The sequence below is a fragment of the Nyctibius grandis genome, chromosome 2 (genome assembly GCF_013368605.1).
Source record: "Nyctibius grandis isolate bNycGra1 chromosome 2, bNycGra1.pri, whole genome shotgun sequence".
Classification (NCBI taxonomy): Eukaryota; Metazoa; Chordata; class Aves; order Nyctibiiformes; family Nyctibiidae; genus Nyctibius; species Nyctibius grandis.
The window spans coordinates 96,424,866-96,494,456 of record NC_090659.1 but is presented as its reverse complement, the minus strand read 5'-3'; the positions used below and the strand labels follow the sequence as shown (position 1 = coordinate 96,494,456).

The 69,591-nt window shown below is 42.8% G+C and overlaps 1 protein-coding gene and 1 pseudogene across 1 annotated transcript; both read left to right on the top strand.

The window, feature by feature from the left end:
* The first annotated feature begins 24,751 nt into the window (after positions 1–24,751).
* On the top strand, positions 24,752–29,720 carry C2H13orf42 (chromosome 2 C13orf42 homolog). Its single transcript, XM_068395316.1, has 3 exons — positions 24,752–25,165; positions 28,515–28,662; positions 29,479–29,720. The coding sequence occupies exons 1-3, from the start codon at positions 24,752–24,754 to the stop codon at positions 29,718–29,720; spliced, it is 804 nt and encodes a 267-aa protein (XP_068251417.1).
* An 8,763-nt stretch (positions 29,721–38,483) lies between these two features.
* LOC137660452 (guanylate cyclase soluble subunit beta-2-like) lies at positions 38,484–58,829 on the top strand (annotated as a pseudogene).
* Positions 58,830–69,591: the final 10,762 nt, after the last annotated feature.

Genomic DNA, 69,591 nt, shown 5'->3' with positions numbered 1-69,591 from the left:
GATATAAATGTGCGCTTCTATTAAAAACTGGCAAGGAATTAAAGCAGAGTCTTGTACAGGAACCATAGAAAGAACATCACTGGGATGTAAAAGGAGGAGAAACACTTTCCACCAACATATGGGTCGGGCAATTCTTTAATGTCCTCTCACAGCAGCCAAATCACTGAAAGAATGTAAACCACCCCAGTTTTCTGGTTGATCCATTTGTACCAGGGTGGCCTTTTCTGAGAGCTTATGGGTCAAATTAAAGGTCTCAACTAAACCTGCAAATTGCATCATCCAATGACCTGCAGAACCAGGGTGTCATGTACTTTTGCAGGCAGCAGAGCTCCTCAGCAGCTAATACTCAGCCAAAGTGAGGCTGCAAATTCTGCCTTCCTTGTCTGTCCCTTACCATGCATGTCCACCTCCTTATCTCCACACTACCTGGAGAATTTGAAGGAGCTGATCTGACTGAATACCAGCCCAGCAAAATAAAGAAGTGGTTTGTCTTCAGGCCAATTAGTTTCCTAGAGAGACTCGCCTTCTGCTTGCACAAATGCCAGCAGCAAGACAACAGAGAGGGACAGAACAGCATGGCTGGCAGTGCATGGACTCTCCAGGGCAGAGGACAGGACCGCAGCAGCCCAGATTCAATTTAAGTTCTCAGACTGCACTGAAAGAGTTGCAGAACTATAACTGGGCTATATAAAAGTATGAAGGGCAGCAACTTGGCCCAAAAATCCATTAGCCAGAAAGGATTATTAGGAAAAAATTTGGATGCTGTTTCTGTGGTCTGCAAGTTTTAACTAAAAATTATATAACTTCTTTTGGCTTGTATAAATCAACTTTAAGAATATAGCTTTGATGTTTAAGCAGCTCAGACATGTAATAGCTGTCTCTGGCATTTTGCAAGAAGTTCATAAAATGGCTTAAGACCGTTAGTATTTGTTGTTGTGCACTCATTCTGTAGCTTGGGAGCCATCTGCTTATCTCCGGAGTTTATTGCCATCCATCTACCTTAGCGTTTTGGATGGCTGCCCATCACTGGAGCGTGTGAATGCCTTCCCTTCGAACAGCAGTGCCTCCTGGAATCCCTGGCTGCTCTGCAATCTTCTTTTATTAGAGACTATAAGAATGGTTGTACTAGGTCATATCCAAGATCCATATCACCCAGTATCTATCTCATTCAGTGGAAAAAAGCAGATCTTTATGAAAAGCGTAAGGGCAGAGCAAACTTCTAATAATACTTCCATGATTTATCTCAAGATGCAACTTTGATATTTAAAAAGACTAGGGATTATAAGAGTGTACAAAGTGGATCAGAGCATAGGTACACTTAGCCCTGTCTGTCTATGGTAACAGTTTGACTATAAGAATATGTGTCTGATTTTGTGAATGCTACACATTCTAGCAGCATTCTAGTAGCATCACATAGCTAGTGATGGGAGAAAAATCTTACCGAAACAGGAAAGCTGTCTTGACAGCAGTTACACTCTAATTTCATTCCCCTTGGAAAGCTGCACTGTGTAGGTGACAGAGCACCTAATGGTTGTTGACCTCAGCTCTGATACGCCTCAGAGTTTTGTGATGTAGCAAAAGCTACTTGGTGAATCTGCCAAGACTGCCACACTAGTGGCTGGCAGTGCTACTGCCTGGAGCTGGCCTCTGGTGGTATGTAGGTATCATCCTGCGCACAGCTGGGTGGTTATATCCTCTCTGACTATGTTGCTTTGATTTGATGGGGGATGGTTTGGTTGCATGCCACGCAAACCCAATATGGAAGAAAAGGATTGTCTGGAAGAATTAAGGTAATAGCATCAATCATCATGGAAGACATGTAACAGACAATCTGGAAGAATTAAGGTAATAGCATCAATCATCATGGAAGACATGTAACAGACAATGTCCAACTATCAAAGTTACTGATTGCATCTCTTCGCTCCAAGCTATCTGATGCACAAACCAAAGCCCAGTTGTTCACAAGTGTGGAGAAACCCAGCTGGATTTAAACATTCTGCCTTTCAGGAAAAAGGTCCTGTTCATGACAACAAGATTGAAATCTATCTTCTCTCCATCATGCTACAGGACTTGGCCTGGACCTGCACAGCCCTCTCTAGTCCCACTGGCCCTCTGTCTTTTTTCTCTTGGGCCACAGCTGGAATAATGGCATCAGTCTGATTTCTCTGTTGTGGCAGAGAGGAGGAGGGTATCTAAACTCTCATTGCCCTCCTCCCCATTAATTTTACTCCTTCCTATAAAATTCCACATGGCCGATCTGCTGGGTGTACAGGGGCTGTGTGACTTGGGGTGGGAGGGTTGCGCTGCAGTGGTAAGCCCCATACCCCAGGAGAATGCAGGAGCAAGCAAGCTGTCTTTAAACTTTAAAAACCCATCAGCTCTCAAAGATGAAAGGAAAAGGCCTAACTGCTATTGTACCCTGTTGTGATTTGACCCGGCAGGCAGCTAAATACCACGCAGCCACTTGCTCACTCTCACCCGTACCCCAGCGAATGGGGGAGAGAATCAGAAAGGTAAAGGTAAAGGGACTCATGGGTTGAGATAAAAATAATTTAATAATTTAAATAAAATCTAATAATAATAATTATAATTATAATTATACAAACAAGTGATGCACAGTGTAACTGCTCACTACCCACTGACCAATGCCCAGCCCATCCCTGGCTAGTGATCTCGGAGGAGAGAAACCCCAAAACCACAATACTGGAAGAGAGAGAGCAAGACTTCCCGACTAACTCTCATCTATATACTGAGCATGATGTTGCATAATATGGAATATCCGTATCATATGGATCCATATCAATGGATCCATATCCAGATCCATTGCTCTGACTATGCTCCCTCCCAGCTTCTTGGGCACCTGCACGCTAGCAAAGCATGGGAAGTTGAGAAGTCCTTGATTTTCTTAACAACAACTAAAACCATCAGTATGTTATCAACATTATTTTCATACCTAAATCCAAAACACAACACTATTCTAGCTACTAAGAAGAAAATTAGCTCTATCCCAGCTGAAACCAGGACATACAGACTGTTAGACCTACTATAACAGATCTCTTGGGAAAACAGTTGCTGCCAGATTATAACAGGCAAAATCTTTTTAGGCTGAACCTAGAAATAAGTATGCAAATAAAAGCATTTATTCTTTTGCAATGCAGATAGGAATTAAATGGAAACATTTCTTTCTAAACTTACTCTTTTTCTCTGTTGATTGCTGGATTTTCCCCTAGCCTTGGGCCCATGCATCTCACTGGCAAATAGATCCTTTCACAGAGCCCAGATGGGCAGCAAAAGGACAACTTGAGGAAAAGGTTTCCAAAAGTTATTCTCAAGGCACCTGACATGTAGCAGCTAAAAGAAAGACAGTAACATGTGCAAGACACTCTTAATCCAAATCCCAGAAATGGAGTTACAGGATAGGCTGCTGCCTCTTGCCTCTTAATTTATAAAGGATCAAGTGGCATTAGAGGCAGTCAGCTATGCATCATAAAGTGCACATCACAGCATGTCAGCGTGTAAAAAAATGCCACTCCACAGAGAACAGAGAATTCACCATCTCTCCCTTAACTAGCTATTCAAAGAAGCTGATCAGCACGTTCTTGTCTGTGAGTGAAGAACGGTGTTTATGCTCAAAGAAATGGTGTGTGACTTTCATGAAATGGTTTAGATATGGATTCTGGGGAAAACAGAAATGCATGAAGCCAATGAAACAGTTACGTTCATTGTCTGAAAATGCACTGTTTGTCTTAACTGTAAGGCAACATTATTCATTATTTTTATCTGTTCAGCAAATGGCACTACTATGTAAAAATGTTAAATTTTATTTTGAATATATACATCCTTTATACCCTTATATGTGTGTGTGCATGTTGGCATTTCTGGGACTATTTACTACGGCCTATTACTGCATAGTATGTTATTGATCTACACAGTATTTTTGGAATATGCTCTATGGTCAGTATTTGCAGGCCTGATCTCATAAATAGCTCTTTTTCAGCTATTTTCCACGATAATGCTATAGCTATAAGAGCCACAAAAACCCTTAAGAAAAACTTAAGAGAAAAATAAAAGGTCTAAAAACTTGTAAAAATTTTATTCCAAGACTGTCAAAGGAAGAAGCGAACTACATGATTTTAAGCACTTGTCTTTTCCTCAAAGAACATGAAGAGAAGTTTCACAAGTTACTTCTGCTTGCCCAGAAGTTGCTCCCGTAATTGTTCTCCAGAAGTTCTGTGCATGGAGTAATGATTCAGATGCCAAGTTTATTCACCTGGGATTTACCAAATAAAATCTCACCCTACATTTAGACAATTGCTTGCAAGCCTATCCATTTAAAGGTAGGTATCAACATCTGTGTTTAGATTCCCACATAAAACTGACAAGATTTTCAGAGCTTACTGTCCATGGGCAATGCAGATGCTCAGCCCTCTTCAAAATCTACATCTTTGTTATTGATCTGAATATGAGCCGTTAATTCAAATGTTGGTTTCAGAGGATAAGGAGGCTCTCAAGCATGTTAAGAAAGGGATGGAGTGATTAATAGGAAAGCAGAGGATCCTCTTATCCCATCCAAGGTGACACCATCCCTTTATTTTCCTCCAATTTTCATATAAATTGCCATCTTCTGCCCTTTCTTTTGGCTCATATCCCTAAGGGGATTACTTTTTTAGAAGTATCTTTTTTTTTTTTTTTTTTTTTAAAATGCCACAGCTTGACCTCCTTTAGCTCATCTTCAGGGTTCCTACCCTATTTATTCATCTTCCTCAAAAATCCACTTTTTTCTGGTGTGCTCAGGAAACCACAGCAAAAATACCTCTTACTATGAGTTCCAGCATCTGCCCATTGTCCTCAGAAAGTCAGCTGAAGTTCGGAGAATATTTAGTATAAGGTGGTGCAGGAGTACAGGAAAATCTGTACTGCTATAAACAAGGGCTATGTCATCTTCTCCTTCCACTCTCACTCTTCAGAATTCTGTGCTGAACATATAAGAGAAACAGGTCTTTGTCCAGAGAACTTAGTAGCGTTAACTTCTAGGTAAAAGAAGACAGATGCGTTAGTCACCAGCCCAGTGTACAAGGATAAAGGAAAAGTCTCCACTTGGGGAAAAGTTTAAAGGAAGTGATTTGTCTGAAAGAAGACTTGAAAGAGAAGAACAAAGATTGTCTACGCATGAAAGCAGGGAGCAAGTTCATTGGGTGAAGACCTGTGTGCAGCTCTATTTTGTGTTCCAGTGACCATACCAAACAGGTAACCAACAGAATGAATTTTGCTTAACATTAGGCACGCTTCTGAGCACTGCTAGGTGAGGAGCTTAGCTGACCTCGTCATCTGCCCTCCTTACTCAAAGGAGAAAGACAGGCACCCTCAGAGTGATTCACATTGTGTAGTGTCTCTATTCATTGCTAGAGAAGAAGCCTACAAGTGGGTGGTAGGGCAACTGTGTCCAGACTTATGATAGTATTCTCTTGTATAGACAGATGCCTCCAAATTCCTCATTCTTGAAGGAGCTTTATAATACTAACCAATAAACTGCAGTTAATGTAACTGCCTATTTCTGCTAGACAAACATTTGTGGGATAAGATCGTTTATCTGGGGTAGAAAAGTTTCTTTTAGTAACTATTATAGTTACTGTGGTTGCTGTATCGTGAGATCACCCACATGAAGAAAATGTTTATTGGATTGTTTGAGTGATTGCTTCCTTTCTTGCATTTTTGGCAAAGCTTTTGGGCACTGGAAGAAGTAAATGGACCAAAAAAGTCTTATTCACCGCCCCACCCACACTGTCAGCCATGATTATATCACCCATGATATAATAACATATGTTTAAACATTCTGTAAGTAAGGAAGAATTTTAATGGGTGATATTAGTGGAATCTTATGGTATAGGTTGTGACTAATTTTGTAATGGCTGTGGAAAGGGTATTAGATGGCTCAGGGAACTGAGTGTGGGCTCTGGATCATTTTACAAGCCAACAAGAAATAGCAGTGGTTTATAGTCCAATAACTATATTGTGATTTATCTGCTGTAGGTTTCTTTTCTAGTGTGAGTGACAGAAGACCACAGCCATATCTAGCCATCTGTTATGGGAGGCAAAAGGCTGGACAGACAGGGAAGCCCATCCTCCCACAGAGCAGGTGTCTGGTTAAAGCTAGGTCTTGCTGGGGCATTGAGAACATATAGGGGTTTGTTGAGGTATACAGCTAGGTGATGTTTACACAGTGCTATGAAGATTTGAAGTGCTGTAGGAGTGTTGCCTTTGTTATTTTGCATGTTAGTAGATCTAAAAGGCTATGAATCCTGCTGCTAATCTGATCTCTTTATTTGCCAAGTGCAAACTCTACTTTCAACAGCATCCTCAGTAGCAGAATATTTATTTAGTCTGTAATAGAGAGACATTGCTATTTGCTTTTCTCACTATTTGTACAGATCTGGTTATAAGAGGAAATCTTCCCATGATATTCATCACATTGGTTTTTTGAGCTAATTTTAGAGCGGCTCCTCACTTACAATTTGGCTTTCTTTTCTTTTTCCATGCAGTTAAGAAATGTACTAGGACCAGCCCTCCCTCCTCTGCATCGCAGGTTAGCAAAAAGCCCTTGCAGAGAAAGGAGCTCCTCTGATTTTGAGTGCCCTGCCTGGGGTACCGGCGATGGGGTGTCACTGTGGCTGTTGCAGTAAGACCCTTGGCCATGGGCTGCCTGTCTGCTGCCCTGCACAGCACTGGGGACCTGGTGCTGGAGGACTGTGGCTGTGCTCCATGAGATCTCCCTTGCTCCCATGTAGTAGATGTTCTTGGAGAATATTTGTGGGCAAGTGGTCAGACTGCTGAAGTTTAGACACCTGGAAACTTATCTCTCTGGACTTCCTTCAAAGCCAGTGAAGAGAAATAGGTCCTCTGAGTCACCTCTGAAGGAATTTGTTCCCTTCCAAGTACTAGGCAGCACAATTTTTCCAAGTAGGCAGTATCTTAAACACCTAATTTCACTGCTTTGAGTTAGTGAAATCAATAGCCCCTGTATGTACTTGCAAGGCAGATTTCGTGCCTTGAACCAGAAAACTCACGTTATTAAGATCTAGATGACAATGACCAAACAAGCAGTTTGTTGGGATGCTGAGCTGTGAGTGTGTGTACTGTTATCGCGTGATCTTTTATTGATCTTCGTGGGTCACCGATCAGTTCTGGCAGGGTGGCCAGGGCAGACAGAAAGCAGCTGCAAGGAAGGCGAGGTGCTACTGGTGTTTATCTGAATTCCATCTTACAATAAAATCTGTAGAAGTTGTATGCCTCAGGACTCCTGAAGGCACTCAAGTTACAGTGAAAGTCTCCAGCATCTCAAGAGCTCTTTTGTGAGAATATCTTTCTTTAATGATGCACTTCTTTTTCCACTGTCTTGAAACTACGTGTGGGCAAGAGAAGAAAGGGACTGCTTGTAAAGCATTAGAAATCCACTCTAGCTTTGTCACTTAGTGGGAGCCTAAGCCTAAGTGCTAAAAAACTACAGAGCACTTCCTTTCCTACTCCACAACTAAATGTCCTTAATGTGACCTCCACTCCTGTGGTGCTGGCAGAGGTCCTCATCTGACCTCCCCCCATCCATCTCTGTGGAGGAGAGTTGTCAGAAGAGATGTCTGTACCTGGGAATGGAGCACAGTACTGAGATTCCGCAGCTTGTGGGGATTCTCCCAAGCCAGGTGGACTTGCCAATTCAAGTCCCAAATCATGCTGACTGAATTCATGTAATGGTGCATCTGAAACAAGGGTTGTGAAACTGGCTGCAGTGCCATGTGAACACAGACTGCTTTTGGACCTGAGTGGTGTCATATCCACATATCTTCCTTCCACCTACACAGCACTTCTGATTCATATTAAGGGGTTCTCTCCAGAGGTCTCTAACTTCTTTAAGGCTCTGACTGAGATTTTATCATGCTTATGCAGCATGGCACATCCCTAACATACTGGATAATCTGTCCCTCAGGGCCAGGGAGAAATCAGAGTCTGACCCTTGCATGGGTGGTCACATGGTCGTCATTCATCTCACTAATGAGAATGTTCCACCTAATCTGCTCTGTGTTTTCTAGTCTCTCCTAGTCACCTCCTTTCCACATGAAACAAGAACAGGATTATTACTGAGAGTATTTTTTTTTCCGAGGAGAAAATAAAAAGCTAGAACCAGTCTATAAATAACTGAAATCTGACTGCCCCCATGAAAGTAGGCTTCATGTCTATATAACCTAGGCTCTTTCTCTGTAACACTTAGTAATGATTTCCATATGATACACAGGCAAGACCACATGACAGAGGGTATTGTTCAAGGTGGAAATTGCCTGTATCTACACCTCTGTAGAAGAGAAACTCCTCCTGTTGTGGGAGGAGTGTGTAGATGTGACATCAAACTTGGCATCTTTGATCTTGATCACAAACTTGAAGAGAGAGTGAGGTAAGCCATTATATAGCCAGAACAATGGCGGGGACAGTGTGCTACTCATTCCAGTATTGACTTTGTTATAGCTAAACTAAAACAGAGCTTGGAAGCAGGCTAATAGGAAATAAGAAAAAAAAACCCACAAAAATGGAGGCAAGGAGCAGGAAAAAAATCGTGAGAAAACTACTATACTTAGGAGGACTGCTGCAAAAAGTTTAATGTTAGGGGCTTTTCCGAGGATGTTCAAGTAATTTGAGATGAGTTCTTACTTGCAGGGAGACCTCATTCTAATCTCTCCTTATGTTCTCATGCTAGTACCTACATAAGGAAAGACTCAGACCTGAGGAGCACAGCAGTCCATGTCTTTTATTAGACCAAGATGTTCAGTTTTTTTTTTTGTGAAAATTCTCTGTCCACACCCAGAAAAACCTACTGAAATTTCTAGGAAGTGGGAGTACTTTGTAGGACAGCTGCCTATAGGTGTGAGAATTCAAGGAGAGCCTGACAGTTTTTATTTCTAGAAAGATCCTTCTAGCCACTGTTGTCATTGCCATTCTCTTCTCTTTGACAGCAAGGGCAAATGTGACCATGGCTCTGACTCCTGGGCACGGAGCAGTCTGCCTGCATCTCCACACTCCAGTGGCTTCATGCCATTACCCTAATTGTATCAGACATTGGAACCAGTGCAGCCTTTGACTTATATCTCTGACTGGTAAAACTACATTAAACTTTGTAAAATTGAGCAATTAAAAAAAAGTTTTCTGTAGACACCTTTGTTAGTAATTAGATTAAAGAACAGATTGTGAATCTACTGAATTTGGTGAATGTCTTGTCAGCAGCTGGCTCATTAATGGAAGAAAAGATTTAAGCAGTTTGGTCCATAAAGTGAATGCTCACATGACTGTGTTATAACTACAAATTAAAATGAAACTCAAATCAAATATTAATTCAAATTTTAGCTATCAGATTGGCATACTCACCTCTTCCCATATACCAGGCTCCACTCTGTGTATGTGCATTTTCCGCTTGCAAAATCCGAGGCATCTGCAAATCACGGAAAACTGAAAATTATTAGTATAACAAAATCTGCTATTTATAGAAGCTTATAACATATTTATTATTTACAGTTTTCCATTCAATAAACACAAGCCCTACCACAGAAGGCAGTGTTGAAATACAGTGACATAGTCCTTCATTCTATGCTGACACCATTATCAATGAGACTTTTGCTTCTTTTCTCCAAATGGCTTTCACATTAAATGACACTTCTTAAAGGGACACTGGCAGCTTGAAATGCATTTGGTTTCAGAAATGAACTCAAAGTATTTTCAGATAGTACAGCCACTCGTAATTTCTGCCAGTTGGTCCTTTTATTGTGGGTTTTTTTTTTTTTGCATGCAACTATAGCTTCTTTCCTTCTTTGTTACTATATAGAAGATGTATACAAGCTGAATATTATTAGTTCAAGCTATCATCCTGTAACAGTGAAGTTGAGGTGAGCTTAGCCAGAAACTCCAGCTGGTGCAGGACCATGCCCTAACCCATATAGCATGCTCTACAATCAATGAAAGGGAATGTGTATACAAAGAAACCTGCCCAAGCCCAAGATTTTCTGTCCCTTTCAATTACGGTAATCTCCACTGTTACTTATGGTAACACCAAACAAACAATTTTCCAGGAAAAGTAATTTTTTTTTACAATGTCTTTTTGAAGTTCAGACATACTACATTTAGACTTTAAGTAGTTTGTTCCACTGAGATAACATATGTATGGTGTGGACTAGCTCATACACATAAGGCATTCTCCTTCTTGTAATGAGCAATAGTACCGCTTGTTGCAACGCAATTGCGTTACAGACATGGTACACCTTACCCTTCCTGCCCCAATCCACAAAAAGGACACCCAAAGGAAACCAAGCAGGACTATGAAACAGATTGACTGAAACAGAAGGGATTAATAACACCTAGAGTAATGACAGTACAATCCTAAACCCAAGCAGAGCCCGTGAGAAAAGAGCTGCCTATGAAGCCCATGAGAGGGTTGGTTTTGCTGTCTGTGTTACACACAAATCATTTGAAAATGGCAATGTGAAATTCCCAGGTATGTTATGATGAAAACAAATCTATAGAAGTTTTTTTCCCTAACCTGTACTGATATGTGTTAGTGTGTACCAAATCCTTGACTACACTGAATGTGTGTAAATCCTTTGAATTAGCTTATCTATACCAGCTCAGGGCCTAGACTGTAAGAGCTGTGCCTATACTGGTAGATGAAACAGGTCTGTGACACCATGGAATTATGACTAGCCTGCGATTGTCCACACTGGCTACATGCTTTTCAGCAGCTTTATCTTGTATCAACTAACGCTCCATCAAACAGCACCCATCACAATTTGGGCAACAGCACAAACTAGAGATCTTTCTGTCTGGCATTAAAGACAAAACCAGATATTCTGGGGAAAAAGAGAATTTATTTAGGTAGAACATAATCCATGCTATGTCTGTTGCCCTCAGAGCCAGAGGTCCAGCCTTTCACTGTCTGATGCACCTGTACAGATGTAGCCTCGCGTACCACTGGTTGACGTGCACACCATCTAATCTAAACGGTTCTGCAGTTCAGTAGCACTACAGACATAACAGTACTGTGTGTGAGAACAATCATAGGGGTAAATAGCAACAAGACATCAGATTTCTGCAATTTTATTCAAAAAATAATTGAAGAGCAAGGAACAAAGAACTTCATCCCTTTGCCCCTGAATCTTTCCATAGGCTTATAGAAGTAAGCACTAAAGACATATGAGTATCAGAAATTCTTTTCAGGAATAGCCTTCTGAGTTTCTAAGCAAATTTTTATAAACTATGTTTCCTGTTTGCTTTGTCTAAATATTGAAATGAATTTTCTGTCTGCTAAAAGAGTAGAGTTCTCAGCATCTGACTTGGCACTCGGGAGCAGAAATATCTCCCATTGATCTCATTGATGTTGGCTAACAGCCAACATGAGTTTTCTTCAAAGGAAAATTCTGAGTTTGTAATCGTGAGTCTTTAGCAGTTCATATCCTATTACTGAGAGCTACTTCCCCAGCCAGAGAATGATCCCGTGAGAGCTGTATATCCTAAACACCTTGAATGCTGAACATAAAAATTCACAGTGAACCGCTCGGAAATAAGATGTAAAAAATATTCATTCATAGGAAATATTTGGTGAGAAATTTCTTATAGTAACAACTGAAAACTCACTTTTCATTCATGTGGTGCTTGCAACCAGAAATGTTGGGGGAAGCTCAGACTATATAGCCACTATTTATGTTACACCCTGGGACTTCAGTACTGTACGGGGGAGCTCAGTGCTGCTGAAAGGAATAGCCTTCAACAGGCTTTGCCACCCCCACTATATACCATCGGTGACTACCCCTCTGTGCTGAGACTGGTGGGAAGCAGTGTCCCTGTTCTCTTCCTTTCGCTTGTCATGGCCAATCCTAGCTCCATATCATTAGTAAAGATTTGCATAGCCCTAGTAATCTCTACAGTTTTATCTGAGAATGACATCACACCTGGGAGGTTTATACCTTCCACGTATGAATCAATGAGCTACAGAAATGCCTGAGCCCAACGAATAGTTACTTAAATTTCTGACTCAGTCTAGCTAAACAGCTCACCAAGGAGCTCGAGTGTGCAATTGGATGGTCATGAATCTAACGGAGTGACTCTGGAGTTCAAGGCTTCCATCTAGTGGTAAAACTTAAAGGTGCAAAAAGAGCAGCTCATGGGAATGAGGATGGCTGAGGTCCTTGAGAGCAACCTCCTTCTTGTTCCAAACTGTAACTGAGGAGAAAAGCAAGAAAATAAAAGGAGGAAAAAAGCCACACAACCCACAACATCTCTGAGGTTTGAGAGGAGCAGTAGTTCAAGCAGGAAGGGAAGACAATTCACTGGGATGGGTGTTGTCTTTATCTTAAAGCCAAGGACATTCTGCAGATGTACTGGCAGTAGTCCAATGTACTGTATGAGCCGTGAGCCCAGCCCACGGCCTCAGGCATTGCAGAAAGCAAAGCCTAGTCTCTGCATGGTAATCTATATTTTCAGATTTCATTTTTCAAAAAAAAATGTGACTGGCACGGAGGGTGAGGAGAAAGACATTTTCCAGGTTGCAATCATCCTGTCAAGAGCTCTTGATTATTCTTTTCTCTTACATGGTTTAGAACTGTAATCTGGTTCATAATCACTTCTTCAAGGATATGCCAAAGAGATAAAACAAATAGAGCCCTTCTTGGAAACTGTAATGACATTATGGTCTCTGCAACAGCAGTGAACTCCGTAAAGAAAAAGTCTGTGACCTTATGGAGGTTGCTTTTGCAAGATTAGCCTACCTCTTTTCCCCCACCCCCACCCCTCCAAAAAAACCCCCACAAAACCCAAACCAAACACCCAACAACCACAGAACAGTTCTTGATATCCACAGGCACAAATCCAGACACACTGTGGAGGAATCTAAGTGCATATTTCGTAAGTACATCAATAGCCATAACCATATTCACTATGTAAAAAATGAAGAACAGTGATGCCTGAGTGATATAAGGTAGTGTTCTGCATACTGTTGAAGTCAGTAAGGTGAACTGAAGCAAATCAAAGTGAAATATCAGCTCAGTTTCTGCTGCCTCATGTTTTCAGACAATTGAATTTCCCTTTATGCAGGAAGAATTATGGATGATAGATTGCAGTTCATTTCCACTGCAGCAAATTCTTCTGGATGTTCCTGTTGCATCTGCTTAGCTCCAGTGGTTGTGTAAAAGATCCTCCACAAAGTTCTTGCTGACTGTGTTTTGACTCGGAAATCAGTGACCTTTGCTTGCTGCCAGCTCTGGCCATGATTTGATCTGCTATTTTGGCCTGGGCACTTTTGTAACTACAACAGTTTCCTGAAGATGCTTTTTCTTAATGGTTTTAGAAAAAAATCACAAGAGGAATGCTGGCTACCTCAATCCTTGCTATTCTCATGGTCCCTTTCAGTTTGTGCTGGTGCCCAGATTACAGGCCTGTAAGACTCAGCTGTTTCAGTTCACCAGAGTCCACGTAAATATTTCCTTCTGTTTCAGTTAACCGAGCTTCACTTCCCTTGTGCCTGACCTGGAGATCTCAGAGAAAAACAGCACCTCCGTATTTTGCCCACCTTTGGCCAAAGGCGCACGTTCTGCCTAATTTCAGGGTGCAGGTGTAAATCTCCATGTTCCTTTGAGCACAGCCTAAGCTGACTTGCAAGCTTTCTGAATTTAATGAGTAGCTTAGCCCAGAAAGTGTCATTTGGCTTTGCAGATTACTGCAAACATCTTGCTAAACTGCAAATTCAGTTGAGCATACATGCCCACCTGTACCTATGTCTCCTTGTTTTTTTTCTGACTTGACTGAAATCTTACCCAGGTACCTTTCCTGAGACTTTCCAGGTTGCTTTAAGAATGTGAGTAGATATAAAGGTTATTTTTGTCTTACTTCCTTTAACATTATTGGTGAGCCATCTCAAAGTTTCTTAAAACTTCTGAACCCACTGCAAGCAGTGTCTGCTCCAGGGACACCTCAAGAGTCCACTTTTGCAAGTTGCCAAACTGCTGCTTCATGCAGCCTTTTGGAACCCAGATATTCCAGCAGCAGCTACACTGTGCCCAACAGGCTGGTGGCAGATCTCTTTACAACTTCTGTGCAGCCACTGCTTTAGAATGATATTTTTTCCCTTGTATTTAGATGACATAGTAGGTCAGCTACTATGGAAGATGATAATTGATTGATAATTCCCGGGAGGATGTAAATGAACTCTCTTTCTCCTGGCAAATAGCCACGGCTCTAAGGAGTGTATGATTTGATTGTTCACAGTGGGTATAGGGGAAACGATTTCTGAAGTTCAGCTTGAAAGTGGTAGGTGAGGCTAGATAACCACTTCTTCCTCTCCTTCCCCCACCTTTTCAATGTGTCTTATGGAATACAGACGGGCAGGATTGTGTTACAAGGGCAGTGGAAGGGTAGGTGGGAAGGGAGTAGAGGCAGAAGATCAAAGTAGCCAGGGAGAAAGAATTCATGTTTACCAGCAACAGTATTTCCTGTTAAAACTGGCAAAAGAGCAAGAACAATGTGAAATTGTTCAGCTCTACAGGCTGGGGGAAGAGTGGTTAGAAAGCGGCCCAGTGGAAAGAGACCTGGGGGTGCTGATCGACAGCCGGCTAAACATGAGCCAGCAGTGTGCCCAGGTGGCCAAGAAGGCCAATGGCATCCTGGCCTCTATTAGGAATAGTGTAGCCAGCCGGTCTAGGGAAGTGATCGTCCCTCTCTACTCGGCACTGGTGAGGCTGCATCTTGAGTACTGTGTTCAGTTCTGGGCCCTGCACTTCAAGAAAGATGTTGAGGTGTTGGAGCGAGTCCAGAGGAGGGCGACCAAGCTGGTGAAGGGTCTGGAGGGTCTGACCTACGAGGAACGGCTGAGGGAGCTGGGGTTGTTTAGCCTGGAGAAGAGGAGGCTCAGAGGTGACCTTATTGCAGTCTACACCTACCTGAAGGGAGGTTGTAGTGAAGTGGGAGTTGGTCTCTTCTCCTGGGCAACTAGCGATAGGACAAGAGGGCACAGCCTCAAGCTTTGCCAGGGGAGGTTCAGGTTGGACATTAGGAAGAATTTCTTTTCAGAAAGGGTTATTAGACATTGGAATGGGCTGCCCAGGGAGGTGGTGGAGTCACCACCTCTGGATGTGTTTAAGAAAAGACGGGACATGGCACTTAGTGCCATGGTCTAGTTGACAGGGTGGTGTAGGGGCAGCGGCTGGACTCGATGATCCCTGAGGTCTCTTCCAACCTGGTTGATTCTGTGTGTGATTCTGTGATTCTGTGAAATCTGAATTGCCCTGCTTCTTCACTGACCACTCAGAGAGAGGCAACAGAAACTGCTCCTGCCAATCCTGGTTAATAATCCCCCCGCATATTTTGGTTGCTCCCCTGCAGAGAGCTACTTGTTATCAGTAAATCTTTTCCATTCCAACAGTGCATGGAGTGATAACAGCAGTTGTTGGAGTAGACAGCTGGTGGTGCGCACTCATAGTAGTGATGGTATTGTAGGACTCCGTCCCTGTAGGGTGCATTGCAGGTGTAGCTGGTGTATGCTGAAAGGGTCCTGATGGGCTCCTTGTATTCCTTAACACGACCAGAGTTGCTCCAATTGGAAACTGCTTTTGCAGGTGCTGAAGGAGACATACTAGGAGATATGTTCAAGAAACGTATAGGAAAGAGTATAATTCCTTTTTATTAATTATGTCGTGGCAGCCGGGGCAGGGGGCAGGACCACTATGTGTTAGGCTGTATACAGACATATTTTTCCCCAGGGACATTGTAATCTGACCAGAAAAATAGTTAATATGCTCAAAAAAAACTATTGGGAAGTGCTCAAGATGTATTTCTTCTCTTTCTTTCCATCCTCCCTAGTGCTCATATGGTATCTCACTTGTATTGAGTCTCTCTTTCTCAGGTGTCCCAGCCAAACTACTCCTTCTTTGCTTGTCCAGTTAAACTAGTCTTTGCCCTGTTTCACTGGGTTAGCAGAGTAGGAAGGACATAGAAATGGACAGTAGGGCTCCAAGGGTGCCTACAAAAACATCTGTAGGTATCGTGACTGGGCCTTGCCTGGAGATGACTGATATGGTCTGGCAACTCTGTGACTTACCAAAAGATCCAGACTGTCCCCTCTCATAAATCCTCTTATGGACTTCCTCTGTGGAAAGGATAAACAGTGTATTAGAATTTAATAGGAATGAGAAACAGATGATCCAGTTAAAGATTAAGACAGACAGGTCACTTAAATATCTGTCTTCTTTAAATTAATTTGCAGAACTGCTGCTTACAAGATCCATTCCTCATTAAGCTACCATGAAAGAATCTTAGCTATTTATCACATTCTCCTGGCAAAGACTTTGTCAATGGGTGATGGATGTGCCAGGCAACAAGCTAGACATCACAATAATTCTTCAGCCATCTTTGGAACAAAAGACTCGAGGCAAGACAATAACTAATTCAACAAAGACTAACAAAGATTTGAAAGGTCCTAACAATGTTTCTACTAAAAGGACATGAATTCTTCCAATGAAACAAGCAAGGCCAACTGGTTGTTCCTTGACCCTGTGTGACAGAAGACAAGACGAAGTTCCCTTGTCAAGCTTGTCACAGAGATGGAGTTTTTAATGACAGCAGGGTTATTGAGGAAACAAAGGGAAAGGGGAGGCTAGATACAGCAGTGGGTAAGTGTGGTAACCTCTCACCCTCTGAAAATGCTGCCAGGCAACAGCTATAGAGATAGCAGGTGTTTCACTAGAGTGCATTTTATTGCTTTGTCATAGGACACACACAAAACTTTTCCTAACAGTGATGCCAGGATAACAAGTTGAAAAAAAAAAATTAACTGATATCTCATTTGTGTAATCATTTCCTAAGCATTTCTCTGTACGTGAATGGCATTTCTTTATCTCCTCATGCCTGATAGGAAAGCAGTCACTGCTTTTGTTTTTTGCAGTCAGTGCTTATGTGTAGTAAGGGGAAAACCGGGGGAGGTGCGCTCGCGGGTGCTGGGGGACGGACCGGAGTAAACTAAACGATCTCAATGTGAGTATGGAAGCTTCTCGTTTATTAACAAAGAAAGCAGTGGTTATATAGACTATGCATATGTTAATCACGCGCCCCGATCGCACTTGTGATTGGTCCATAGGTTTACATATTCAGAGCCGTGACCGCCCGCCCCCCACCCCCGATGCAGCTCTGCTTCCGGCCGAAGCAGGCACCACGGGGTTCTTTGTTTTGCACTGTGCCAGGGGAGTCCAAGGTTGCTAGCTCTGGGCTTAACCCTCGCTCAAAGCCTGGGTTGCTCAGACTGCTCAGTGGCACAAGATCGTGCCCCTTCTCACTTCTACAATTCCCCCTTCTTGTTTGTGAGCAAGCCAGGCCTGATTCACAAGTTTCATTGACGCTTTCTGCAAACAAGAAAATAAACATGGTAACATTAACAAGATAACTGCAATCACAAGAACTCCTGTAAGAACCATTTTTACCAGTTCCATCACCCATCCGATTTCTCGGGGAGGTGTGGTTTTACTGATCGGCTCAGCACCCAAAGTGGTCCCTGGTCGGTGGCCACGCACATATATCCCCGGCCACTAAGGATCACTGGCACCGGTCCTTTCCACTCCCCTGTAGCAGGTTCCCGATAAATCACCTGTAACTGAGGTATAATGGTGTTATTATTAAATTTCAACTGCTGGTAACATGTTAGGTGACGGAATACCTGGTTGCAATGCTCCCATTGCTTGCATTTGCTCATTAATTTTCAGTAAATCATGTAATAATCTCCACTTTCCACTTTTCTTAGGGATGACAAAAATGGGTGTATTCCAAGGACTAACTGAGGGTTTGATATGTCCTGCTTTTAACTGTTCCTCCACCAGTCCCTTAGTAATCTGCAGTCACTCTTTAGTCATAGGCCACCTCAAAGCAGTTGTAACATTAGGTTGGTCAATTTAAATACTGTGGCTCCCTGTTGGATATACACACAATCTTTACACCCAAACATTAATGCATACAAAGCAACAAGGCATTGTTGAACAAATCAGCAACAAGTTAATTACTGCAACTTAGGCCCTGTGACCAATTACACATGATTAAAATTCCTTCCCACATTCACATCCACAGTACTCCTCCACCATTTAACATCTCAACCAAAACCTTACACATGTAAAACATTCACTAACAGGCAAAAAAAAGTACTAAACCTGTATATTTGGTATTGCAAATACACTTATGTAGCGTCTGATTTTAGTCCATACTGTGTAACTGCAGCTTTTGTTTGTTAAAGAATTTTCCAATCACGTGGTTTCCACACCGGGAATCGAACCCGGGGCCGCTGGGGTGAAAACCGGGAAACCTAGCGGCCAGACCGCTTTCGCAACGGCGCTCGGCGATCTTGATTGACAGGGCCAAGGCGGGAAGGGCGGGTACTCCGGCGGCGCGGAGGGGATGAGCCCCCCCGCCTCTCCGGCGGCCAGCCGCGCAGCATCTGGAGGGGCTGACCACCCCTCCCCCTCCTGTTTCCGCTCCCCTTGCCACACAGTCCTAGGAGCGCCACGTGGTTCTTTGTTCGCAACCTCCTCCTCTAAATTCTTGCTGCGCCATTTCTCCCGGGAGTTCGCCGCTTCTACCGCCGTACGGACCTCAGTGATAGATAGTTTTTTTGTTGCTGACATGCCCTTAACTGCCGGTAACCTGAAGAAACGAGCCAGAACCCGAGTTTTTTCCATTTTAGCGGGGGGGGTGGGCTCCGGCGGCGCTGGCCGCATCTCAGCAGCCGCGCGGGCGACCTCTCTTTCTGCCCTCATAGTTTTTAAAGTCTCTATCACGTTTTGCCAGAGTTCACGCACCTCCTTAATTTCTTTTTCCTCGGGGTCCCTCTCAACAGTCTTTTCCCACATAATGTCTCCCACTTCTCTCCATTCCTCCATAGAAAATACAAGCGCTGTGTCTTTAAAATGTCCCCAGCGCTGACCCAACTTTATCAGCTTAATTAGCTGTTTCTCCGCTGTCTCGCTCCCTCTCTTAGAGAAGATATCTGCAAGCAGCGTGGCTGCAGCCTCTATCTCCATGGCTGCCCTTTTTCCAGTGTCTGTTCTGTCCTTAATTGAACCCGAACAGCACCTGAACTCTGGGAGCTGAGTGGCCAACTCTTCCAGTGTCTGCTCTGCCCTTTATTGAACCCAAACAGCACCTCTCCCAGCCGTCTTTTTCCCAACACCTCCTTTTCGCTGCTTACCGCAGTCTCGGAGAGAGCACACCGAAGGGAACCATCCTCTGCTACCAGTTGTAGTAAGGGGAAAACCGGGGGAGGCGCGCTCGCGGGTGCTGGGGGACGGACCGGAGTAAACTAAACGATCTCAATGTGAGTATGGAAGCTTCTCGTTTATTAACAAAGAAAGCAGTGGTTATATAGACTATGCATATGTTAATCACGCGCCCCGATCGCACTTGTGATTGGTCCATAGGTTTACATATTCAGAGCCGTGACCGCCCGCCCCCCACCCCCGATGCAGCTCTGCTTCCGGCCGAAGCAGGCACCACGGGGTTCTTTGTTTTGCACCGTGCCAGGGGAGTCCAAGATCGCTAGCTCTGGGCTTAACCCTCGCTCAAATCCTGGGTTGCTCAGACTGCTCAGTGGCACAAGATCGTGCCCCTTCTCACTTCTACACTTATGCTGCAACAAAACCTATTCAATGAATGCAAATTTTGCATATGGTGAAAATTTATGGAGAATATTCAGGGTCTAAGTCAAAAGGAAGTACTTAGATTCAGATTTATATTAGCTGGAAAGATGATGCTCCAGTTTTACAATAAATTCTATTCATCCTCTAACAGGAGCCTTGATTTTCTGACTCAGCTGGTTTTGCAGTGTTGCCTGGGTGACAGCATGGCTCAAGCATGTACCCTTAAAAAAAGATCACTGTTAAATCTGACATGGGCAACACATCTAGATTCCACTGCATTTACATCAAAATCAGCTCAAACGAAAATCTTTATCTTCATTCTTGGGAAACTGATTTCTCCAGTTTCATGCCTTAGAGAAGCAATCGTAGCTATTTCAAATGCATGCTATCAGAATTGCTCTTCTTTCCCATACTTTGAGAACTTCCCAAAAGAGGAGGAATATCAAGCAGTTGCCGATAGCAGTTCTGGGAAGGCAGAACTGCTCCAGACTTTTACCTTTATGGACTGAAAGAGAAGAAACAACGTTTCCTGAAGATTCTTCTTTGCTTGATAACAAGGTCCATTCTTCTTCCATCTTACCTTTTAGTCATGAAAGGTAGGAGTCCTGTGATATTGCACCTCTAATAGTGGATGTTTCTTGGCACCCACCAAAAGCACTGGCATTCAGCACCTGATCTATGATTTGGGAATGTCCCCACCACCCAATTTTTTCAAGTATGTGTGGTCTTTGAAACAGTGAGTGTCATGACAACCACCATATGCAGGTATCAAACCTTGGGATGTTACTTTTCTTTAGTATTGAGCTGTGGTCTCAGCACTCCTGCATTTGTTGTTTTTCTCTCCAATCTCTAGGAGATTGTGTATTTTTTTTGTGTGTCTTTGCAGAAATTCAAGGGAACATATGAAGTGGTAAATAGTAAGGGACTAGGGAGCAAAGTGTAGATACCTGTTGTGATGAATTATTTGCTCTGTTTTCCTCTGTTTTGGACTATTTCCGTTAGTTGTCTCCAAACAATCTACTCTTTTATGTAGCTATATAGACACAGCAGAATTCAACGGACATTGACAACTGCACTTTAGTTTCTGAATTATCTAAAATAACACAAGACTCAATAACTTTACTATCCACTCACATATTTTATAAGTGTCGATACTTTTTCCTTAAAAGCAAAGAAAGTTTTTTCACTTTAATATTTTAAATACAATTAAATATATTATCCTGAATGAGATACAACAGCCTGATACAACTTTATGACAGAGAAAGAATACCTTGTCATCTACAGTTTGTCAAAGGTTTTGTCCTGTGGCATCAGAGCTTTACTTGGTTTCAAGGATGATTTGACATTCCTTTGTATCAGTCACTTGGATGAAATGTAATTATCAAGTAGATAGGTTTGTAAGCATGATATCGTGCTATTCTGGAGATAACAATGCATTTTGAAAAACAAGTTATTGTGAAAAACTTAAAAAATGTGTGATTTAATTTTGATTGCATTTATCTATAAATTTGATTTTATGGGGTTTTTTTTTAACTCTATAGTTAATTTAGTTAAACAGAACACATACACTGGATTTTCTAACTTGATTTTCCTACCCAGTCATGATGGCTCAGGAATTGCCAGAATGCTAGGGCTAAATAACAAAATCAGTTTGGGGAGCGATTTGGTGGTTGTCTATGAAACTTAAATCACTCTGCTAGATGCAGAGAAGACAGAAACATTGAAAGCAGTAATAGAAAAAAAGTCACTTAAAAAATATTGACTAACTGAAGTCAGATTCAAGTAGCCAAATAAACAAGGTATGAGCATTGCCTTGTCAAAGTTAGTAATCTTAGATGCCATTAAATATTTAGTGTGATCTATTTGATTAGTGTGGTCTATTTGATCTGCTTCTCACAGCTCCTTCTTTGGGAGGTCTTTATTTATGATTTAATAGCTGCCTATGAATTTGGTACTTTGAATTAACAGGCTATATATTCTTCTTCAACCATATTTGCCATTTGATGAGTGTCTTTGTGCAGAAGAAAATCATTCTTGAATAAGACCCTGGTTTTTAATTACCAGCCGTCTTAGATAACGGTAGCATATTCAGTCCCCAGCAGTAACACTGGGGAAGAGACCTGTGATCTGTGGTGGCTGAATTATAATTGCCCTGCTATTTACTTAAATAGGGACACTTACAGCTACTCGGGGACCAGAGTTTGACTATAAATAAATAAAGCACTACTCAGGAAACAAGTTTCGATGAAGATGCCTCATAGGAAAATATCTTAAAAAGACACAGGGCATTTCTCTTCTCACAAAACACACTAGTGACATTTGTGACCTTTAAATATATCCATTATTTTGTCCTTTAACTTTCTAAATCCATGAAGCTATTTAAATTACAGCAGATACTTCGAAGGAAACAAATTAATGTTCATTTTTAAAATAGGAGAGGAAGATTGTGTATTCCCACTGCCTGTAACCAATGCATAAAATAAAATATTCATGTCTGAAATAATTGCAAATGATCCTTTATTACTCCAAATGAAATTCTAGTATATAATGCAGCATTATAATTATAATAATATCTCAGGCATTTATTAATCCTTCCTTATTTTAACACCACCGTGAACAATGAGAACCACACATATGTTGGCACAGAATGAATGTGGCCCAGGAAGCCTTTTTAAAAATTGGGAATGAACATACTTGAAATTGAGAACCCTCTTAAGAGCATGAAACCTTTTTTTAAATTTGTGAGATGTCAGCATATGTTTTAAGTACTTAGTTGAAGCAGCACAGGAAAATCTATGGCCCATATGAAATGTTTTTCAAATCACAGTGTATATCATCAGATTTACTCTTCACAGTAATGTGTGTGTTTTTCTGTGGTTTCATGAACAGAATCTTGGGGATTTTGGGACTTTTTTCCTTTACCCCATAGCTCCTTGTAAGTACAGATAAGCTTAGAAATCAATCTACTATTGAAAGTCAATGTCTGATCCTATAAGCAGTTGCTTAGTGGAGTTTCCATTGGCTTTACTGACTCAAGTCTTTGTCAATAATTCCTTGAGCTCCCACTGATTTTCTTGAATCACAGATTTTGTGACTATGAGATCACTTAGAGTGCCTCTCTGAGGCTCACTGGTATTATATCATGTCTATAACCGAAGACCAGTATCCCGTGTAACAAATCTAAGTAATTTTTAATAAGGTTATTCTGGAACAATGTCATTTTCATAACTAACTTAGTAAACACAGTGTCTAGAACAACTATGACAGGCATTTACCTCACTCATTCAGGACAATCAATTAAACCCCCCTTGTAACATTTTGCTCTGAAATTGAAATAAATCTGTAGATGGAATTATTATCTATGCTAGTATTGACGACCAGAAACTTTTTCCATCACAGACATGTAATTCTGGGGAGAGATCTCATATTTTTTCATAGTTCCATTGGTCTATGTTAGCATAAAGTCAACTTAATCTATTACCTAGCTGTGGGATGGATTAGTACTTTGGAGATAATAAATAATGGAATATCTCTATGTAAGTACTAGATCTCAAGCAGCTGAATGTATTTCAGAGCAATCTCTAGGCTGCTCCCAGCTGCAGTGGGAATTGTGTCTATGCTAGTATTAGAAGGCTGAAAAAATGGCAAAAAATTTAGTTTGCCTCAATTTTTTGCTATAAGAATGTTTCATATTTAGCTATAAGTAAAAGGAACAAAGTGCATGTTTTAAGGTGGTTGAGGTATATGTTTAGTACCAAATAAATCAGAGTTCCTGAGGGAACCTGTCTTTCCTGTTGAGATCCTACAGCGCTTAGGATGCTTAAACCTTCAACTGGCACTTCCAGTGGCATTAGCAGAAATTTGCTCATTAGAGTCTGCAGGTTGATATCCATTGGCTTTCAAAATAATTATTTTCTCAAGCACTCAATGCTTGAGCAGGATGAATTATGAAAACTCTTTTGAACATGGTAAATCCGGACATTCCTGATTGCTTTTAAAAAGTTGTTGATTGTCTTAGTCATAAGAACTGACCAAATTTGCTATCTACTTATCTCTAGAGCATACATCATGTTCTCACACAATCACAAATACTAGCGATTCTCGAATATGCCAATAATAGGCAATGTTCTCAGTAGCTTTCAGCCAAAAACTAGTCATCAAAACCACTGTATTAAATGTTCTTGCCTTAATCTAGGAGAAGAACTAATGTAGAAAGATACAAATTCATTGGTTTCTGTCTGCAATGTTTTGCCAGGTGAGTACTTTGGAAGAGTGTTTTATTTTACAGCATCCCTTACACAGGGCATCTTTGTATTGAGTGTAACAGAGCCTGACATCTGAATCCACGTTGTTCTAGCAGTGCTGTGGTATCAGGTAGCCGCAACCATCTCCTGGTTATCATCGGGTGAAACCCAGAGCGACTTCTTTCAGCAGCTGAACTCCGTCCGACAGAAACTATTCTTCCCCACTCAGACTTTTGTCCCTGTCGAGGCTGATCTCAACAAACTCTTCCCCCCCAAAAAAACCCATCCCGCAGAGGTCCGCCGGTCTTCTGGCCCGCGCCCCCGGGAGGCGGGGGGTGCCCGGTGGAGAGCGGGAGAGGTTCAGCACCACGGTCAGCGCCCGGCGGCAGGAGGCGGTGAGGGGGACGCGGGTGTGACACCGCGGAGTGGCACCGCGGGGACACAGAAACGCGGAGGAAACGTGGAAGAGGGGATTTCTACCTCGGTGTTGATGTTTTTTATGTGGAGCGGCAGTCAAATAAAAGGTCAAAGGATGATATTCGACCTCCTGTACTATACTTTAAGCTGAGGAAAGGATAAAGCTATTTAACTGACACAAATGGAATAGAAAACACACTTCTGTGTTGCGATCACGCTCTTCACAATGTATTAGACTGGATGCAATTTTTGCAGCAATAGGTTTTTTTTTTCTTCTCATTACAGTAAGTGGCAAAATTGTCCGTCTGCTGACGACAAGAGTAACAGCTGCTGATTACCAGATCTAGGGTTAAATTAAGGAGCTGAAAGGGGAAAGTTATAAAGAAAAGGAAGTAACACACTATGTTCAAGAAGATCCACTCTATATTTCACCCCAACTCCCACCGAAGAAATGTGACATATGACATCCCTTACTGTAATGGCACAGGTTCTGCGGTGAGATTGATCCGCAGCACTTCTATGTATGTCTTTGGAGATGAGCAGGAAAAAGTTAGTGAATCACTAAAAAAATGCAAAAGTACAACCAGCATCGATTCTTGCTTCCAGCCAAAAGAGGAAGATAGAGACTGGATGTACTCTAAGACTCAGGACTGCTTGAAGTACTTACAGGATCTGTTAGCCTTGAGGAAAAAATATCTTGACAACATCAACAACTTGAAGTCCATGCATATGGTTGCAGATTCCCCAACACCCACAAAATCATCCAAAACTGGAAAGAAGTCATTTCTTCCACTTCCTTCCAAAGAGTCTTCTAAGGTAATTCATAAGAACTTTTGCCATCTGCTTGATCTTACACCATGAAGCAATTACGTGTATGCCCTATGTTGATTTTCTGTTTTATTGGTCTCAGACAGTTGTCTTTTTACTGTTACATCATTAGCAATGCTGATAAATGCCTTAAGATTCTTTCTGAATAGTGTGAAATTAAGTATGAATGACTGGTCCTGGAAAGAAATGGATACGTCTATGTTTGTGTGAAGGGGGAAAAAACAGGAGAACGAAAGAGGTATGAGAGTATGGGAAGTATCTGAAAACATGTTATGAAAGAGTGAGCTGTTCTTTTGATACTCTGACAGGCTATTTAAGTGCCTCAGAATCCTCCACTATGGTTATTTATAGCTGTTAATGACTGACAAGCACAGTAATCCCTAAGTTTACTGGCAGCCTTTTTATTGGCATAAAATTGCTTACACAAAATAATTGTAAATTCATTGAAACAAAGAGGATTTTTTCTGACTGGTCAGTTAGTTTGTCAGTGCCTCGTCTAACATTGGTGCAAGCTCTACTGATAGGCTGTAGGGCATGAGGACTTCTTAAGGGTTCCTTTCTCTGTTAATAAGTTGGCAGGAAATTTTGAGATGGTATAATTCTTCAGCTTTTACTGTAATGACACCACAAAAATAAAACTGAAATATCATCTTTGGTGCAGACTATTTCTATGTATCCTAGAAAGAAAAGCATTGCAAAGCTTCCTCCTGCCTACAGTTTATAGACTGCATGTCTCTAGACAGTTCAGGCGTTAATGTGACTCTGGACTTCATTCAGTGAGGACAAAGGAAAGAATTGCAGCGGGTGGGGTGATCTGCTAGGTAACATGACCACAAACATGTCTTTGACAGCAGACTCACAGGTTACCCAGTGCCATCTTTAAACTAGATACTAATGGGGATGGTGGGAAGAAGAAATGTATGGCTGACTTACTGATTAGGCCAGGTAGACTTTACCAAAAAGTTATTGGCACATTTAGATGTTCTGTCACAGCAGAATGTCAGAACGGCTGAAGTCGAGCTCTGTTGCAGGCATTGCTTAACCAAAGGACAAGGTTCACATGTGTCCTAACATGTTTAGGGTTAGATACCACATTTTTTAATTATACTTTTTGATCTAATACCCATTCAGTCAGTGGGAATTTTTCATTTGGTTTTATTGGTCTTCATGCCATCTTTTTCATGCTTTGAACAGTGACTCTCAGAAGCCAGGAATAATAGTACGAAACAGTACTCAGCCCAGCAGGCTGGAGAAGATAGATTTTATAAAGACATTACTCTTTAGGGCCAGGGAAACATCCAAAGAGAATGACTGCGATATAGGAGAGTGGTCTGGTGGTGCCAGGAGATGAATCTCAACACTATAGATACAGTCTGTGAACTGACTTTGTGCACTGTCACACAAAGATTGGCTTGAGGCAATGGAGATTTACAGCATGCCAGTTCCTTGATGAGCTGAGCAGTGATGTAGCAGAGCAGTACATGACTAACCACCAGCCAGGTGCGAAAAAATGAGTGCAAAAGGGTACTGAAACCACGGACCAGAAGGCTGGGAGATAGATTTTGCACACTTAGGCTTCATGCAGGTTTGTGAATTTCTAAGATTTGCCACTGAAAATACCACTTAAGAAAAATTCCAAAAGCTTAACTTGCCTTTGACAAACAAGTGAATCTCCCACCGGCTGAGGCTGAGTGCTGTCATCTGACTATGGCCAGCTAGCTCTTACGTATGAACAGCCCTGGTACTGGCTGGCACACTATCTCCATGAGCCATCCCCTTAGGAACAGACAGGAACATCAGCAGGATATGCCACCCATATGAGCCATTCTTGCCGACACAAATGGCAGGGTCACAGCCGCACAGCCTTGGCTTAGGAAAAATTAGGGAAAGGTCAAGAAGACTTCTAGAACAGACAGAATACTCTGCTTCCTGACTACAAATGTTATGGTCACAGATTGTAAGGTTTGTTTTATCAACAGGCTTGAATGGTTTTGTCCCTAACTATCTATTTGTGTTAAATTACCTGTCAGTGGAAATTCACTTCTTTCTCCTACCTGCTGCATGATTAATGGGAAGGTACTTTGTCCAGACAACCCTGTCCTCATGGGAGGTTTAATCCAAAGATCCCTGGGGCCTGGACTACAGGCTGACTGTGGATTCAAAATTTGCTAATTGGGTCTAGAGAGAGAGAAGAATAGAGAGGTGTGTCACATGCTGGAAGTACATAGGCATTTCTTTAAAATGTCTTTTAACCATTAAGGGCTTAGTCATAATAGCAGTCACTATTTTCAGTAGATGTGTGGTAGTAGTTATCTTTTAGCACTTGTGAGGATGTCAATCAACCTGTAATGTCAGGAGGGGAATAATCTAGCTCATCTCTCTGCCTCCACAGAATGGGGAGCAAGCTGGTCCTTCAGAGATGTGATACAGCATGTACCTTTCACTTGCATGTTTGAAACCCAAGGTAGTACTTTTCTGACCTGGTATTGCTGCCTGGCAATACACCTAGCTTGGACTGCTAGGGAAAATATACAGCCCTTCATTAGGTGGAGCCTGGCAGGAAGTATTCATCCGATGTGGACCTACAGATTTTCTAACTGGGGCTTTATGACTGCTTCAGCATTTAGAGATAGGCATTTGCTTTTTTTATCAAGACAGGCTCCTAATTTTAAACCCTGTGGCTTTCCTGTGGCAATTATCACAGTGTTGAATGACTCATATTTTAGTGCATGTAGTCCTTTTCCATTTCAAAAAGACTTCAGCAATTTCAACCTGGATTCATTTAGCCTAACCTAGGCTTTTTAATAAGATGCTTAAATTAGTAACCAAGTTACCCCACAATCCCTCAGCAGCTAAAAGAAAGAGCTGCTCCAGAGGGGAATTCAGCCTGCCTAAGGCCTGACTCATCTTCTGAAGGTACTCGAGCCCTGCATTAGTTACAGAAGGAACCCTGCATGACTACATTTCTAATGTGTGTCTCATTAGGTGCCTGCTGCTAGGTAGAATAAATTCAGCCTCAAAGTCCAGCTGTCACTTAACCACTTGACTAAGTGGCCTGATATGGGAATTCTGAGGGATTTTATAACACCTGGTTAGCAGTGCCCAAGTGGAAGATGTTTGGTGTTGACCATGTAACAAGATGGACATTTGTTAGACTGCTGTCCTGCTTTCTTTGATAACTACAAACTGTGGAGTTATCTGGACCTGTGTCCTTTTCTGGCAGCTTGAAGTATGGAATCAAATACAATTTTTGCATCTTCCTTATACAGTTCACTCATTAAGAAGTCATTGTGCTCAACCCTTAGCTAACTCTTTTTTCCCCCTATATGATCAGCAGACATCCATGGAGAGAAGAGGCCCACAGTCCAGTTCAGATGTAAGAGAAGCAATAGCTTTCTTTGACTCAGTTATTGCAGACCTGGATTCAGAGAGATGGCGAAGAGCTCCTGACGTGGATCTGCCAAATGCGGATGTTGATTTTGATGGTGCAGTATAAACCAGCCGAAACATAATTGCTTTTGGTGTGCAGAGGGTAGAGGGAGGAGTGGCATTGTAAGACCACGTTTACTTATTTAATGGACACAGTTTTCCTCCAAGTTTCCTTCTGAAATCCAGGACCATTACAGGCAGTATGTGAAACTACAGCAGTACATTGCTTGTTCCCTGTTGAAAGGTTGCAACTATTTTATGTGTGGCCATTACATGATCAAATGTAGCATGCGTAGTGCTGGAATAGTGCTTGCCTTCTGCCCAAGGCTGAATTCCATCCTTGCTTCTCTACCCCAAGCTGTCTTTGGAGACGAGCTATAAAAAAATATAATTATTTCTTCATCTGGTTTTCATTTTTCTCATTAAGAAATGGCTGGATGTTTTCTCTCCAACTAGCAAAAAAGAAGTCATTTAGAGATTAAGCTAAATAATGGTGTTTCCATCAGAAAGGATGGCAGTGCCCAACTAAATGAAGATGTGCCCATCTGAGCTCATCATCTATCCTGTATAATCAGTGAAGAGAAGCAGTCATTTCTCTCCTTTGTCTTAGGCTAAGGTGGATATCTGGAATTGGTCAGATTAGCTGTGCCCTAAAAGTGTGTATAAAGGGACTAGCTCTGACATATGTATTTACACTGCAGACACTGAAATACTATGTAAGATGAATCCGATCCCAAGCAATATCCTGTAGTGAAACCAGGTTGTTTCTGAGCATTACCTTCAGGAAGGACCCAGCAGGCACCCTGTTCTCTCACTGTGCATGTGAAAATATCACTGGCAAACTGTTAACACCAGATTATCTTCTCTTTCAGTTGCTACCAGCACAAGCGAACACAGTTTACATTCAAACTGGATCCTTCGTGCTCCCCGGAGATACTCACAAGATACTGCCCAAACAGCAAAAGCTGCAAACCAGTCTCAAAGAAACAGCCAGCGGAGAACCACTGGCTCTAGGAAGAGGTTGGAAAGACATCCCATGTACTTGCCCAAAGCTGTGGAAGGGGCATACAGCACTTTAAAATTTAAGCCCAAAACACATAAGAAAGAAAGCTGAACACAGAATATATGAAATAGGGCATGTAAGACTTGCTTCTTTTTTGTTTTTTTTTTTTTACCTCTGACCCAACTCTTACGCTCTAGAAGTGACATGTGCAGTCACTGAAGGTTCTTTGTGTGGGACATATTTTAAGCCATGGCTATTCCAACATTGGACTTATATGAGGGTTTAACTCATTGAGTTCATTGTGCCTAACAATACTGCTTTGTCATTCATCTTGGAGGGAACTCCAACTTGATAAGGCTTTTTTTCTAGTGCTGTTATTGAAAGCAATGATTCAGAGATTGCATGGTGCAGTAATTTTACTTCTGACTCCAGTACTGCAAAGCAATTCAAGCAATTCAGCTAATACATTGGAGCTCTTTGCACCAGTGTTTCCAACTTCAGAGCACTGAAACAGAATTTTCTCCTTTTTTTTTGCATGTGAAAATTTGTATGTGCCATCATTGACTCTGATCTGAGAGTAAACAGCAGCACTGAGGTACAAGCAGACTGTGGTAGAAGCAGAAGAAGCTGCAGTGAAGGAATCAGCATTAGAAACCTGTGTTTTGAGGAACTGCTCCAGTGTGTTTTGAAAGAACAAGCTATCTTGTACTCTGCTTGCTGTTGGGAATGGTTCTGTTCTTGGGTACAACATCAAGGGATTCACTGAATGCAAAAATGTATGAATATAAGCATATAACTTAAAAATGTATGAAAAAGTATACAACTTTTTTCATATAGTTACACCACCTGTTAGTTTTCATCTATTTCAACACCTGGTTGCCAAATCTAGACATCCCAGTGTACACTAGAAAGGCTTAATGTCTTAGAGAAGAACACTTCGTGAATACATTGGAGCAAAGGTTATTCTCAAGGGCAGAAGACAGTTCACAGAAAATCCACTGCATCAGCATTAGATTATACCCAATATTTGGAATTCTGCTACTTCATCATTAAAGACTTTATATTAGGAAGAATGCAGTCTAGCAGTGTTCCTTTTCAGGCTCTTCCATCTTAGAGGTGATATGCCTTCCAGGTGATACTTGGAATTGTTAAGATCCGTACTCTGCCTATTTTACTGATGTACAGCAATGTAAAAATGCATAGAAAGTGACAAGGAGATAGCACCCTGTGGAGATACTAGCCTATGGCCCTTCAGATAGGGCCATACCATTTATATCACAGGCATCAGTCTGAGCCACATCCCCCAGATCATGCTTTGTCTTAAGAATTTGCTGAGATGTTTGGGATCAAGCCTTTGCTTACTCTGTTTTTTTTCATCTGGTGTTCAATTGGTGGTTCACTATGACAGATGGACCATGACAGCACTGGTATGACCAGGTGGTGATTCACTGGTGTTTTCTTATTTCTATGTTCAGTAGATTTTGTGTCCATGGGCTTGGGTAAATTTCCTAACGCACTGGCCATCAAAATAACCCATCTGATATATCATAACCTTCATAAACCTTGTGCCCACCACACAGCACATTTGGCATGTGGTAATTCTTGCTGATTTATGTTCCTAGTCTTTGGGACTGAGTTATTCACAGCATTTCTGCCATGAGGTGGAAGTACCTCTCTCAGATCTCACTGATCTAGGACACTTTCTGTCATGAGATAGGAAAGTGACAAAAAAAACGCATGTTCCTCCATTCAGAGATGGCATCTCCTGTTTGATTGAAGTATTTTGTTTCTTTTTCTAGTGGTGTTCACGAAGGGGAGGGAGGAACTGTTTTGGTAGCACTTTAATTCTGAAGGTGCATTTGTCTAGTCTGCATCCTCTTGAAAATGACCAGTTTAACCAACATCATTGATATATCTTTGTGAAGAGTTTAAATTAAGATCTAGGTTTTGTTTCCCTGCTGTTGGTGCTTCTCACGATTAGTCTGTATTCTCTGTACAGTGTTGCTGCCTTTGCACCTCCCCAGTCCTGTCCTGACTGCCTTGAACTGAACATCATAACTGTTTTTAAAACTGTTCTACCTTTGACATATGATCATTTTAAGGCCACTCAGCCAGGTGGGACAGCCAGAGCGCAGCATGCTCCAAACACCCCTCGTTCCTGACGTGCCTCAAGGCTGCAGCTCTGTGTATGTGTGAGAGAAGGGGGACAGTGCTCAAAACTGCACGTTGTTGATAACTGTGTCACCCTGAAACCCCCCTCCAAGCAGAATCTCATGATGAAGTTGCCGAGGAACATTTTTACTGAGTGTTTGGTCCCCTTTTTGTTACTAGAACCTGCAACATGGATGGATGCTGACAGAATACCTCATCGTCTTTTTGAGTTACTACAACAGAATTAGGCATGTGCATAATTAAAATACTGATGAAAGAAGAAGAAAAGGATTCCAACAGTGTTCTACCCTGGGCTGTGCTTCATGTTCGTAGTGCCAAGGTTTTACTCACTGGAGCAGCTCATCTTTTTGCTGTTGTTTAAAGATGCACTGTGATTTGCAGAACCAGACTGCTTCAGCTTGTTTGACCTTCCCTGTGACTTCTTGTCTGTCCTTGTAAAACGGAGGTATCTCTGGTTACCTGCTGTGACAGGGGGTAAGGGTCCCCCTGCCGTCCAGCACACAGGCTCCAGTGTGAGATATGTGTTTGCTTTCACCAATAAGAGACAGAGAGGGAAAGAAAAGATTTGTAATTTCAATTTGGATTCTGTGATTTTTTTTCCCCTTTTCTTAAACCTCATTTCAAACCTGTTATCATCTTAGGAAATTTTAATTAGATAAGTAAAATAAAGCAGTTTTTCTCTGAGAACACTTTCTACCTCCTATCCCACAAATGTAGGCATCTTCCTTCTTCTACATATTAGCTCTTGAGAGCTCCTCTGGACACGTCTCAACTCCAACAGACCTATGGAGAGAGGCCCTAGCATCTTAGGGCACTCTCTGGGGAGATGGGAACTGAGGGTTCAAGCCCAGAAGCTGGGTGTTGTGCTACCTGTGCTAGAACAGGGCAGCTGAGCAGAAAGGGAGAAGGAGAGAGGAAAGGGAAGCACTTCCATCCCTCGTGTTAACTGCCTCCTCAGAGAATGGTTTAGTGGGAGTGGCAGCACTCTCTGTATTGCCCCGAGACAGACCTAACACCAACTCACTCTAGGCAGCTTTCCACACAGTTTCCAGGAGCAGCTGGTCGCCCTACCAAGGTGCTCCTTGGCTGCTCTGAATTATTCCCCCAAGGCCTTTGGAGGCAGAGCTCTCTGCACTGACACTAAAGGGACTCTGTGTGCCTTGGGTAGGCCCTCTAAGTGACCTTGCTGAAACATGCAGTTACTTTCAGGCATTGCAACGTTCAAATTAAGCACCTGCTGTAGGTGCTCTGACAATGCAAGTCATACAGAAGAATTATTCATGACCAGCAGAGATCTGTATGACCTAGATCCCTTGCAGAGGTTATTAGAGAGATCTTTCGGTCATGTCCCTGGGCCCTGATAATGAAGTGCATCAACTAGGAGCTCTATCGATCAAGGCCACTGTATGCGAGCATTCCCCACAGCACTGACAGACAAAAGGTCTTTCCCAGAGTGCACTGGATTAATAGGCAGGATCTTTAGGAGATCACCTCTTATTTTGTGGTTTCAAATCCAGCTCAGCTGAAGTATTGGGGTATTTCAAGTTCCTTTAGCTAGTGTCATTGCTGAGCACTAGCTCTGATGGGGCTTGGCTATTAATTTCAGTGCTATCACATCCACAGCTGTCCTTGAGAAAGTAAAGACACTGTGTACAAGAACCCAGTAACTGAAGAGAGATGAAGTCTACTGAACAAATCATGTCCTGGGGGATTCAAAATAATTTTGTCCTTTTGTGTTGAGCAACTTGGTGTAATCATGATGCACGTAAGTGAGCTGAAATTGTAAGCACCTTTGGCAGAAACAGATGAAATATAGGCAGCTAATGGAAAGTTGGCAGCTGGACAAGATATGCGCTCTGGTTTGAATCTTCCAGTGCCATAAAGATACTCTGAAGGCAGAAGGTGTCAGCACCACATTAAGTAATGCAGGAAGACCTCCAAGGTAATGCATAGCAAAGATACATAGTTATCTGCTGCTCTGGATTGAATGGGGTGTATGAAAAATATTACATTAGCACCTAGTAGATGTCTTCAAAATTCTCACAGCTGTAGGGTCAGTTTGCAGTTCTGCTTGGGCAAATTCAGGAGAGCATCTGTTCTATTTTCACAGTGGAGCAGGTCCACAAGGAGATGAAAGCAGCAGGAAGCTGGCCGGTCACAGCAGGCTGTGTTTAGGGGGCTTTTACCACCTTATGGGCCTATAGCTCTGAGTCACACCCATGGTAGAGTGGAATCAAGTTGCATCAAGTTAGTGGAACTCTTTACTTATCTTGAGTTTTTAATGGCTAGAAAACCACATTGTTCAGAAAGAATTTTAGGGCAAATCAGAACATATGAGATTTAGACCGGCCTGAGAAGCAGAGGATAGAGTCTGTTACTTGATTAGCAGTAATTTAGTGCATGATATAAACTTTTCTACTAACAGGCTTGTCTTATTAAAAAATTATCGATGTTTTCAAAGGCAAGACCAGGTATCATCACCTGAATGTCTCAGTGATTATGATACCCTGACCCCTTTCGGAAGATGAGGTGACCTATTAGAGAAAATAGGTCCACCCTTTTATTAAAGTGAGACTGAGAAGGGAGCAAGACCTCACCAAGAAGCCTATGGCCACTGCTGGGGAGGCACTGCAAGTGCCGCCGAAGTGAAATGTGAGATCAGGCACAAAACTTTCCTTAGTAAGTGCTGGGGACTGTCACTTAGAACAACAGCTCTTGAAGATTTCTAGAAAGGCAGCTAAAACTGTCCCTTGGCCACACGGTGGCAGTTCATTCCCAGCTATTCTGCAGCCCTCCTGTTTCTCTGATCAGCAAGAGAATTGGGGATGAAAGGGAAAGGGAAGGTTTTTTTCCTGCTTCATCAACAGACGGTCAGTGTGTGTGTGTGTGTGTGTCTTTTATTCACTTCTCGGCTCTGTAATTCACAAGCATTTGTTTGGCAGTTTCCAATTAACATTAGTTCTTTAAATGAGTTTACTCTGCCAGGGAGATGATTTCCTTAGGAAATAAATAACCATGACATCATAGGAGACGCTGAGACCTCAGTAAATCATGTCTTAGATGCTGACCGCTTGCCTCTGACTGTGTCTGGAAACAAATGGACAAACTAATGTCATTGCCAGAAACAATACGCTCTTAGGCACAGAAAATACGAAGACAGATTAAAAATAATAAGCAGAGGATTTGAAGATTCAGAAGTTCAATCTTGAGATAGGCCTGAGCTAAGAGTTTCTGATCTGTTTCTGAAGTTCCTTCCAAGGCCCAGGAGAATCAATATATGAGGTTTCCAGTTTCTTGGGGCCTGTAATGATGTTATTCCAGAATTTGCTAATCCAAGCAGCTCAGTTAGTCAAAAGATAACCAGCTCCTGCATCAGCTGCTCCTGTGTCTTCCAGGGTTATGCTTATATTTAGTGCATGCATGCTAAACTTCTTGACTTTTTTTGCTTTGTTTTATGCCAAAATACTAATTTACAGGGAAAAAAAGGAATACGACTTCACGTTGGTTCTGACTACACATCAGCAATGGGAGCTTTCATTAATTCAGATGGCTCTATGGTCCCAAAGTGTTCAGATTAATGAGGTTCCTGCATTAATAAAGCCCAGGTATAACATCAGTGCTGGGACTGCTCAAATGCAGGCTCTTAGTCTGGGCTTGCTTGTGGTTTGATGTATAACACTGTGTCCTTGTTGACTGGCAAACAGAGTACCATCGTCTCCAGATACTTGTATGGGGAACAGCAAAGGGAGAAGGGGAGTTGATCAACAATAAAATACTCTGTGCTGTTCCTAAGTTAGAGCTAGCTTTAGTATCACTTAACTGTAGAGAACTGATTCATCACATTCTTCCTCTTCAATAGCTTCAGTTTTCCGTTTCCAATATGCAGAATTAATTTTTGCCCCCCTCACCTCAGTGATATAGGTCTTTGCTGTGCCAGGAAAGTGAGCAGTTCAATGGAAGGATTCCAGTGTGAGCAGAGCTGACCCATGATTACAGCTGAATAAACTGAAGTGAATATACTCGGGGCCAGATTTGCAGTCGCCCTGAGTGGGATTTTCAAAAGGCACATAACTAGCATCAGTGGGAGTTAGGTGACTCTGACAATTGCACTGGTGCCTGACTGCTTTTGGAAAAGATGGTCTGGAGCCAAGCTTGAGCAGACACAGCTCCACTTCTAGGAATTAAATTAGACTCACAAGAAGTCCAGAATTAGCCCAGTCTGTCTGCCTCTAAACCTACTAACTCTAGGCCCTCAAGTGGCATTAATTCTGAAAGAAAGAATTGTCCAACACCTTTGTCAGGTTTCTGCAACCCTTGCCACTGTCTTCCTGCAGAGCTGTTGGCAGTTACTGATGCTCCCATGTAACCTGTGCCTGAAGGATTTGTTGATAATGTTCCTAAAAGTGCAATTACTCAGAAAACAGAATTTCTATGAATGCTGTATGAATATGAGAAATGATGCTGCTCTTACATTCATGCAAGTATGTCCAAAGGCTCTTGCAAAAGTACTCCACTGTCAGGGGATGCTTGCACGTGACAACATGGCATTTTCTACAGTCAAGCTGTTATGGCAACATCCCACTACATTTCCTGTTCCTCAGGAGAAGATTTCAGACTTGTACTATCCTGAAGTGAGATATGAAAGATCAGAGTCTAATCTCCCTCACTATGGTAGATCTGGAGCTTGTCTGTTGACTTTAGGGGACTGAAGGGAAACAGAAGGCAAGAAGAAATGAAATAACCTAGGAGATCTCTCTGGATGAAGAGATTATCACAGAATCACAGAATGTTAGGGATTGAAAGGGACCTCGAAAGATCATCTAGTCCAATCCCCCTGCCGGAGCAGGATTGCCTAAACATATCACACAGGAACGCGTCCAGGCGGGTTTTGAATGTCTCCAGAGAAGGAGACTCCACAACCTCTCTGGGCAGCCTGTTCCAGTGTTCGGTCACCCTCACCATAAAGAAGTTTTTCCTCAAATTTATGTGGAACCTCCTGTGTTCCAGCTTGCACCCATTGCCCCCTTGTCCTGTCAAGGGATGTCACTGAGAAGAGCCTGGCTCCATCCTCATGACACTTGCCCTTTACATATTTATAAACATTAATGAGGTCACCCCTCAGTCTCCTCTTCTCTAAGCTAAAGAGACCCAGCTCCCTCAGCCTCTCCTCATAAGGGAGATGTTCCACTCCCTTAATCATCTTCATGGCTCTGCGCTGGACTCTCTCTAGCAGTTCCCTGTCCTTCTTGAACTGAGGGGCCCAGAACTGGACACAATATTCCAGATGCGTCCTCACCAGGGCAGAGTAGAGGGGGAGGAGAACCTCTCTTGACCTGCTAACCACACCCCTTCTAATACACCCCAGGATGCCATTGGCCTTCTTGGCCACAAGGGCACACTGCTGGCTCATGGTCATCCTGTTGTCCACTAGGACCCCCAGGTCCCTTTCCCATATGCTGCTCTCCAACAGCTCTGTCCCCAACTTGTACTCATGCATGGGGTTGTTCTTGCCCAGATGCAGGACTCTACACTTGCCCTTGTTATATTTCATTAAATTTCTCCCCGTCCAACTCTCCAGCCTGTCCAGGTCTCTCTGAATGACAGCACAGCCTTCTGTGCAAGTATCGCCTTTTTTTAAACACAGTGTTTGATCTTTCTACGTCTCGTATGGTATGATGCCTTGCAGTGACAAAGATTGTAGAATCATAGAATGGTTTCGGTTGGAAGGGACCTTAAAGATCATCTAGTTCCAACTGCCCCAACACCTTCCGCTAGACCAGGTTGCTCAAAGCCCCATCAAACCTGGCCTTGAACACTGCCAGGGAGGGGGCATCCACAGCTTCTCTGGGCAACCTGTGCCAGTGTCTCACCACCCTCACAGGAAAGAATTTCTTCCTAATATCTCATCTAAATCTACCCTCTTTCAGTTTAAAACCATTACCCTCATCCTGTCACTACATTCCCTTGTAAAAAGCCCCTCTCCCGCTTTCCTGTAGGCCCCGTTCAGGTACTGGAAGGCTGCTAGGAGGTCTCCCTGGAGCCTTCTCTTCTCCAGGCTGAACAGCCCCAACTCTCTCAGCCTCTCTTCATAGGAGAGGTGCTCCAGCCAAGATCAGCAGGATTTGCCAGGTGCAGTTGGTCTGCAACTTGTGGAGAGTACCTGGTCACCTGAGAGGCTGGGCATGCAATGGACCACATGTGGCTGCCTAGACATACCCTGAAACTCATACAGATGGATGATGGCTGAGCTGGCTTAACAGCAGAACTCAAAGAAGTGAGAAGCCTACTTCCAGGATCTATGGATTTCAAAACTGAAGCTTCTCTGTTAGAAATAGCACCCTCTCCCCCCTAGCATCCCCCCCCAGGATGCCCCCTCCCTAGCAGTGTTTAAGGCCAGATTGGATGAGGCTTTGAGAAACCTGGTCTAGTGGAAAGGTGTCCCTGCCTGTGGCAGGGGGGTTGGAACTAGATGATCTTTAAGGTTCCTTCCAACTGAAACCATTCTGTGATTCTGTGATTCTATGATCTCCTGAGCCACTTCAGGCTTTCACCTTGAAACACTTAGTTCAGACTCAGCCCAACAAAAATACTTTTCTCTTTGTTTTCTTGAGAGCAGTATGCCCTTCTCTCCTGGAAAAGGATATGTAGAAAGACAAATGCTGGGGTTTATATTTCTCTGTGGATCTCTCAGTCCTGTGTACCATGGCCTCTAGACATTCAAAACTGACGTACTATAAAAAAAGAAAAGAAGAAGAAAAGAAACTCACAGTTGGTGTGCCAGAACAGCAACAAGCAGGAGCAACTTGGTTGCTGCAAAGAGCCAAGAGCACCTGCCTTGCAGAAGCTGCGAGCAGACAGCCAGACCATAGTAAGCTTCTTTCAGTATCACTGTTTAAGATGAAAATATGCGGTGAGAGAACACTTAAAAAAAATTCAACAGCAAGATTTGTAAGTCAGATTTAAATGCCAATTGCTGTATGATTTTCCCAAACAAAACAGTTGCCTTTCACTCAAGTCTGATATGAAATCCATTAATTTCCCCTCTTTATTCTGTCAATAGTTTAACCATATCGGTTCTAAAAGGATTCAAATTACCCAGAGATGATTTTCTTGTAACTGTCTTTAATTACACTCTGGCTTCAAAATTTACTATGTTTTCTTTATGGAAACTTGAATTACTGATGTGAAGAATTTAGGACCGGGGATCGAAATGAGCAGAGCTATTAAAAAAACAAATGTACACAAAAATGAGGGCATTGTTGTTTCCTTAGAGGCTTGCCATTACATTTTAACTAGCATTTCAAGAGCTCTGTTTTTCCCCTTTTATCCCATGATGTATAATATGGTAATGTTTTCCCTCCCTTTAGTATGGATTTATCAATTCCTGTCTGAAATCTCTTATTATAGAGAACTTTGGTAAAGAGATCCAAGAAAAAACTCAAGGAAGTATTTTATCCTCCAGAAGAGAAGTACTGGTCTTGGATGGGGACTTCTGTAATGGGGCCAAAGGGAGTTAAAATCTGATTGTGATGTGGTGAGGAGGATTATCAATAGAACTGGGGCCCCCACAGCTCTGCACTTCACCATTATAATTAGTTCTGGCAGCCTGTGCCAAAATTCAGTGCTGAGTCATATCCCCATAGAAGTTGAGCGGCTTGTGCTCAGTGTAAATCAAAAAAAAACTCAGAAGAGGCAAAGACATCCCACATTGGTGGTGACAGATGCATTTGCCCATGTAATTAATAATGACTTTACCTATTGCCAGGTTCACCTTTACCGTCTGGGATTTCACTTGTTGTGTATCATAAAATAGACTCGTTTGTTTGGACAACCTGCATTAGAAAGTGGCAAATGGCTGACAGAGTCCCACTTGGCTTGGTGGTGACCCACCACCCCTCTCTTGGGTGGAGGAAAGCCTTGAGCTAAGGCCACACTAACTGCAGATGATCCTTTTGAGGGAAGTGGCTGCTGACTGGAAGGGTTTCCTGAGCCAGTGAAGGGGCCTCTTTCTTTGCAAATAACCCTGCACTGTAGCATGGGCTGGGAAAAACTCATTTAGGGAAAACTCATGCAACTTGCCTCTCTGCAGCCCTGTTTCATCGACAGGAAGGATGATTTCGTTAACATACCACAGAAAGTACATTTATAGCTCAAATCACCCTCACAAAATTCACAGCATGTTATTAATAGAGCCCATTACTTTTCAGGCATGCAGAAAAGTTAAATAACAGGCCCATGGCAATGGGCACCCTAGAAATGCCGATACTTATGGAAAAATGAGTCATGAGCTTTCTCACTAGTAATTTTTGAAACAACAGTTTCAGCAGCTGCTAGGTGGTTTGCACAGCACACAGCTCTGTTACTCAGGAAAGAATTTCCATCCCAATCTGCATTGCTTGCCTTAATTATTAATATGAAGACTAAACACAGACAGATGGCAAAATAAACTCTGTTAGGTTGGTGTGAATCTGAAGTTCCTTCCACCAATATAACTGGGAGCAGATATTGAGCCAAAACGTATAGAAAGCTCTTGATGTGAGTCTGAGATGTCACAGTTTGCACAAAAAAGATCCGAGAGTCAAGTTCTTGGCCTCTGGGGCTGATATACCAAACTGGAGTGGATGGTGACATTTGAAGAGATTTTCTGGCTCTCTTCAACATGCGCACACATGCTTAGGTTGGGCCTCACACTCATTTTTGTCTGGATCTGGCAGCTTGCTTTCTATGCTGAACCGATAGTAGTTTTGTCTTTCAAGATGTTTACTTGTGTTGTGCCTGCGAGCACGCCAGAAACACTCAGGCTGTTCTGCCTGTGCTCTGATTTTCTGCTCTCAGCCTCTGAAATGGATTTTGTACACAGTGTGTTTTATTCGTTCTTCTTCCCCCAGGATAACTGTATTTCTCTGGTGGTGCCTTACTGCATTAATGTCACGAGAACAGGAAGAAAAAAACGTAATGATAGACGTAGCCAAAATACAAGAGTATGCAGAGGAAGAAGACTGAGTGATACAAGCATTTTCTTCTAGATATAAAGAAATGCATACATGTGAACTCTTCTTGACAGGGTACATGGGCTCATATTCAACCTGTATAACTCTGGCTGGGATGACTCTTACCAGCCAGAGACTTATGCCTCTAGTATAAGCCATGCCTCGGCTCCCTGTGCAGTCACAGGAGGCTGACAGCTATTCATACAGGCTATTCATCTTGGGGGTAAGATGGGTAGGATGAACCATCTCCTGGAAATGCCTTTCTCTCACAGTCTATAAAAGGACTCTAGGCAGTTAGCTCTGAGTACATGCATGACTTTTAGCAATGCAAAGGTAAGCGAAATGAATTGCAAATCTTTTCTTTGCAACATCTGTGATATCTTAGAGCAATGTGCTGTTCAGCCTGCCTGCTACTCAGAGCTGCTCGAATCCAGTGCTCTTGATCATAAGTGGAAAAGAGTCATATACTTATGCACACTGTGGGTAGCTTGAATATACCTCTGTTCTTTCCTCTGTAGTTTTTATACTGCATTGATGATGCTTACAGGGCCATCAGAAAAGGATTGCAAATTAGATCAATCTCAGTAGCTGCACTGGGAAGACATTTGAATTTACTACTGGCTGCTTTATGCCATTAGTATCTCAGATCTAGAAAGCAATCATGACAGGACCTGTCTCTATCAGGAGTTTCATTAGGCAGATAAGAGTGACATTTAATGTAGGGAAGGCCACTAAGAGATGAGCATTCGATCCTGAGTGTTCCCTGTGTAGAGGGAAATATTTTTATCATAACACAGTGGTATAGGTCAAGGTTTTCCAAAACTTCTAGTGATTTTAGGTATTCAGCTTAAAATACTTGGTGATCAGGTCCTCTGAAGTATTTCAAACTGGGTATCCAAAACCTACTTTTGAGACCTTGGTGTTAACCACTCCTCTAAACTCATGCCATCTTTCTTTCCTTCTCAGCCTTTGTCTGTCCCCGCTGCACCAAAGACTCTTTCTTATGCAGATTTTTGACGCATCTGACACACCAGGACCAGGGTCTTCTCTGGGCCCTCTAGAAGTTGCTCAAGTGCAGAAGTTGCAGGGGGATGCAGGCTACAGGCATGTTCTGAGGAATGATTGTTTGTGGCCTTCTGTCTATGAGCATCTATGGATCTTCCTTATCAACAGGGGAGGAGGAGAGAGCTCTGCACTGAGTTGAAAATGCATAGGATAAACAGACATAAAGAGAGAAGGCTCCCTAAAGAGAGAAGGCTAAAGGACTACATTTTCTTTTCTCACATGGCTTTTTTTTCCACTTGCATTTCTGTTTCAGGAACCATACCTTCTGGTGAAAGCACAGAGGAACCCCTGCCTGCCCCCTGTGTTCCCCTCAGCCCACCACTCCAAAGACCTCTTTATGGGGATTGCTGCTTGGGAACTGCTTTTATAAAAGCAAGAAGTTTAGAGACTGCTGGGCCCTGCTTTCTGGTTCTCCTGTGTTCTGCTCTGTCACTGGCAGGATAATTTTCAGAGGGAACTAGACTGGATGATTTTTCCCTGTATGTTACCTGAAGTCATTATCCTCTGTATTTTTCATAACCCAGGCAGGAATCAGAAACATCTTCATGACCTATGCTGTGTATGATGATGTTGCTGATTTGAAAAGCCTGTGGCACGCTAAGTGAAGACAGTTTACTACTTCTCTATGGCGTAGAGAGCACTGACATCTGTCCCAGTGCCTCCTGGCAGAACTTGCTGTCATGCCAAGATGCCAGATTGTGGCAGATCTGCCTGTAGCCTCTCTCTGAGTGCAAGAAGGAATCATCTCCCATCCCAGGGTAAGCCCCGTGAGAGTTTATCCTGCAGATGACAGGGTCTTTCACCTGGGTTTGTTGAAAGGACATGCAAAGGGAATGTATATATAGTTTACTTCTGCCCACCACCTTTGCATTGGACTATGTCCCAGGCCTTTCCCTCTGATGCCAAAGTGACACTGTCAGATGGGTAGATCTAACCAGTCTTCTTGTAGATAGGCTTCACTGGGCATCAGCATGCCTAGGAAAAACTAAGCAGTGACATGTAGTCCCCATTCAGATCCAGACTGTAGACACTATAGAAGCTTAAGTTCAGGTGTCTGTATGTTGGTGTCCACATATAAGTCAGATGTCTAAGCTCCCATGAAAGACAATTGAGGTCTAGCCAATGGACCAAATAGAGTGTGCAGTTGTTCAGCTGACCAGGTATATATATCTGCCTTCTGGAAATGAATAACTCCACAGGCTCTGTTCACTCATTCTGTTCAGGTGCCTTCAAGCTCATCCTGGAGGCTGACCCTCCAAAGTGATGGGGAAATGGACACCACTGCTCAGGCTAATGGAGAGCATAGCATCTCTGCGTGAAGAGGCAGTGCCTTGTTCTCTGAATTCACACTTGCATAAGATCAACAGCCCTCTCTGTTTCTTCCCGTGGACAACTGAAGCTCATGAGAGACAGGCAGCACTTCTGTGCAGCTTGCCCCAAACTAGCCTTGATTTTCATTAGCAATATCTCAAAATATCAATACAAAACTTCCTAAAGCAGACGAAAGGGGAAGCCTCATTCCCATAGGTTAGGTTATTTTCCTGATCTCTGCTCAAGACATATCTTTTAGGTCAAACAGGTAATATGCTGATTTCACCAGCAGCTGCTTTGTCCAAGGTATTTTTAGTGTCTATACGTCTTTGGAAATGCTACGAAGCTCTGCTCTCCCATGAATGCACCATCTTTTCATGTGGAAAGGAAGACAAATAGAGCAATGCTTCTTCACTGCTATTTTGCCAGGAGGGGCCTTTGTCATGTCATGCCAGGTAAGACATGAGTACTACCTCATGTGTACTGCACCTGGCCAGGCATGCCCTGACAGCCTTGCTTCGAGGAAACCTGTGAATAGAGGACACCTTCTGAGGAAGTGTAGTCACATGCAGGGATCCATAATATGAAATATGTCAGGTTTTCAACTCCAGGCCCCTCCTAATCCTCCCTATTTTTTTCATCTGAAATGGCAGTGTGTTTCTAAGTGCCAGGCTTTGGAGGAAATAGATGGGTAGCAGTTAGATGAGCAGCACAGGTGGCAGATACGACCCATAGGTAGGCTGTTGACACACTTGGGCAGGCTGGGAATAATATTCCCTTTACCAGGGCAATCGAAGCTAGAAGAGGCTGTATGAGCAAAGTCTAAGCTACTTGTGAGCCATACCTGTGTGTGTCTAGAAATGCTCTTGCATCGGATTCAACACATGATTTGCATTATCTGTGCTTAAAAGTGCCTGGATCTGAGATCTTGGTTGATGTTTAAGACCTATCCACTTCTGAAGAGACAGCACTGTTTGTTCATTTGAAGATCAAGATCTAATTTCTTTATGTGTGTATGTATTATTCTGAGCATCGCATTGTTGCGGGCAGTGGGAATCAACAGAAATTAATGGTTGCTACTCTTAGTCCTATGGCTTTAACTTGATCATATGCAAATAGCTGTGGTTATGCAGCTGGTGCCTGTATGCAGTGATACTCTATGAATACCACAGACAGAAAATAATTGAGATAGCATTTAAAGGGTCAGATGAACATCATATTTTTGGGTTTATAATTTTGTGTTGGGTGTGGGAGACACAACTTGCTTTCACAGCTTTTAGTAATATAATTGTAAAATTGCCTGGTGTTTCCATTTCAGAAAGACATCCATTTTCTTGCACTTTCTACCCCCCACCAGCACACGCACACAGAAGCTTCACAGTTTGAAACATTTTTACTCTGGATGAAATTCTGAGACAGATGTTGAATTTGGTTCTTCTGGTGTAAATCTGGAATCATTATGCCTTGACTAAAATTCTTGGAGATTTACAAAGTTGCAGGAATATAAAACATTATTAAATTGGTTATAATTTTTCCTTATATGGCATATTTTATACCCAATAGTCCTGTTGATGAGCTAGGTAACAGCAAAAATGCAGGTTGAGCCAGAGGGAGAAGAGAAAATATGTTTCATCAATAAATATAAAAAAATGGCAGGATTTGATGTAGAATAATTTGCTTAAACCATTAGGGCACAATACAAAGCTGTGACTGTTTTTATCAGGTAACCTAGAGTCTGCTGGCAGAGAGTTCTTCAACAGTGAAGTGAAAATGGAAATTTTAAATCAAGAAGAGGACGAGTGCAAAGGGAGAGAGAAGCGTGTAGTATTCCTTGTGCTGCAGAAGTTTAACAGCCCGGAGAGGAAAACAAGAATGGACACAAATTCAGAAAATGGAGCCTTTCATGAAGATAATGAGGTGCATTCAATGACTTACAGAAATTAGGAAAATTGCTTACAATTTTCTCTGCCAGTTTGGAGGTTTTTTTCATCTACCAGAAATATCTTAGAGATAGATAACACACACTACATCCTTGAAGTTTAGAGAGGGATGGAGATGGATGAGTTGGATTGTCCTTTATCTTGCCTGTCACACAGAGCAATTGTCTGTGAGCTAAACCAAGCCAAGTGGCTGTATTTTATACAGGTATAAATGACTGAAGGGTACTTCTCAAGTGTGATTCAGCTGTCATATTTTAGATGTCTATCTTCAGATGAGATGAATTGCACTGCAGAAGTCTTCTTATTGACTATAAAGGGAGTCTGGGGTGACCAGCTCAGATAATGAGAAAACATAACAAAAATGTGCAAGAGAGTATTTGAGAAAGAGTTTATGAGCATGTAATGAAAGAATGCATCATCACTCTTTCACAGACTGAAGCAAAATGAATATTGCATGCACCACTGCCATCTCATGTTTAGTAAGTGCTTATCTTTCAGCCCTCGTGTTATCTGAGTGTATCATGTTAAAACAGTCTACCAAGATGATTCATGTCATACACAGGAACATGAGCACACTCACATATGTTCTTCTCTATGCTGTTCCCTAGACAGCACAAGATGAACCTTCTCAGGAGAAAAAGAACTGTACAACATTGTCGTGAAATTGAGAAAAGAAATCCTAGTGGGATATCATGCAAAGTGCGTGAAATTAAGGCAAGGTGAGAGAACGTCCTCTTTACCTCCTATACAAGGATCAGAATGAGCTATGGGTCTCAGCGGTACAGACACTTTCCCATGAGGGAGGCAGCCTGCTGAATATAAATATCGTAGGCAGTGAGTCACCAAAGATGATGTCATTGATTTATGCAAGGATTGCAGAGTTTGGATTTGGTGGGAGAGGTTTTCTTGTCTAAATGCAGCCAGACCATGATGTGCAGTGAGTTTATTTGCTTCTGATTGTAGTAGAGCTTTTGCTTAACTTTTATTTGTATGGTGGGGTGTGTTGGGTTAGCTGCTTAAGAAAAATACGTATTCTGGATGCCCTTTTGTTTCTTTCAATTATTTTGTGTACATTTTGTCCTGAAGGGAGGTTGGTTTTTCAGCAGTTATATAATTGCAGTGGTTGCTTATACAGCCAGAGGAGGAGACAAGAATTGTTTTCAGTTAGCTTTCCAGAGAAGTGTCTGAAGTGAAAAAAATGCAACACATCTTTGATAGATGGTGTCAGATGGGACACTGATGTTTGGAAGGATGATGAAGAGGAAGAAACAGTTCATTCTTTACCAGGATGATAACTTAGCAGCAGATATGAACTGCTGATGGCTCTCTACTACCACCACTAGTGTTTATACATATGCACACATATATATACATATATATGTGCACTGGCTAAAGACAGGATCTCAGTTTTAAGGATCAAGGATCTAGAACATGATAGAATTCATATACAATACGTATTCATATACATTCCCACATGTGCTACAGTTCAGTGGGGTTTTTTTGGAACTGTCTTTGGCTTCTTTTTGAACTCATCCACTAGCATTAGCAAATAACTGCACTTTGGTGAGCCACAGAATTTCAATGGGCTGAGGCAGTCAAGTTACTGCCATTTCTACCAAGCTACATGAACTGCAACTATTGCTTTTCTGGGAGAATATTGGTAATGAAGAAAGCATCATCTCACAAATCACTGAGGTAGCCTCCAGCACTATACAAAGAAGTTTTGTATAGCAACAAAAACCATGTTTGCATTATTATGTGCAGGTTCTTTTTCTGGCAGCATTTTCACAGAACTTGTTTTCTGGACTTACTACAGTGTCCATAAAACCATGTTGTGGACAGAAATTTGGCATTGAAGAGCAGTATCAACATGATAACTAAGGTTTTCTGATGTTTTGCTTTTATGTTTACTTTGGGAAATTAAAATTAATTTGGTTATTGCTAATTTGCATGTGAGAGTATGTGGGTTCAGGCAGACAGAATTCATCTTCCTTGTGATGCTTTATGGCTCTCCCTTGGCGCACCAGTATGAACCTGTTGCTTTTACTTTGGTAAGGTTGCACTCACTAAGAATAAGACAATGTATGTGCACATTGTCACAATAACTGAAAAAAATCTCTTTCAGCCCGTTTCATAGAAATATTTCAAACTAGTGCATTAGCTTATGTTTCTTTTCTTACCAGAATAAAATAGCTAGCCACTTTTTCAATTCAATCTTTTGATAAAAGGTGTAACAAAAACATTTCTGCAGGCAAAGTAAAATGAAGGTTCACTGAAATAGTTCAGCTGTCCTTGAAAATCTAAAAACAAAACTATTTTCTATTTTCCCATGAAAATTACCCCATGGAAAAATTTGACAAGTTTCTACAAATCAGTTTTGTCAAGGTATTTTGTTTTATGGAAAACAAAAATAAATTTTTATTAATTGACTGATGCTCTGGGACAAGTTTATTATAGATAAAGAAGGTTTCTGAAGATACAAAGAGCAGAAAGGCATTCAACACTTTCAGCAAGACTTTTTTTTTTTGTTTCAAAACTGCTTATTCCTCTCAAAATCTTCTCCTTGGTCTTAGTGTCTCTATTTTGTCTTGTTATGTTCTTTTACAGAGAACTTGTAACTTATTTTTGATCCTATTTATCCAGAGAAGCTTTGGGCTGAAGACAGAAGATTCTGCTGTGCATTTCCTTCCCACGCTGTGTTTGACAAAGCAGTAAGGCAGTATATTTGGTTTGAACACAGAACTAAACTTTTATTTCAGAGACATAAGTCTATGGGCTGGCTCCTTACCTGGCACAAATTGCTCCAGTCTACTGTGAAGTTGATGCAGATAGATTGATTTTTTTTTTTGCAGATTCTTTCTTCCTTAATATTGGAAATCAAGGAACACCACATTGTTGACTTGATGCTTGAGTTAATATACCTGGGAAATTAAAACTAGCTCAGTCAGCATTCCCAAAATGAGAAATACTTCAGGACTGGGAGGCCGGGGCTTTGTGGTCTTCATCATTAGTGTCTCCCAAGGGAAGGGGCTGACACTGAATCAGAAGTCTGGCATCTGTGGAGCCACAAGTCTGTCAGAAATTGAAGCACAGAAGTTAAGAATTTGGTCAACTGAGGACCCCTCTATAGTCAGTGGGGAGACAGAGATCTCTAGAATACCCTCTTCAGAGGTTCAGAGCACACATCAGGCTCTTAAGAGTGCCTGTCTTTAACCCTTGACTCCAAGGGGAACTTAGAGTGACAGTGTCCTTACATTAAATGCAATGATGTCCCTACATTAAGTGCCTTAATCTGTCATCAACAGTGCTGATATAAACATTGGTCCCCTGAGATCTTTCCTCAAGATAATAGTAGCAGCAGGGCCTTCTCCCAAAGTGGAGACGAGAAACAGGGTTGCACATCATCCAGTGTGGGTTTTTTTTTTTCTTTTCTTTTCCTCTCTCACCATGATATCAGTCTTTCCATGTCTTCCCCATCCACACACATCTGCAGACACACACTGTGGCATTATCTTACATTTCTTTTGAAAGACGGCTTTTTTAATCTTTATTCATAACTTTCCTTCCTTCCTTCAGCTGTGCCTCAAGCAAGCAGATGTGAATATTCAGAAGTTAGTATCAGGAATATGGAGCCCAGGGACCTGTTTAGATAAATATTTTGCCATCATCCATCTACCAGTTACTTTCCCCATTTTCAGCACTAATAAATGCATCATCAACCTTTGTTCTCAAAGCAAAAGGGAGAAAATTCATTTAAATCATGGAGAAACCAGCCCATGCTGAAGCTCAGAGGTATCTTTTTACTTTTCTCTTTGTGGAATGAAAGCAGGGAGGGGAGAAGATATAGAAAGAAAGAAACAAACAAACCCAAAACTAACAAAAAAAAATGAGCAACTTAAGTTTTTGTGAATATATGCTTTATAGAAAAAGAAATGTGATACAGAATACAGCTCCTCTGGAGATATTTTTCTTGTTAGTACCCTCTGTTTCCAAGCACCCAAGATCCTAAACGTCATTTTCTGGTATGATCAGATTCTCTTTGCACTGTCATAGCTGCTTCCAGTGAGAGCTTTAGTGATGACTTCAGTGGGAACAAAGATGGGTTGCCAATTGTCGTGGTTTGGCCTAAAACAGACCTATTTTCCTTTCAGTGATTTTTCCTTTCAGCCAAGTCTCTTCTAAGTAACTGCATTTTTTGAAACTAACTGCATGTTTTGCAGACAGTCTCTGCATCTACAACTGATAACGCTGGAAGTTTGTAGTTATCACTGAGGCACCGGTAGGGGTGTTATGCAGAAAGGCGCTTGCTTGTACTTATTCGTAGAGAAACCAAGGTCACTGCTAAATTCTTCACTAATTACAAGTGAAGATCCATAGAAGGGTTGTACCTCCAGGCAGCAGCAGACAGGACAGGTGACCCAAAATTGACCAACGAAGGTATTCCATCCCATACACGTGATTCTCAGTGTAAAGCGGGGGGATCACGAGGGTCTCACTCTCTTCTGCTATGGCCAGCGTCCGAAGAGGACTCTGCCTATTTTTCTGCTGCCCTCAGTCCCAGTCTGTGTGTTCCTGAATCCAGTTCCCATCTGTCACTGAGTCCAGTCTGGGACTTCCTTGAGCCTGCCCTTCAGTGCCAGTGGTGACCATTATCAGGGAGTGCGATCTTGGGTTTTGTATATATTTTATTATTTCCATCATTATTATTATTATTATTATTATTATTATTATTATTATACTCTTTTTCATTGTTACAGTTTATTAAAACTGTTTTAACTTTCCAATCCTTTTCTCTCTCCCTTTTCTCTTTTCCTTCCCCTTCTGGGGAGCAGGAAGGGGTTAATAGAGAGTGTCTGCTACCAGTTTAATAGCCAGCCCAGCTTTAAACCATGACACATGAACACATTCAAACTAATGAACACATTCAAAAACGTTTTCATGAATGCATCATTACAATGATGTTAGCTCCATCCTTGTTCCTAACAGTTTCTTTTGAAACACCTTGTCCATCTCTCCATGAAGATGACAGTTGTTTGTTAAAATGTCTGGAAAACCTTTGGGTCTGCTCCATGAAAAAAGTCCCGCATTTGCTGTGTCATAGGGCAGGGACTGGAGATGACGGGTTGCAGCAAGGGTGGGATATGTTTCCTAGCAAGCCTTTTGGGTGTACAGAGATCATCCTACATGGTTAGTTATGGTCTTTTCCCATTCCATGGTCAGATGGAAAGCCAAATTCATAGGAGAGAAAAAAAACAAGGAGAAAGCATAGTGTTGCCAATGAATGAGGTATAGCTCTCTCTGTGGGGGAGTGTGATGAGAAGAAGCCTCAGTCTGTGCAGGAGGCTTTACTCAGTTGTTTATACTAGCCTATTATTGCAGTTTTCTTCCCAAGTGTCTCATTATGTTGGGACAAGTACTTCTAGGTGTGTCTAAAAAATATTAAGCATTGTTTTTTTTCTATCACAGACTAATCCATGGGTTGGGAAGGTGTAAAGGAGAAAAACGTGTGCATTGGTAGTATCATTGGCCCATGCTTTTATTCAAAGGGTGGATGATCTGGATGAAGTCCATGCAATGCATGATGTACTTGTGCTCCACCAAGCTCTGCAGCTTGGTGTAACTAGAGGAGCTGAAGATGCAACTCCTTGACATTGCACCTCATGATGTGACAAGGAACCTTATCCTGATGAACCAGTGGCACCTGGCAGAGACAGAGCTTTCAAACCAGCTGGAGAGGAAAAAGGAAGAGCTCAGTACCTTTTCCAAGAATTTGGAGGCAGAATATACAGAGAACTTGCTGTATGCCATGCTGCTGAAACACATCAGCTTAAGGCATCAGCTTAAGGAAGGGAAAAAGGTGGATGCAGGTACTGCAGGTTCCTTTCTTTTCCTCTGCTTATGGTTTTTCTAGTATATCTGCTCTTAAACTTTGCAGCTCCCTTTGTAACAGTGTATTTACCAGAGCAGTCCCAAGGTATCCTTTTTCTCTACGTGATGAATTACAACACCCAAAGCATACAAGCATCATCAGGGACCCTTACAGCTATGATGATGGGGAACAGATGGCTGCACATGAAGAACAGGGATTGCCTGGGAACTCCAACTATGAGGTTTGCATCGTAAATACATGCCACTGATATGGCACGAGTAACACCGACATGAAGCTTTTCAAAAGAGAACCCTGTTATGAAGAAGTAGAAGCAGTAGCAGTTCACAGCAGAAAAGGAGGTCATTTGTGGCATGTGTACTGCTTTGTTTTCCATCTGGAATATACCAACTCACCAAAGTCCCATCCAACACTTAATAAGCAAAAGCTTTTTAGCTACTCCAGTCAGAGGTGTCTTTACTTAGTACACATAATTTGCTGCCCACTTTGCATGTGTTTATTTGTAGAACTCTGAGCTTCAACACTTGACTGCATAAAATGGTGACCATGAATTTGGCATTACTTCTACAAATTTACACCTTTAATTCTTCACTGAAAATAGGGATTAAGAGAGATTCTGTGATTGAGGCTAAACTGGGAGGCACAATAGTGCTCCTAAATTCCTGGGTGCAGATCTATATCCTCAGTCCTCCCAACTCCACAAAGCACCATCTCCCTTGGCTCCCCACCCCACCCCAGCTCATTGCTTTCCATAGGCAGGAAAAATCACTGAGTGGGAAAGGAGCTGACGTATCTTGTAAGCAGGTCTCCAACTTGCCAGTCCACGACTCCACAGCACACCTCTCCAACATGGGATATAAATTTCCTTTCGTCCCGTCCTGCTGTTTAGCATGGGGTCTGCTCTGTGTCTCTGGGCACTTGAACTTCAGAAAAATCCTGTCTGAATGAATGACTTTGCAAACAGATGTAAAACGGAAAGGACTCAAATTCTGCCCAACATCGTCGAGGATATTAGCATACTCAGGCTTAGAAGTCAAAAGAACTTGTGAGTGAGGTGTCCACACCACACGTCAGTGTAATAAGCTACCAAACAGAGAAAGATGGAGATCTTTCCTATGCTTACAGGGGGTTCTTCTTCAGCTGTTAAACCAATTAATAGGATTTTGGCAAGTTACAGAAATCTGTTGTCAGAGTCTATTACTGACTTAGTCAAATAAGAACAGAAGCCTTTTTGAAGAAATGCGCATCTAAGAGCCTACTTCTTCCTCAGGAGAATTTGATTCCTGCACGGCACTCTTCCGTGATGTCGTGACATTCACAAATATCTGCTCTGCCTGTGAGCCCATCCTAACGGTGAACATACTGAATTCATGTATTCCAAGTTTGTTTGTTAGGCAATGTCCACAGAATTTATAAAGTAAGTGTTTCTATTACTGTTTTCTTTGGTGGGGGATTTTTTTTTGGTGGTTTGCATGTTTGGTTGGTTTTGTTTGTTTTTATGATGAGCTTTCTTCTGTCTAACCAAACAGAAACTGTGGTGATCATAGGAAGTGAAACTGGCTGAAAATTTGGGGTGGACAGAGTTTCTGCAGAACTTCCACTATCAGTTATTGTGAAGTGACACTCTCTCACTCTTTTCAATGCTTTGAGATAAGAATTTAGAGATATTTTCAATTTCCCTTTCACTCATCCAGGTAAAAAAAAAAAAAAGTAAAAATTTGTCACTGGGCAATATTTAAAAATATTAAAAAATTATTTGCTTATCCATGATAAGGGTCACTATTTATCCTTTCAATGGGTCAACATCCATGCCTTCAATGGAAATGGAAGCATTTAGCAACTCGTAAGACTGGGCCATTATTTGAGTCCATTTCACATCTATGGAAGCTTTTCCATTGACTTCAGTGGGTTGCAGGTACTGGGCATTTTATGACTGTAGAATTTCCTGCTGTCAGGGTGAAACAATAAGAGATGAACACTTGGTGGTTGGAGGCATCACAGTCCCCATCACTAGCCATGTGCATTTGGTATGGGATTCGCATCCCAAGAGGTCATGAACCCCATGACTGAGGAGCCCATTCAGGTAGGGATGACTGAATTCTTGCTTTGAAATAGATGTTATATATCGGTAGATATTTAAGCAAGACCTCAAGTTCCAGTGAAGGTTAACATACTTGAACTTCAGGTTAATATTCTTGTTAGATGCTATGCTGAATTCAGGCTGTGGGGCTTTAATTTCGCAGCAGGAAGAACTTTGCAGTCCAGAATCCAGCAGTGTACCAAAACATGCATTTAACAATAGCCCAGTAGACCTTTCACTGACAATTTAAAGAAACGACTACTCAGAAACAAACGTTATCTTTATTGGTGAACCAGAAAGTCATTCAGTAACTTGTGCACAGACACAAAATAATTGATGTAATGATTTATTTTGCTCTTGGTCCTTGCTTGTAAGAGTTGCTTATACAAGGGCATGTGTTAAATTGTTCATTGAAAATATGGAATTTTACAACTCTTTATTGGTGAGCTACCAAAGTGTAACATTAATTGTATATACACAGAATGACGAATTTAGGGTACTGGGTAATGAGAACAGCCCAGTGGAGAGATGTCCAAAGTGATGTTTGCCATGGGTACAATGGAGCTGTAACCCCTTCTTCTCTTCTGCTAGTTGCTATCACCAGTGTGAGAGTCACAAGTTAGATGATGATAGGAAAGTGGCTAAACAGCTACACATCATCATCCTCTTCTCCTTATAAACAATGTACTCCCTGTCATCAGCCCAAGGCTATGACCTTGCTTCTGCAAGCAAGAACACAGGTTTCTGTGGAAGAGTAAGCTGTTATTTAGTCCCTAGAATGGGAGGTGGAGAACGGCCTGTTCAAGGTTGCGCGTGGCATGCTTGTTCAAGAAGGACTGCTAAATATTCTAGGTAGTGACAATGAGAAGCTGATATGATGTATCACATTTCCTTTTTGATTCATACTGACTGATGAGAGTTGGGATCCACTCTGGACCTGTGCTGGCTGGGGCTATTGATGAGAAAAATCCTACGTACCGCTTGTTTGGAGACACAGTCAACACAGCTTCACAGGCAGAAAGTCACAGTCTTCTCAGGAGTATCCACCTCAGCTCAGTAGCTTTTAGGTAGAGAAAAAGAAGTGCCAAACGGAGCAAACAAATCTGAGTATTTTCTTTCCCATCACTTCTGGCTAGAGCAGACATAAAACAAGGGATGTTTTGGTATTATCTATAACAGGCTACTTTGGAGATTTCATTTGGCGGGTGTCTGTAGGATCAGTTGGTTCAACATCTGAGTCAGTGGAAAAAGGCAGGTGTTTCAGGGGAACAATCCAGCATGTCTAAGAGAGAGATCAAGGGAAGCTGTAAGTGGAGGTGTGAACACTGCCACCCACAGACACATCATGTGAACAGAATTATTTTCACATTACTTAATATTTCCATCCACCACCTAAAATCCAGGTGCTTAAATGGAGGAGCAAGATTCTCCTAATCCTCACCTTGTAAAAATCCTAGCAAATGCTTTACTCACACAAGAGTCAATTGTTGGCAGACAGATCCAGACCTCTCGGCAGTAGCGTGCTTCCCTGCCTGGACAGATTTCCATGGGCTCAAGGCCTCTCAGAGCAACAGGGTGTACTGAGCGAAGTAATAACTTGGAAAGGGTATAACTTCCACTGCCTTCCATATTTGGACTTCTTTGCTGGCAGTCTCTCCTTCTCTTTCTATTCAGACTTTTACCTGAAGAAAGTTGAGTTGCGGAGGATCTAGAGTCCATGAGTATCTCAATCTTGTCCTCTCTAGTGCATCTCAGAAGGAACTCTGCAAGATGGGTTGCATTACAACAGCACTAGTTGTGGGACAGATAAGCTGGAAGCAGGCTTTCTGTGAACACGCTATGAAATGAGATCACAGAATACAGGAGAGAAGAAAGCGAAATATATAGAGGATGTAGAGAAGTTGCTTGGGCACATAAACATGATTTTTTTACAGGTACCTATAGATTTTGTGGAATACTTCAGGCAGTCCCTTTGAAAACTTAGGCTCAGTATTTACACTTACCTGTACCTGTGGAAGAAAAAGGAACGTATTTCCTAGCAGTCCTGTTTCAGACTTCCTATTTTGTACTCAGGTTCTCCAGCAGGGACATGTTGGCTCTGATTTATGGTTCGCACATTTTTAGTGGTCATGGTCTTTCAGAATAATTCACAGCTAAAGCAATTTTTGGGGCATCCAAAAGAGCAACGCTTAAAAATAAAATTTCCATGACCTGCAGGGATTTAGTACCTGGCACAAGTCCTAATCAACCCCAAACTCGGCAATAAATAACTTACAAGAACAGCTTTCTTACTGTGGCATTACTTCCTCCCCTTGTGAACAAATAAAGAGTCTTACTCTGCATTCCATACTCAGGCAAAATTTCTGTTGGTGTTAATGGGACTTTCGCCTCAGTCATCTGAAATCTGCTCTGCAGTTGTCATAGTAGTGACACAGTGGATTGAAGCTCTACTCCCTGTGTAAAACTGAGGTTCTCAGCTGGCTATCTTACCTCCCAGTCACTTTGGGCATCACTTCATATCATGCAACCCAGGATGTTTCTAGTTTTATCTGCAGGAAAAACAATGCCCAGTTTGCAAGAGAGGTCAAGGACAACAGAAAGGGCTTCTTCAAATACATTGCAGGTAAAGCCAACACTTAGAGGCAATGTAGGCCCACTGATGAATGAGGTGGGGGTCCTGGAGACAGAGGATAAAAAGAAGGCAGAGTTACTGAATGCCTTCTTTGCCTCTGTCTATACTGCTGGAGGCTGTCCTGAGGAGCCCCGGACCCCTGAGGCCCCAGAAGTCAGGATAGAGGAGGAATCTGTCTTGGTAGATGAGGGCTGGGTCAGGGACCAATTAAGCAATCTGGACGTCCATAAATCCATGGGCCCTGATGGGATGCACCCGCGGGTGCTGAGGGAGCTGGCGGAAGTCATTGCTAGGCCACTCTCCATCATCTTTGCTAAGTCGTGGGCAACGGGAGAGGTGCCTGAGGACTGGAGGAAAGCGAATGTCACTCCAGTCTTCAAAAAGGGCAAGAAGGAGGACCCGGGGAACTATAGACCGGTCAGCCTCACCTCCATCCCTGGAAAGGTGATGGAACAACTTGTCCTTGGTGCTGTCTCTAGGCACATCAAGGATAGGGGGATCATTAGGGGCACTCAGCATGGCTTCACCAACGGGAAGTCATGCTCAACCAACTTGATAGCCTTTTATGAGGACGTAACCCGGTGGATAGATGATGGTAAAGCTGTGGATGTGGTCTATCTCGATTTCAGTAAAGCGTTTGACACGGTCTCCCACAGCATCCTCACAGCTAAACTGAGGAAGTGTGGTCTGGATGATCGGGTAGTGAGGTGGATTGTGACCTGACTGAAGGAAAGAAGCCAGAGAGTGGTGATCAATGGGACAGAGTCCAGTTGGAGGCCTGTGTCTAGCAGAGTCCCTCAAGGGTCGGTACTGGGACCAGTACTATTCAATATATTCATTAATGACTTGGATGAGGGAATAGAGTGCACTGTCAGCAAGTTTGCTGATGACACAAAACTGGGAGGAGTGGCTGACACAACGGAAGGCTGCGCAGCCATTCAGAGGGACCTGGACAGGCTGGAGAGTTGGGCGGGGAGAAATTTAATGAAATATAACAAGGGCAAGTGTAGAGTCCTGCATCTGGGCAAGAACAACCCCATATACCAGTACAAGTTGGGGGCAGACCTGTTGGAGACCAGCGTAGGGGAAAGGGACCTGTGGGTCCTAGTGGACAACAGGATGACCATGGGCCAGCAGTGTGCCCTTGTGGCCAAGAAGGCCAATGGCATCCTGGGGTGTATTAGAAGGGGTGTGGTCAGTAGGTCGAGAGAGGTTCTCCTCCCCCTCTACTCTGCCCTGGTGAGGACGCATCTGGAATATTGTGTCCAGTTCTGGGCCCCTCAGTTCAAGAAGGACAGGGAACTGCTAGAGAGAGTCCAGCGCAGAGCCACGAAGATGATTAAGGGAGTGGAACATCTCCCTTATGAGGAGAGGCTGAGGGAGCTGGGTCTCTTTAGCTTAGAGAAGAGGAGACTGAGGGGTGACCTCATTAATGTTTATAAATATGTAAAGGGCAAGTGTCATGAGGATGGAGCCAGGCTCTTCTCAGTGACATCCCTTGACAGGACAAGGGGCAATGGGTGCAAGCTGGAACACAGGAGGTTCCACATAAATATGAGGAAAAACTTCTTTACGGTGAGGGTGACCGAACACTGGAACAGGCTGCCCAGAGAGGTTGTGGAGTCTCCTTCTCTGGAGACATTCAAAACCCGCCTGGATGCGTTCCTGTGTGATATGGTCTAGGGAATCCTGCTCCGGCAGGGGGATTGGACTAGATGATCTTTCGAGGTCCCTTCCAATCCCTAACATTCTGTGATTCTGTGAGATCAAGACATTCACATGTTATATAAAGCACAAAAAATGCTCATGTAATGTACTTTAAGAGTTGAGCACCATAGAATCTTTTTGACTTGCATTGTGCATTACCAACACATGCTCTCCCGAGAACAGACAGAAATATCCATTAAACATAGAGTCACGAAATGCCGCTTGCTGTGCTCTACGTATAACACCTTCACATATTTTACACCATCAACAACTACTGTAAAGCACAATAACAAACAGCAAAATAAGTGTGCCAATGAAGTCTTAAATGCCTAGAGCAGATCCCTTTCTGAGAAGTCTTGCAAAGCTCTTTTCTGCTCAAAAAACCTGCTAGCAACAAATAATTTTTATTAGCACTGCAGAGCTAATGGAGCTGTAGGAGAGAACGCTGGATTCCTTTCTGATTCATGCCTCGCAGTGGAATTGTTAAGTTCCAGTTGTAGGATTTTTTATTTCTGGTGATGATGCATGAGCCAGAAAGGAGCAGAGGCTGAATGGTTGCGGAGTTGGCATTCATGAAAAACAATTCCTGGTAAAAACTGAGTAAATCAGATCAGAAGCCACTAATATGGACCCTCACACCCTTTTACTTACAGGCTAATTTTTCCTGTTTTCTTGTTTTGTTTTGCTTTGTGTGTGAAATTTGGATGCTTAAATGAAATCTGCTATTACAGAAGGCTTCACTGAGCTCAAATCCTACAACATGACGTGCCTGGGCAGAGTGCTACCTCATGTACAGGGAGGGAGGCAGGAGATCTCCATGTGGTTTAGCTGTCTACCCATGTGCTATACATTATGAACTAGTTTTTTTGGGGGAGTTTCTGTTTCAATTAATTTGTACAGCTATTTAGTATCTAGAGAACCCACCCTCCTTCCAGCTTTTTAAAAATCGTCTCCTTTCTCAAAATAAATGAGATTTTGATATCTCTTCCAGTCCAGGTAGATCCTTATCAGAAGTAGCAAACTGTGGTATATTGACTGCTTGGAGGACTGGGGCTGACACTATCAGGTGCTTTTACATAATGCTATATAAAAGGACATAGTACACAGGGAGTTGTTTACACCCAGAACCAATTACAGCACAGGCAAGCCCACCTAGAACAGTAAGATATTGCTTTGGGTAACACTGTTCTGGCCATCAAAATGTACCCAGCACTAATGATGATGCACTGTCATTTCAGTTTTTAATTTCCTTTTGATAATTCTTGGCCCCATTGTTGCCGTAGACCTTCTTGTTCTAACTTCCACATTTTCTCTTGTGCAGAGCTCTGCCAAATCAGAACTTCAAAACAGATGAAAGAAGAGAAACTGAGGAGGAAGTGAAAAGGGAAAAGGGCCACACGCTTTTTGAGGAAGAATCTGCATGCAACTGGGGATGAAATCAAAGCCCCGCTGCAGCCAGGCTGATCAGAAAGGCACGTACAGGGGGCCTGCTTGCCCAGTATAAAGCAGATAAAACAACATTGCTCTGAATTCTGGGAAAAGGTAGCGAGCTCAATTTATTGTGAAGTGTCAAGTAATTCAGCCATTCTTTGCTTAAAGCCCAAAGAAAATCCTTCAAGAAATACAACTTATATCACAGTGTCCAGTTATACCTTATTTTCCCCTTCCCTGTTGGCTGTCTGTGAGCACACTGGATGATATGATAATGAGATAGCAGGATGTCTTTTGAAAGTAGGTGGAGAGGAAGATTTAAGCAGTAGACACAGAATTAGATCTATGCCTCCCCATGCTTGGGAAACCATACATGTAAGAGAGGAAAACACTGTCCTGGCCCAAAACAGGTAGTGACCAAGCCCTTGGAACTGGAGGACACAACACAAACCCCAGGTGAATAGGATATCAAATGACATAAGAGTTAAAGTTTTCTTTGTTTCAGTTACTTTAATATTTTTGGAGAGTTCCAGTGGAAGGAAGAAAGGAGAGCCAACAAGCACCCAGAGGCAGGAATAGGGGGACATGTCTTGAAATGGTCTGGGCAGACCAGGAGACAGACACGCAGAAGGACGAGGGAGCAGGGGAAGAGCACTGCAATGGGTCAGAAGCACAAATAGAAACTTTCTCTGGGGTGTGGGAGAAGGAAGTTTGAGGGATCATTTAGGTTTAGAAATATGACTCAAATGGCTGGTTTTGAGACCCATTTCCGAACAAAATTGCCCCAGGACATGGAATATGGGCTGCCCCTGCCTTCACATTCAGCAGCCTGTGTTTGCACAGAAAGGTGGGCCATGTACCACCCTACCTTCTGCCAGACAGGCAGGAGACAGATAAAATCTGTTACTGATGTGCTTCTGGCCCAGAGAGAGGAGAGGATTTCACTGTGACATGTGCTTAGCCACTTGTCTTTGAAATGCCCATGGATGGGGTGTTTGCTCCTACCCTGCAACAAACAAAGAAAACAAATGTCAGCAACGTACCATGAAGCAGCCCATGAACCTCAGTCCAGATGCAAACGCCTTGCCTGTTCATTGGCTCATATATCACTCCATGCAGGGATGGGACCTCGCCATAGAGAAAGAGTGAAATATTGACAGAGCAGGAGCATCCGTGGCAGAAAGCGAGTCAGCGGGATCCCACTTCCCATCTAGTGAGATGAAAAGGCTATTGTTTCTGGCAAAGACAACATTTTGAACCTCAGGAGTGTGAAAACAGTAACAGATTTATGAATTCCTCCTTAATGCATGTAGCCACCAGCCTTTAGCCAGCACACACTAGGAGCACAGAGCCTACATGTGATAGGCATGCTGGGGATGGTGCTGGGATGAAGGAGCACAGCTAAGATCATTTCCCGCATTTGTGCCCAAATTTCATATGGGAATAACAACATGAAGAGAGAGAAACACGGTCAGATCAAAGGTCCATCTAGCTCAGCATCCTAGCAGGGGCTAGTAGAAAATCCTTAGGGAAGATCCTTAAGAATGGGAAATGCAGAGACTGAGGCTCTGCTTGGCATTTTCTCCTGGCTTCCAGTAACCATCAACTTAAAGGCTCTCTAGGCCCGGGGTTGTGTCCAGACCACCAAATTTAACAGCCAACACAGACTTACTCTCTCTGAATTTGTCTAATCCCTTTTTGGACCCATTACTCCATAGCTCTGTGATAGCTGCACACACAAACGCAGCTTGGCAACTACACACACCCTTGTGTGGATGTGAGGATCCAAGTAAGCCTGCGCTCATTAAAGGAAAATAAAATGTAAGAAAGCCTGGCCCTGAAGAGCCTTCCTTCCCTCCCACTCCTCTTTTGAGTCCTTGGTTTCCAGGATCCTCAGGGCACTAGGTATTGTCCCCTCTGCTTTCTTCCTCCTCTAACTCCTTCTGGAGGCAGATGCTGTGGGAAGCCTGGGCAGTGAGGTGGTCACTGTTCTGGAGTACGCTGATGACGGGCAGCTGCTCACCACAAGCAGCACTGCTGACACTAAGTAAGTCAAAGGCTCGTTTTAAAATGGTCCTAACACTTTACTTCACAGAAGGGGAGGTGGGCTGAGGATCATCCAGATGAGCCTAGTAAAGCCAGGTCATACTTCATCTGGTTCCTTTGGCAAATAGCACCCTGAGGGACAGATTATTTTGTCCACAACATTTATGTGCTCCACTCTTTCTAATTGCCCTGGGAGCAAGGAAACAAAGTCGCTTTAAAATCTGTCCCTTTGGCTTTGCTACTGGAGTCCCCATATCCCTAACAATTTACCTCTGCTTGTTGCTGGCAGAAGCTGTGGCTTTGTTTGCTGACCTGGGTTTGTACCTAGTCCCTGGCTGTTCCTAGGGCAAAGACTGGCCATCGCCAATGCCAGTGGGAAGTTATGCTCCAGCCTGGTGGACCAGCATAGCAGCAACAGGATTTGGCAGCAGGGTTTTATGTTAGTGCTAAACCCAACCATAGCTAAAGGGCATCACTACTAGGTTCCCACCACAGCAAACCATGCTAAAGGCCAGATTTCAAATTTTGTACTATGTGAGACTCTTTAACACAAGTTGAAGCAGTTTTATAACCTGATTTGGCCTTATTCACTCTGAACACTGCTGCCGTGAAATACAGTACTAATCTGGTCTGGTCACAGCAGAGTTCACACTTTTATGGGTTGATGCTGAGTTACTATGAGGATCATTTACTTTGTGTAGAACAAGCCATCACCTCCCAAGCTGTTTTGGCAACCCATCCTGCTGATGCCAAATCAGCTGCCTCTCCAGTAGCCATTTGCCCTGCAGCAGCCTCACTTCAAAATCACAAATCACTTTCATCACTGAGTTTTCAAGAGTGTTTTGGGGGAGTTTGGAATCTCCTAGGGACATTGCAAAATTGCTATTAGCTTCACAGGGAAATGAAGGTAGATGAGTCAGTACAGCTCCAAGGAAGAAAAATGGATATAAGACTGCAGACACCCTGTGCTTCTGCAATGTCACTCCCTCAGCCCATTATCCTCACCTCTGGTCTGCTGGGCAACAGTTGCAAAGCAGAAGGGGATAATTCCCAGGACTTTGCACTCCACTCCTTTGGTCTGACATGTTCCTTCAAGCCACCTCACGTGCATTTGCTGTGCCTGGATATGCTCCACCCCACCTGTCTTCCTCTGTCTCCCATAAGCAAGTTTCTAGCACACTTTTGCTCTGAGATTTTTGGTTTTGCTACTTTTGCTACATGACCTGTAGACCTTGCAATATGGCAAATGACAAAAGAAGTCAGAAGTAAAGCAGCAGCTCTATCAGACAGAGATGGACACAATGCACCAGCCCTGCCCAGCAGAACAAGTGAGTCTCACAGGACAGCACAGGCATCTAAGAAAGGGGCTTCTCAACTTCTCCAGAGTTTTCTCCTGGGGTGGCTAACAAGCTAGATCTGTTCACACTGAGGCCTGCTTGGAGATTTTCCTGGCACTTTTTTTTCACACCTCTTTTTGTTCTCACTTGTTATCTGCCAGCAGCTGAAGCCAGTTGGCTTCATGGAGAGTGTACAAAAGGGAACAATGAAGAGTGGCTTTCCAATCAGACAAGGATGCAGTTCTTTAGCAATGGCAACGGATGTCCTAGGCTTAGTGTTTTGTCGTAATACATGGAAAATAAGGAACAATAAATTGCAGAAAGCCTGATATTGAGCACTTTAATGAAAAAAGATGATGAGTTTTCAGTCCAGACTTTAAGAATGCCAATACTATGTAATAAAAAAGGTAAACAAAAGTATTCGGTGCTTTTTCTATCAAGTCCAAAAATGAAAAAAGATGAAGTTTTATTACTTACTTTTTAAAAATCAAATAGTCTAGAGCCTTTCTCTTTGGCTGCTAATATAAAGATGATGATGAGATATAATGTCATGACACAGTGACTGCCCTTTAAAAGTGGAAAGAGCCCTCAATCTTTGGTTTGTTAATGTGACATTCGCTGAGAGACTATTTTAATAAAAAACATACAGGATGAGGACAGGTATCTACAGGCTAGATCTGGAGCCATAAATACTCTGCGCTATACAGAAGATTCAGAGGTAACATTGACCAGGGACTTTGGCTCCCTATGCTTGATTTCATTTACAAGTGAAGCGCAGCACAAATTTAAGCACGGGGAGCCAGAGATCCGGTAGTAGGCGGCCCATGTAATACTTTGGCTAAGAAACCGAGATTGTGTTGTCCTCTAAGGTCTGGAACAGCAAGTACCTAAGAGTTATTACTTACAGCTATAGCAGATATTTTCAACCTGGGGTCTCTGTGACCTATGGAGACCAGGAAAGCCTCTTGTTAGCAGATGTAAATTCACTAAACAGCGGTGTGGCCTTCCCTTAGAAAAACTTTCAAGGGTCAGAAAACAAGGAAGAAAAAAGTTGGAAACCATAAATTTACAGAATTGAGTAAAGCTGTGATTTCTGGCCCTGACACCTGCTTGATTCTCATGGTGATGGGCTCTGTCCCTCCTTAATGTCTGCACAGACCCACCTGAATATTTTGCCCTTTATTTCTTCCTTTTCTGCTGCAGGCATTCCCAAAATCAGACCCCATAAACAGCTCACGGTAGCTTGGTTACTCCTTGACACAATTTAGCCATTTCATTGTAGGAGCACCAGATGCCTCACCGAACTGCATAAGCACCATTTGATTTCACTCCAGGGAAAGCGGTCACAGAAAGACAAAATGGCTTGGCAAAGGTCAGGGTGCGAACAAGAGAAACCTGCAGATCTCATCCTCCACAATCCCTTCCTTTCTGTTAGGTCATCCATAGAAAAGGTCCGACAAGCACTCCCAGGCCCACCCCTGGGATATGTAAGAGCACTAAAGTGCTCATGGGTCCCGCAGAGCTGGCAAGCATTAACTCACACTGTCCCATCCCCATGACTGCACTACTACCCTCCCTGACTGGAAACCAAGCGAAGGCAGTGCTGAGCTGTGGTTATTATTATGGTCTGTTTTAGCTGGCTGTGTTAACCACATTCACACAACTTCCAGAGTTGTGCACCCCTACAGTGGTGTACAGAGCCAGGTGCCCCAGCCCACTACAGGTCACACAGATGTACCCTCATGGATGTCATGGCCTGCACTAGGCTGGGCATTCAGCAGCAAGGCATTTACCTGGCCCAGGTGAAGGAGAGAGAGAATAGGGGACAGAGGGAAAGTCCTGATGCCATCTTATCCCTTCATGCTTCTGGGAGACGCAGAGATGAGCTAAGAGAGGAATAGGACAATTGCAGGGGGGCTTATGGGCTCTGATGGAGATGGAGAAACAAGAGACCTGTCAATAGCATTATAGTGAATCATAGCAATTCCTGTGTTACACACCAGCTTAATAGAACAGGGGAGGAAAAAGTTTGGAATGAGGCTTTCTGAGATGCCCCAGCCCACCCAGTGCAGATAGTTTGCTCATTTGTTCAGATTCTTCACAGCTGCTCAGTGTGATCACACCTCACAGGCTCCTTCTGGAAAGGAACAGCAAATGGGACCAGGTGTGGTTGGATGGCCACAGCCACATGGTGAATAAGCAGCCAGTGACAGGAAGGAAGCAATGGACTCTGAGCTTTAGGAAGGAGACATCCAGCTCTAGCAGCCCAGAACTTGTAGCTCTTTGTTAAGTTTTATGCCTGGTTGTGCCATTTCACACATGTGTTAAATGAAGCAGAAGCATTTGTGTCTTCTGGCATCCAGTGTCAAGACTACAATACCTTTGAAGGATATTCCAAGGAAGTTCTTCAAGTTCTTCTATGAGCTACAAAAAAAGAGCTTGGCCTCCTCTCCTTGGAGGAATGTTATCTGTGTCCAAATGACACAAGGGGAAAAGATGAGGATTTCGTAGTCACCAAATCATTGACTTCTTCCTAAAGGGAAGAACTTGCAGGCCCAGGGTTGAGGAGGGGTATCGGTTTTGAACCTTAGGGGTATTTCACCTTCTTGGATACCCCATTTCTATTTCCTGCTCACTGTCCTATCAGAAGGTGCCACTATGAACAGAGAATTAGTGATTAAATGCTTGGATTATTTCTGCTGATTATAAGAGTGGGCAGCTAAGCTGCATTTCCTTGCAATGTTAAATTACCTGTGATCATGAGCATGAAACCGCTCCTATAGAACACCCAAGTACCTTCTCCAGTGATCGAAGACAGCACATAAGATGGTCAGGTGATAGGGCAAAGGCTGCAGCCTTAGACTGCAGGAGGACTCCTTTGGGAGCAGGGGACCCACTAACAGGATACCCCTCAGCTGTTTTGTGGCCACCGGGTGATGAGTAAGCTGCTGACAGATGAGTCCAGCTAGCTGTCCTTAGAAAGAGAGGTCAGGGAGTACTACAGAGTGGAACTGCAGATGTATGACTGCAGAATGACAAGGCCCTAAGGGGGAAGCCAGATGTGGGATTTCCCTGCTTAGTATATGTGCACGCAGCAAATGTATTCTTGACCCTTCTGTGATGGTCTTAATCAAACTAGGCCCTGCATGGACTCAAGGGACTACAAACCTTCTGAGCAGAAAGGAGGTGCTTGAATGCCTTGGGATGTTCTCTCCTCAGGAGAGCAGGATGACCTCTTTCCAGCTATCTCCCTCCTCCATCTTATGGACCATGTCTGATCTTAAAAGGCCTGGTAATGAGTGTGCTTTGATTAAGGCCATTGAGAATTATTGATTTTCCATTTGGGGAGGAGAGTATGCATTGAACTGAAACAGAAAGAAAGAAATTCCGAATATTCAGCAGAATGAAACAATTAATTCTGGCTGACTGAAGCATTTGAAGTGACCCCAAACAAATGCTTTCCTTCCATTGCCTTGGGGCTTTAAAAAAAAGCCAAGAGGCAAAGAAAGGCAGTCAGATGGGGAGGCTAGGTGTCCTAGCCAAAGCCATTGAAAGAAGCATTACCTTTCTCCTCACTTTGTGTCTGAAGGTCTTAAGCAATAGCGAGCGGGGGCTCTTGCCTGGAATGTGTACAAACGGGCTTCAAAACTTTCGTATACCCAGTTCAGACTAATGGACTTGCATTGACATCTTATGAGAGGGTGAGAGGACGGATACATGCTCCGGGTGTTGATGCTGTTCCAATTTCTAAAAATGGTAACTGCGTGGGCAAGAGGAAGTAAATGTGTGATGAGGAGGACTTGAGGCTGGAGCTGAAGGGAGCGAGCTCCAGCTGTGGGCAGTGAACACCCATCTTTTTGAGCCTGACATTGAGAATGGCTGAAAACCACAAATGAGTCAGGACAGCTTCGGCCGGGATGCTGAGGAGAACATCCTGATGATGAGGAGATTCAGTTGGGAAGCCCCTGCGCAGAGCCGTGAAACAGGCAGCAGGGGTAATTGAAGTCAGGTCAAAAGTATTTGAACCGATTGCCTGTGTACTAGGTAGTTAGGGTACGCTCCAAAAACAACCCCGCTTTGCAAAAGGGGCCCACGTCCCCCTGAGAAACCAGCCCCTCCAGATGGAAATTGTTTGTATCAGAAATGTCAGCACTGAGCATAAATAATGCTGGTGGCCACCTACTGTTGGCTTTTGGCAAATTAAAGGTGTGCCCAACCCCTCATCTCTGAACACATTCCTTTTATCAGCATTGCCACAGGTCCAAAATGAAGGACAAGCATAACATGGGAATTTACTGAGCTTTTGAATACACAGTATGATGGCACATTTGTTACCTAGACTCACTGGCTGCTAACCGTGTCATTTACTTGGGTTGCTTGTTCTGCCAAGTCCGCATAAGTCATCAGGAGAAATGCAAGCACATTTCCAATTTTTTACATGAGTTAGAGTCACGGCACAGGCTTTCTTATATTTTGCTTCTATGGAAAAAACTTTTTTTTTTCATTTTGTACCCGGCAGTTTTCCTCCTACACATCATGCAGACAAATAAACAGCCCCACAATCTAGCCAGGGAGGTTAGCAGGCTTGATACTGTGCTGTGTCTAACTGAGCCAGTCTTTTACATATGTTATATATTCACCTTTTCTCTGGCATCTGCATTGCACTTGGGAAAACACTCGCACGCAAAGGGATGGGCTCTGGGGAATGGAGAAACATTATCTAGCACGGGAATACTCAATTAATTTTCAGCAAGCAGCTTTTATAATACATAACATACACTTAACATAATACACTTTGGTCTTGTGCCAGAGATTCTAAATGATTAGGCTGTATCAATTTACTCTTGAAACACTGATTAAAATCTCAAAACTTTCATAGCAAATGATGCATGAACCAGAATCTGAAATGTGATGATTGAAATACTGCAATGTCACAGATTCATCACACAGCCTTTCCAAATCCACTCTCGGTTTCAGCTGGCCCCTTAAATGTTCTACTCACACGTCCTAGTGATCAGCTTTTTTCTCCCGCTCCGTCTCCCCCTCCCCAACCCTCTGCATCTTGGAAAGATAATAGCCAGGCCTTAATTGAAGCAAACAGGTCATTAAAATAGTAATTTTGTAGACATTTGCAATGACAGACATTCATTCACTGCCAAAGACAAGCAAAGAATCAAGGACTGGATATTTCACGCACATTAATTCTACCACAGACCCAATCAAAGTTAAACATCCTCCTCCCTTCTTACTGTAAGAAATTTCCATTGGGCACAGAATTTAAACAAAGAGAAACGAAAAATAACTATTCAGGTCTTGCCCTGTGAATCATGCCCTAGCCTCAAAGCAAGTCTTGACAAACGGTGTCATACCTTCTCCTACAAGAAGGACTCTCATCTCCTGTGCACAGTCACATCTCATCATTTGTTGCAGATAAGAGAGGTCAAATCACCCCGATTACTTTTACAACCTCTCTGTAGGAAAACTCTCATCACAGTGTCACTAAAATGCACTTAGTTCTCAGTGAAATCCAGAAACTCCAAGCTAGATTTCCTGCTGAAAGCACGAAATGTGAAGCACGTTGTCCAAAGAAGATGCTACCTAGGAACCATTGTACAAGAGTTTTCTTGAAATGATACTTTATCAGCAAGCCATTGCTATAAATCTAGTATTGGGCCTCAAAAGTCTGTAAAGATAAGTACACTTGGCCTTCTTTAAACTGCCAGTTACAGGTCCCTTATGTAGCTGTCAAACTGCAGTGTCTCCAGGGAGAAGTGATGTGCGATTCAGATAGTCTGCTGGTGAGGATGTCCCAACCTGCTCCAGAAAAGGAGAGCAGTCATCACCCTGAAGGTAGGCATCTGGGCCTGGACTCATCCCATTTAACTTCAGGCCAAGTTAGGAGTCTTATTACGCTAGGATTTTTTCCCACAATCTGTAGAGAGGAACCACCAGACCCTTTGTCAGCACTCCAATGCAGACACGTTTCTGTCTCTAGTGACTCTGGAGGAAACTGCTCCTAACAAAGTGTTCCGTTAAATGTCTAAAGTGAGGTGGGGTGACCTGGAGCAGGCAGTAGCCCAGTGTAGCTGCCTCCACATGAACTGCCTGTGTGCTCCATTGCCAAGTCCCTTGGCAGGTTAGGACCAACAGGCCTGGCTGTGACTGGCATCACATTAGCATCTAAGGATGCTAGGAACTAGGGCCTGGGGAGCTGACCTCTGCTCCAAACATTTCAGGGGCCAAGCAAGGGAGGGAGAAGTCAGAGGAAAAAGCACATCACCATTTCAAGGTGCAGCGTAGATGCCTCGCTAGAACCAGCGGCAGTCCCTCAAGGGCTCCCCTCCTCCCAGCTGGCAGTGCTCTCCATTATGCTTTCTGCGTGCTTGAACCGATGTCCATGAGCTCTCCTGGTCCATCACACACCACCGTTAGGGACAACTTCTGAGCTTTTACTCTGCTCCAACTCAAGATGTATGTATGCAAGAAGGAAAAAAAAACAACAACTGAATGAGATCATTTTTCTCTTCTCATCTCAGACATTCAGCCTGCTAGCCAGGGTTACTGGAATAAAGCAGGGAAGCTCTTTTTCCATAGCAGCCATCTGGTTGACATAGACTCACACTGATGCTAATCTGTTGGTTTCTTTCTTTTTATTATTTTTTTTTTCCTGAGGAACACTTCATCTGCAGCTGTAAATTCAGACCTGCTCCCTCTGTGTGCGGAGCATTCATTTTGCACACATATTTATTACCGCATTATGCCCCATTGTAGGTGTCAGGAAATCATTGTTATCTTTGGTGTGTCTACGTTGTTCTAATGTCAGGGATGTACTTTCAAATGGAAATTAAGCAATTATGTTTCACATGGGGAAACCTGACAGACGCATAGATTTTTACACCACTGGCAATGTCGCTGTCACAAAAGCAGACATTGTTCTCGGCAGACTGTCAAGAAATATAATGTATTTCAAGAGTAAAGCGGGGTGGGGGAGGGCAGCAAGGAGGAGAATGTGGGGTAATTAACTGCGTGATTCGAGTTCATAGATCACGGAACTTCAAATGCAAGTAACGACATGGACAATGAGGCTACTTAACTCATCCTTGAAAATGAGGTTTTGAGTAGTCTTTTAAAACACAAATAAATGCTTTCAACCCTGTCTTCACCGCCAGCCTGGTTAAACTGGGATGCTACTGCGTGTTTACTGTTTGCACTGTTTATTCAGGAATTGGTTTAAGTAGCCACCAGAACAGGTGCTGTAGGAGCGAAGAGCCATGCTGGTTCCCAGTTTATCAAACATCAGCCCTCTAGCCGAGCTGGCCAGGCGGTGTCCTTGGACCAGGGAGCTGGGTCATCCTTCGCCTGGTGAGAACCGTGTGCCACAGGT

Coding starts and splice junctions, on each gene's coding strand:
- C2H13orf42 (XM_068395316.1), top strand. CDS start 24,752: ATGTTCAAGAAGATCCACTCTATATTTCACCCCAACTCCCACCGAAGA. Junction 25,166..28,514: donor CTTCCAAAGAGTCTTCTAAG/GTAATTCATAAG, acceptor TATGATCAGCAG/ACATCCATGGAGAGAAGAGG. Junction 28,663..29,478: donor TGCGGATGTTGATTTTGATG/GTGCAGTATAAA, acceptor CTTCTCTTTCAG/TTGCTACCAGCACAAGCGAA.